Raw genomic sequence first — 72,089 nt, 5'->3', positions numbered from 1 at the left:
TGGGAGTCAAGACACTCTGGAGGAAAACATTGATCTTATTGTCCATCGACTGAGCATGTGCAGAACAGCCTCTGACTTCGGCCATGGTGAGCATGTGCAGTAGAAGCGTTTTATAAATGTCATATTTCCATCCCCCGTTTCCATCTCCATGGAAACGGGGGAGATTATTTTCACTGGCATTGAGCTCCATTATTGTGTAAACAGACACAAATAACACAACAAAAGTTTCCCTTTTCACTTCAAAACGCCAATTAGCTCGACTCAGTTCCAGGAACCGGCGCCGGATGAAGCAGTACAGAAGATGGGTTAGAGGAGACGTTTCCCGACACGGCGATCATCTTTCCGATATACACGACCAACACCCTGGACGATATGAGCCGTTTCTTCATGTCTCATTTTGTCCTATTTAAGACACCCTCAGTCTCCTGCCTTTAGCTTTATGCCTCCAGCTCTAAATAAAACACAGCTACTCTTACTACCATCCATTTAAAGTACATGTATCCACACTTTTACCACAGAGGCAGTACAGAGTAACATACCAAGAACAAAACAACCCACTAAAGGTCAGTTTGCTCTATTCACTCACTATCTTAGCAACCATCAGACACATTTTACTTTAATTAGTTTAACTGCTATCAAAGCTAACTTGTTCAAGACAAAATAAAAAATAATAAGTCAATTAGAAATAAACCACAAACTGCAACTAGCCCATTGGACGTAGTTTGAACACTCCAGATGTAAACATTCCTCTTTAAATAGCTCTGACCACTCATCTGTATTCAGTCCACACTGCCTGTACCCTCTGCTTCACAAAGAGATTGAAGTAAATATCTCTGTTATCTAGATATAGCCAGTAAATTGAACAATAAGACTTTGGTTAGTTGTGGCTGACACCGTGAGTTTATATTGTGTCGTTGTGCTTTGAGTGGAGGTGGATACGATATTGAAACACATAAAAATATATGATTTGGTGTTCATTGTTCAAGTCTTTTTTTACTGCATATTTCACCTTTTTTACAATCAATAAACTCTGCCTGTAACCTTCTCACCAACAGGGTGGTCATGTATTCGCCCTTCATTACTTTACTTGAGTGGACTCACTTCACATGAGTGTCTATTATTCTGATGACTTGTTGTGTTTACCCACATTTCAATAGAAATATCGATGCGTTATAAACCCTCCGTTCTTCAAACTGACCTCAGACTGGGCTTCTTTCAACTTTTAGTGTTACAGTTAAAGGACGGATGTGAGGGATAGTAAGAGTAATCCTCACTGAATATCAGAGGAATCAAGTTACAACAATAGCACCAAGATTTCCTCCATCAAACATAGAATCACTATAGCAACAGTTATAACCTGTGTGTGTGTGTGTACACTCCTGGGGGAGCCTATTAGGCCCACCGCACCGTAATAAACCTGCACACTTTTCACTAATTCAGGGTTTTCAATCATTTTCCCCACGGACCAAAACCTGCGAGAGGCTCCAATCCAGCTGCCAAATCAACACGAAATTAGGAGGAAAGTCCAAACGCTGAGAGCCGAGCAGATGAGGACGCTGCCCTGAAAGATAGCAGACTAGCATTAGCCTCATAGCCGCGCTGCCAGGGTGACTCTGTAAAAATATGCATAATGAATCAGCTATAGAAGAAGTTTTTTGGACATTTCACTGTATTTCTGTATTTTGCACCAGAATGTTTCATTAAATTGTCTTTATGTTGAGATTGTCGTCACTTTCTTGAGGAAATCTTGACATTTTCATCTGATGTACTAAACACCACAACAAAGACACTTTAAGTTTAAATTTTCAAAGTTATCATCATCATTGTGCTTTCTGAAACCATCTTCACCTGTGAAACGTGGAAATGCACGACCAAGACGGAGCGGCGTCGAAATGCTTTCCAACAGAGGGGCCTACGAAGAATCCTAAAGGTTACCTGGGTCAGTACTGAACAGGTTCTACAGAGATCCAGGTCTCTTACATTACAAGAGATCGTCATGGAGCGCCACCTTCGTCCAGTAGGTGGCAGTGACATGGCCCAGCCGGACCAGCCAAGACGTGGCGTCCTCGTGGGGGGAATCGGAAAAGGAGATGACCACCGATGACCTGGCGAACGTTTCAGGCTGATCGCAAATCCGTCACCATCACCATCACCATCACCATCACCATCACCATCACCATCACCATCACCATCACCATCACCTGGCTCGGATGTCACCGAGTTGCCGCCTACTGACAGTGTCGGAGGAGATTGGTTGAGTTAGGCTGTATGCGACCCCCCCGGACCCCCCCAGACCCCCCCAGACCCCCCCAGACCCCCCCCCCCCCCCGGACTGAAACCAGTTTGACACTTCAACACTAGTTTAAAGAAAGTGACTTGTTATGTACTTCAGTACCGACCGTGAGTGTTTTCTGCCCTCTGCATGTCTGTCATGTATGGTAGCATGTCACTTATCATCTCTTTAATTAAAATACGTCTCGTGTGGATTTTCAGTCAGCCCTTTGGACGCCACAGATGATCTCTCCAATTCAGCACGGGTGCAATATGTGTCACATCTGTTTTATGTTAAATTTATAACCTCCCCTTCCTCCTCCCCTTCCTCATCTATTCTCCCCACATCTAACTTGTCGTTTTATCTCTATTCTTTGCACAGGCATTGTGTCCTCTGGCAGTCTAAGTAGCTCATTGTTGTGGGGAGAATGCTCCCTCGTGGGAGCCATAGCCAGTCAGGAGTGGATTGCCTCAGTGAGATGCATTTTTACTTTGTCTGTCAGTTGTGATGTGGTTTAAGAAACACTCTGTTCTTTCAAGACTTAGCCAGCCAAATGTGGGAATTGCAAGATTCCAGATAAAAACCCTCCTTTACATACTCAGGCTTATGTAAAGATGAAGTTATATCCAGTCCCAAGGTGATGCCAGCCGTGCTGAACGTGTACATGAGGAATCTGTTTGTGGCCTGTTCTTTATCATCGTCAACATGCACTAAATGTGAAATATTGCCATCCGCGTAACGTGTTTATTGGGCTTTGCGACGCTCTTTTTGTTGATGTTGACGCGTCTCCGCGCCAATGTCACAAAGAAAAATTAATGTTCTTTAATCGACTGCAGCAGAAAATGGCTGTCGGATTCTGACCTTGATGTTACAGCTTCATGCAAGTACAGAGCAGTAAATGGACTGGATTTATACAGTGTGGTGCTTTTTCTACATACATATTCATAAAGCTTTGAAGGCAGTGCTGCCATAAGATGCACTAAAATCTCTGTTTGATGCTTTCAGGATGGATGGTTGGGAAAAGACAAGTGTTAAGGGTTTCCATTATGAAAGTCTTTTTGTCTTATTCTATGAACAGAATCAGTTTATCACGACTTTTGTACAAAAACAGTTTGAAGTCCGATGTGTTTTGTCAAAGTTTGGGGGGAAAGGGGTCACCCAGTGTGGCACAAATATACTGAAAACCAACTTTTAAACATGATTGTTGACATTTTGGTGGAAACGTACCTCATTTCTAAAATGTTGCTGTGTGAACATGAAACCTTTCTGAAATGAAAACGGTCTATTGATGTCTTGGAATGTTTGAAAGGTGACGAACCCAAAACATTCCCTGTCGTGGACAAACATGCAGAAGTTGCCATCAGATGAGACTGTTGAAAGAAATGAAATGAAAGTATTCAATTCAACTCAAGTCAAAACTTCCATGTTGAAGGTTTTTGTCCATCTCATCAGAAAATAGAATGAACGACTGCAAATCCTTCATCTAGAAAGATGCAATAGAATCTGTTCCAGTTCTTTCAACAAAGACTAAGCGCTATTTTTGACAAATAAAAAAGAAAGCACGTATTGCGACTGTTAATGCTTTCGGCTTAATGGCCAGAAACATATTACCAGTCAGCATGCAACTACCTAACCTTGATGACAGTCAAAAGCAAAAATTAAACGTGTTTAGACTGAGTTACCATTTCTCAGAATATACTCTTTCTTTATTGCATTTTGTGGAGGTTTTTCTTTTTTTGTCTGGGTTCGTGCTGTGAATTCACTAATGGAATTCCACCAGAGAACGAATGTTTAATGGATTTATAAAAAAAAGTGCTTACCTGATAAATTTATTAACCTGCCTTCCCACAGAGAGAATCAACAGGAGTCTTATTACAGTTTCCACAAAGATTAGCAAAACTTTGTGTTTAATTTGCTGCGTTGCTCGCTGCGTATGTTTTCTCGAAGTGAAGAACGGTCTGTCCTGACTGTTGTTCTGTGAAATTAGAAGGAGAGCGACAGAGAACTCCCTGTTAAAGAACGATAATTCGGAAGCTAATAAATAGAAGTTTTCGCTGTTTGACAGCAGCTTTTCGAGGGCTGCTCTCAGTACAAAGGAAGCAGAGAAGAAAGAGGTCATCATGTGTCTAATTTAGCTCGCTGCAGAGCCGTGAGAGCCCACCAGCAGCCCCCTCTTTGTCTGTGATCTCTGCCCAATCCCTCTGCCCTGCAGCAATCCCGTCAGCTTCCTGCGTGGTCCGGACGAACCCTGAGGACCGGCCGGCCAATGAACTCCTCACACAGGGAAAGACGAGAAGAGAAAGGGGTTTTAGAGAGGGTTCAGTGAAAGAGGAGCAGCTCCAGAGACTAATCACCACACTCACCGGCTCCTCGGGACGGCAGACGTCTCCCAGGAACTGAAAGCAGTCCTGCGGGGAAGGAAATCAATGTTACACGCTCAATGTAAGATCTCTTCTACTGACCTGTTTTTGGGGCATTGTTGTATCCTAAAATACTGAAAGGGTTTATCTTACTGTGTTTTAACTTCCACACCAGCGTCTTGGGAATATCTGCGAGTACTTTATTACTGCGGGGAACAAAGCAGACGGTTGATTGACGGCTCCAAAGTATAAAACAGCAGATGATGAGGCAACAAACACACTATCAAATCTTTGAGTCTCACAAGAGACGTTGTGCTTTTTTATTTTGAAACGAATACAAAAGCTTCTCTGAGTGCTGAAACAACAATTGCCAGAATATTTCTGAATGGTTCCCAATCTGTCCAAATCCTCAAAGTTTTCCAGTAAAACTTCAACGCAGGCTGTAAAATAACTGTGTTCTGGAGTCTTTTATGTGGAAATGCGAAGTTCCTGAGGCTCCGTTTCAACGTCAGAAGTGAAAACGATTCCTTTTTGTGTTTACGAAGCAAATGATGCCCATTTATATAGAAATGGCAGAAATGATGGAAGCAGTGTTGTTTTCATGTTGGGCCAGTAGTAGGTGCTGTTGGTTGTTTTTCAGTAATGAAACCACACACACACACACACACACACACACACACACACACACGTATCAGAGAACAATACGCTATAAACATTAACGATGGGAGAACACGGACATTCTAGTGGACAGACCACCAAGTTGGATTGTTATTATGGTGACTTTCAGAATTAAAGTACCAAGTCCCAGGAGAATGTGGACCGGGAGTCATGACACTCTTAAGGTAAACATCATTCTTATTATCCACTTACTGAGCATGTGCAGGAGAACTGTTTACTCCAGTGGGGTACATGTGCAGTAGCAGGATGTTGTGTTTTCCTCCCTGTACACGACAACGGTTTCGGGAGCATTGTTCAAAAAGTTTCACGTTGGTATCTGTTATCCTAAAGTTGTGTTTTCAGTGACGTCGGGCAACATTGTTGTGTAAACAGACGGCCAATAGGAAACAAAGGTTTTGTGTTTCCACTTGATATTTTTATGTAAACAAAGTCCTGCGTCCATGGATCATATCAGGATTCATCAAAAAGCACCACCCCCTGCTCATTACTGACTACCCATGATGCTCCTCTCCTTCCCCCACGTGTTCCACCTGGAGACGGCGGAGTGATGGGGGTGTGCCTGAAGTTTCTTCCTTACCCTTATTGCTTCTGCTCCCAAAGACAATATTATTATCTGCAGCTGCAGGCCTCAGAGCACACAACTGGTAAATAATAAAGCAAGCAGGACAGAAGCCTGTGAGGCCACGGCTAATCCTGGTATTATTCTACTTTTATTGTTGCTATTTGCTCATTATTTTTCATCTCCTCTAGCTGAAGTCAGCCAGTTAAATTATTTTCTTCCCATTGTTTTCTTTTGCCACAAAGGCCAAATTAGCATTGAGGACAGGCAAGATTTAGAAATGCCTTTATTCCTGTTGAGCCCTCCTGCACTCACTCCTGACCCATTTAGAGCCCCGGGGGGATTAACAAACTGTCACTGTGGGTGTTTCTCCAACTTCTCAACATAATTATGAATAATATTTTTCTTATTAGGTTTTAATTTGCAACTCCTTTCTGATTCAGAGCGAATCAAGAACATGGAGGATGAAGTCTCCACACTCAAACCCTCCTGCCCCCCAGTTGACTTAGTAAGGGGGCGGGTTGGGGGTGGGGGTGGGGGTGGGGGTCCACATCCAGCTAACCCAGATTGATGTTTCACTCATAATCCAATTCGAGTTGTGCTAATCAGCAGTTGAGGGTGTTACAGCCCCCAGAGACCTGCAACGGTCTGGATTTGCTGAGATTGGTAGCGTTTCACCCGGTCTGGGCTCAGTAACATCCTTCTTATGGGGGGAAGGACTCTGACCAGCCTCGGGGTAGAACTAGCTGTTTGCTTCAATGTGCTCATTGAAGCTGTGGAGAAACGCAAAGATATTCTGCTGCTAATGAAACGGCGATGGAGCCTCTCACTGTATGGAACATTACTTCTGGAGGGGCATGAATAAATATTCATACTCACGCTACACTCAGTTCTGCAGGGAAATGTGACCTTCTTCATTATACTACCAACAGAGGATAAGCATTCCATTTTCAGATTTACACATTTGAATTAAGTGAAGTTTGTTTACAGACCTTAATGTGTTTGAAATGTGTGGTCTTAGGCATTTTATGATTGCAAAAGGAACTCTTGTGTTTCTTCTCATGTGACATTCCTCCCTGTTTGCTCTGTGATGAAAACTATGTACAGGGAAGATGTTAATCTGTGAACCTGTTCCGTTATTACTGCATTTGGTCAGAGACGCCTCGTCAAACATAGAAGACCTGGAAAATGTTCATGGATCAATAGTTCAACTGTCCATCCTTCAGCCTGTTGTCACACAGTTGGAATGTTGTATCTTGCTGTATATTGTATATATCTGCACTGAATGGATTTAATTTGTTATTTCATTGGTGCACATTCCAGTTTTGTAAATATTGAATCCTTTTTTTTACTTTTCTCATCGGGAGATGTTTCTATCAAATACAGACGTTGTTTATTAGTATTACTTGTATTTTCTGAGAGTAATTTTACAAATCGCTCTATCTATCTATCCATCTATCCATCCATCCATCCATCCATCCATCCATCCATCCATCCATCCATCCATCCATCCATCCATCCATCTATCTATCTATCTATCTATCTATCTATCTATCTATCTATCTATCTATCTATCTATCTATCTATCTATCTATCTATCTATCTATCTATCTATCTATCTATCTATCTATCTATCTATCTATCTATCCATCTATCTATCTATCTATCTATCTATCTATCTGACTCATCAAGGAAATCGAAGGTTTGACAGGACATCCAGCTTCAGGTTTTCCTGCTGCGTCAGTTTGGTGTTGTGCCTTCATGAACTTTTCATTTGCTTTTCTTTAAAGCCGTACATCTGGGATCAGTTCATCCTTTCTTCCTCAAAGTATCTGTTGCAAACTAGTTTTCTAGAAAGGATGTTTTGACCTCACCTTAAATGATGCAAAAAACCCAAGAAAAAAGTGGGAGTGAAACTTGTTGGTCTCCAGCGGCCTGCAGTCCTGATGGGTGGCCAGCTGAGATGGCAGCGCTCATTAGTCAGCAGGTCATTCAGTTAGGAAGAAAAACATAAAGAGCAGGAACGCTGAGTTGTAATACTGATGAGAAATCCCTCGGGTGAAACGGCTGGAAGAGTTTCCCTCACAAACCGTAATTCACATTAACATGTGAAATGAGCAGGTACACTCACTTTCTAGCTTTTTTTTTTTTTTTTTTTTTTTTTTTGAATAAGAGTAATAAGACGGCCTGGACGCTGGGAAACCATGTGAAGTTAACTAATGCAGCTGATGAGAGGTTTGTGTTAAGATGACCTCACCCAGCCATTAATGACCTGGATCTAAATGGGAGGGAAAACGTTGGGGGAGGTTCTCGCTGTGTGCAATCGCAGCTCCAGTAAAGCAGTAATTTACAGCACAGTGGCTCCTCCACATTCAGATTAAAGATTCACAATGAACATTGATTTCCCAACGCCAAATACGGAGCACATTGGAAGACTGCGGCTGGTTTTAGCTGTCTGGCTGTGGAGCAGCGCTTCGCCCACAGAGAAGGCCTATAGGAGTGAAAATTCTACAAAGTTGTGTACTCAGTCTCCTTTATGAACATGGGCCTTGTGTGATGACGCTTTTCTTCAGCTCAACGTACAGAAAACCACAGACGTGTGCATTGATTCTACACAGAAGCTCCATAACAACAGTCATGGAACCATCGTCAGAGGAGTTCTGTTTAAAATGACAAATACTTTGGGACTTTTCTGGGTAACAAGCTCAATTTTATTCGTCACTCTGAGAATCCTACCCCTTTTTAAGCATGCTAATCAGATATATAAGGTGTGTGTGTGTGTGTGTGTGTGTGTGTGTGTGTGTGTGTGTGTGTGTGTGTGTGTGTGTGTGTGTGTGTGTGTGTGTGTGTGTGTGTGTGTGTAAATTGGTCATGTATATGAATCATCTCCAGGGAAATGACCAACAATGACTTTGCTGTCAGTGGAAAGTTTCGTAAGTTACGGATCGGTCTCTAATGATTTTATTTAATAGATTGCGTATTAAATTTGTGCTGATCTTTTTTCTTCTCTGCTGGTTTCACAACTTTAACAGCAGGACAAAAAGAACATGCATGAAGCAGTGTGATAAAGAGAAGCCAGTTAGATTGTGGGAGGAAGTGATTAACATCAGGTAAACACTCAGGAAGGATAACTCCATCCTTTCCCACATGACTTCCTCAGACGAAGGGAAACGATCACTGCTTCTTCCCTGAAGCCGTTTCTACTGAACCCAGGACAGGGTAGGAGGAGTTGGACCTTCTTTGATTATGTGGCTTCTCACAGATAGACAGGAAATGATAATACGCACTGATGGCACTTTAACGATCTTGAATCGTACAGCTGATAAGCTACTTTAGTTTATTCTACCAAACTATTGAGTCACTGCTTCTAATGATGTTCCAACACGGTGTTCAGCCTTGATTTTCGGATACGTGGATTTTTAAATGTTTTGCACAAAAGATTATTTTAATTGGTATTTTATTAAAGAACTGCAAACTATTTGCCCTCCTGCTGGTCCCACCTCAAACCAAAAGACATTCCTGCCCAGCCTCTGAAGACCGGACCAGACCCGAGCCAGCAGATATTTACTGTTACTTAGCACTTAATTAAAATGCACACTGATGAACCACCTCCTTGACATGTCTCTTCGTATTCATTGTTTTCTCCTCTAAAAGGAGACCATAAAAACAAGACATATTGTAAAAGCTTGGTCTCAATGAATCTGTCAGAACCGTTAAATGAAGCTGGTAAAACGCAGGTAAATCACAGGCTGGTTATCACTGGGAGGAAACATACAGCTGCTCCACATCAAACCAAAGAAACTAACCAAAGCAAAAATGTGTCAGTGATCCGAGCAACCCCATAGAGCTAAACGAAGCTCAGTAACTATGAGACTGAAGTGGTACAGTGGTAGGGCCACCAAGCCTGTACAGGGTATCTGTTTGGGGCAAGCATAACAATGGGAATGTTTCCTTGTTTTCCATCCATCCATCTGTCCGTCCGTCCGTCCGTCCATCCATCCATCCATCCATCCATCCATCCATCCATCCATCCATCCATCCATCCATCCATCCATCCATCCATCCATCCATCCATCCGTCCGTCCGTCCATCCATCCATCCATCCATCCATCCATCCATCCATCTGTCCATCCATCCATCCATCCATCCATCCATCCATCCATCCATCCATCCATCCATCCATCCATCCATCCGTCCAACCTGAAACACGGTAAACGTCATCGTCCGTGTTCGGATCGGATCCACTATTGAACTTTGTCCTCCTGCTATCTGACATGCAATCAGGATGACTTTTATGAGGAATTCTCAGCCACAAACTTGTAGGTTTACGTCAGGGTTTATAATTTCATGTACATTTTTCCATCAGGCACAACCTTTATGTCTCCAACTGAATCAAAGATGCACATACTTAACATTTCCAGAATGGAAAAAACCCAAAAAACAATTAATATGAATATTATTTGCATGTTAATCGACTCTTTTATCAACAGCACATCAGGTCACAAAGGCTAAAACAAGCAGAAAGGGGTACGTTCACATGCAGTGTGTGTTCTCACAGTTGATGCAGAGTTTATGATCGTTGGTTCCTTTGGTGGTGGATGCTGCGTGTGTTCCTGTGATTTACACAGATACAGTTCATCCATAACAGAGAAAGTGCTGCATTCGGTTCCTCGCTTTGTTTTCCCCTTGTGTGTGTGTGTGTGTGTGTGTGTGTGTGTGTGTGTGTGTGTGTGTGTGTGTGCTTTTATTACATGGCTACTTAATACAGTTTGGTGATGAGTATTTGAGCTTGTGATGGGGAGAACACCCGAGTGGAGATACTTAATGGGGCAGAAAGCAACCTTATCACGACTCAGAGACTTACTCGTGCTGGCAGTTGCCATTGATTTCTCTTCCAAATTACCTCCAGGTTTTCTCATTGGTCTGTGGTGCAATCCATACAAGGCTCGCCAGACGCACTCATTTTCTTGAGCACAGTGTTTTACACTTGCCCGTGGACTGATTAGCAGACCGCAGCCACAGGGCGCAGACATGTAAAAGCCCCTCTGAGGAAGAGCTGAATTCCCAGACCTGATTTCATCCTCTTTCTGGCTCTTTTCACTCTGCATGGTATTTTGGTTGTTTTTTGTTCGATCTCTTTGTGTTGATTTTGTGTAGACTCACTCATTCTGTACATCTTTTCTGGGTTTCTTTTTCTGTATTTCTATTAATTGTGTGTCGGCCAGGAGTGCGGTGACCCCTTTGGTCCCACGGGGACACGTCCACTTGTCTCCAGCCTTTACATTGCTGCTATCTTAGCATTTACAGCTGTACATTCCCCGAGGGGAGCAGCGCTCCACTCGCCTTCCCTCGACACTGCTACAAATTCAATACTTATCCATTCAGCCGCCTTTTAAAAATAAGTTAAAACTCCCTGCTGCTCCAACACACATTTCATGGCACAGCAAAGACATTTTCACAAGTGTAGCCAAGGAGTTGGAAGTCTCTTCTCTTGGCAGACTGTTAGACTCTATCTCTGCTACATGCTGGGTCTCTTTTTGAGAACTTAATGGCCCAATTATCACAGCTCTGGAACAGATCAATGGAGACCTGCCAGCCAGGGCTTCCTTCACAATGGGAGAAGGGAAAGGTGTGACAAGATGCACGAAGACACTTTGAAGAGAGTGACAGGTGCAGCCCCGTCGCCACAAGTCTGTCTTTCTCTAAAAGGTATGGCTCAGACAGCAAGCCGGTTATTCATTAGAGACGATGCCTGTATTACACGCAGTCCGTCTCCCGACACAGCTGATACACAGCAGGATGGATGTCGGAGTATTTCTGTCACAATTACTTCCTGGGAGGAAGATTCAGGAGGGTTAAGGAGATAGGACTTTCAGAAGTAACGAGTGATGAATAATTCTTACTTAGTTACTGGAGATCTTTCGGGTTTATGGAATTCCTTTGCGCAGCGTTTTCAAGTGAAAATGGAAAACGTCCGTCGGGTTTCGGGTGTCTGTTTACATGACAACGCATGACAAAGGTGGCACTTTTCGAAATCGCTCTGACTCCATCTAATGCATCCAGATCAACTAAAACCAATAGAAAGTGTGAGTAATTTGAAAATGAATGCAGTTTTACTTCTTGGTGTATCGTGATTGTGTTTCGCTCTCAGTGCTGGTTTACCTAAATTTCAAGAACATTTATTTGGACTGATCTTCTATTGCCGCCATTGTTGTAACTGCCCATCTACTGCACACGTGCAGAAGATGTATTGACTACGGCCGTGGTGGGCATGCACAGGAGCAGTGTTTAGGAAAACGTACCTTTTCCTCCATTTCCACAGAGACAGAGTCGGAACATTTTTGAAAAGTTGTCGTGTAAACAGACCCACGGAACACTTCACAAGTTTTACGTTTTCACTTGAAAAGTGTGTAAAAGAGGCTTTGATCAGTTTCCTCGGCCTGATGTCGATTCTAGAAAACGTAGTACTCTGTCTTATTTCTTTGACCATAGGTCAATAAATCAGATTGTCGTTTTAGTGAATAACTTACAAAACTTTCTATATATCATCAACAGCTTTATTTCAGATTCAAGTTTATTTTCCTGTCAGTCAACCGCCAAAAGATTTAACTTTAGTTGCACTTGTTCTCCTCTGCTCACGTCAGCCTTGCCTTCTTCTTAATGACAATGATGTTGATGTCATGTAACTGAGGGCTTTATGTTTATATCTATTTGTGACATATTTCCCATCATGTCTTAACTTACCTTTCACACACTTCGACTCCACTCAATGTTGAATAAGAGGTTTCATCAGCATTGCCGCGGAATTTCAAATAAAGCCTGATGACGGATGAAGGTTTACCAGTTTTAGACGTTTCATTTCTGACAGAATCGGGTCTTTATCTTCCTGTCAGCAGCAGTCATCAAAGTGTTATGAACAAATTAGACATTAAACATAAACTTTACGAAATTCATGAACTGCATTTTGCAAAAAACAGTTTACTCCCTTTAACATCCATGCATAAGCAGTGATGGGTTTTTTTTCTTTGAAAAGGTGAATATGCGTCAGGTTAGGGAACTGATGTGTTGTGGGCGCCTGACGGCTTCGTCCAGACTCTCCGGCTGCTCTCTGCACGGGGATATGATCATCTCATTACCACCTGCAGCGGTACTGAAAGTTTCCTATGAACATTAGCTGCTAATGTAGATAAGCAGCATGGGGTTCAAACATGATGTGTAGGATGTTCATCACTGCTTTTAATGGTGCAATCATGCAGCTGGGAACTGGGAAAGTTCCCAGTAACTAAACTGCGAACTGAGAAGAGACAGGATTTTACATCTTTCAGCTGATTTACCCAGATGACTCTTTCCTTTTCACACTCAAACAAAAGAAAAGAGTGGAACTTCCTTCATTTATAGATTCCGGTGCTGTTTTCCCACTGGTCTCCCCCTCTTGAGATTAATTTGGACTGTATGGAGCCCCCGGTGTAGAAAGAGTTCAACACCTCTGATGTAGCTGTATCCTTGAACACACCATTAACGCAAAACTCCACCACTTTTCATACGGAGCAACAACTTTTGAAGTAACTTCAAAATGTCTTAATAAGTTCCACATTATAAGATATTGTTTTTAGCTGCTGTTGAAGTGGAGAGGCGTCTGCCAGTTCAATCCATTCATATATACGGTGTGGGTTTATGATTCGTGGTGCTTCATGGGGGCTGTTTGCACCTTCAGACACACTTTCTTTGCTTTGTTTGTGTAGATTGAGGACTGCAGGTTAGTTCTAACTGCTTTCAGATTTGATAGGTTTGGAAATGAAGCTGTTTTGGGATCAGCAGATAGATTCAGGGTCACACTTTGTTTCATGGTTAACATTCACGCGATTAGTTTCACGACATCAAGCCATGATTCTTCCAGAACAAACCACAGATATAATTTCTCCAGTAAGTCCTGGGCCTGATAAAACCAACAAAGGGAGGCGACTGGGAGGCATCCTGATCAGGTGGGCCCTCTCAAGGTGGAGGAGTGGTGGCTTGACTTTGAGTCTCTCCTGATTGGCTGAGCTCCTCACTGTGTCACCAAAAGTTACACTCACCACCCTGTGGAGAAAACTCTTTACAGAACTCATATTCATGGTCTCATGGATTCTGTCCAAAAGTTCATGACCTGTCTGGGGCCAATCTTACGATCCTTCCTCCCATCACTCATTAAAACGACCCCAAGAATAGTGACATAATAAAAAAATAAAAATAGAACCCCTCTATGTGATATGTATACCAGAAAATGATGGCAACTCACCAAGTATTGGTACGACGCTGTTATTTTATTTAAACAGATTGTTGTACCTTAATTTTGTAGTTTTTCACAGCTTTTTAATTTCACTTGAAGACAAATCTCCGTACTTTGTCCTCTTTCCATTACTCAGACTGGCTCGTTAGTTGATTTAACCTTCATCACATGGATTAGGATGGAAACCACAAGAACACTGCAGCAGAACACCAAACTAAATGTTTGTTCATTATTTCTCCTAAATCTTCTCTGCTTATTCCTTCGTGCATCTGCAACTGAATTGTTCCCAAGACCTGCTCCATATCATGGTTTTATTACATCCATCCTTCATATTTTTCCATCCAATATAAAACACTAATTTAAGCATCAAACCAAAGTCCAAATGAAACCGCAGCATTGTTTCTCCATGGCACAGCTCCCTGTGAAGTATTTCTGTCTTTTCGTGGTGAGGGGTGGATATTCATATGCTTGGCCTTGCCCTGGCTTTATTGCTAATGTAATTGAAGGGATAGGCTTTTATTGGAGTGGCCCTATCACTACAGTGAAGAGACCTGGCAGGCGTCAGTACGTGGAGGGACCGGAACAGCCGAGCAATCTGCCGTGCCAGGAATTTCACATCATTGAAATTCCATCATTGTTGTGCCCGAGGCAGAAGAAAAAAAAAAACATCAGCCACAAATATAATTAGTCAGCGGAGAACTTTTTGTGACCAGCAACTCACCATATTGCTTCTCTTGCCATTCGAGCTATTTTGATGTTTAGTATATTCCCTTTTCTCAGTTTGAGTATTCAACTTTACTCCTTCACTTCTTGGATTTTTTTAATTGCATGTCACTTGCTTCACATGTTTTGACATATTTTAATATCAGATTGTCTTTTTCAAGAGGCAGATTCTCACAGAATCAACAGAGTCCAGAGTCACGTGTTTAAAAAACACAAAAAAACACATGAAGTTGAACAAAATGCTATCTTATGAAGAATAAAATTGGTAGATAGTAATGAAACATGCATTGGACGAATAATATGACTTATTATTGCTATTATACTTCAATACAATCACTTCCCAATATCACATTCACACATGTACTCATACACACACTCACCAGTGCAGGCGGCTGCCGCCTACTGAGCATGTGCAGAACAAGAAGTTACTTTGCTTTTTGCTTTTTATTTGGTCAGATTGGCCAAAACTGTGGAAAACCTGAATCATACAAAGTGAAACAAGCCAGAGGAAAAGGTATGTTGGATTTTTTTACCGACACCATTTAATCACCACCCTGATGTGTGAAACAGTAACAACATATACCCTCTGTCATCCAATCTGTCAAAACATGAACAGCCTTCCACTTTCTCTCTCATTGTTCGACATATTCAGTCAGTGGTGCAAAAATATTCGGTGAACGTGACCCCCGACTGTAGTCCAGAAGGAAGACCACCTTAATTATAGTGCCGGTAATAAACCGATTCACACATTTATGACAATGTCAGCCACAGCTGAGGATTATGGTTCTGTTCAGACAGATGGAGAGGGGGAGCAGGCTGTTCAGCTGAGGAGTGTGATTTCCTTCTCCCACCGTCAGTTTTAAAAGACCCGTAAAAAATCAAAATCTCTGGAATTTGACAAGAAAAATCGATGAGCAGTTGTAAAAAGATGGAGAAAGAAAACTCGGGATTCTTGCAGCAGGCGACTCAATTCTCCTTCATTCGTCTTGTTAATCATCAGGAACAATCCAGATTTATCTTCTGACCCCTCAGGAGCCCAAACCCCAACGTTGGGAAGCAGTAACTAAGACTATAAAAGAGGATTGGAAATATATGTTTTAGCAACAATATATATTTGTGGCATCATGTGGAAAATCTCCCTTTACAGGCTGCCTGTTACTCAGGACCAACACTTTAACTTCATTAACCTCCAGATCCTCAGAAGAACTGGATGAGTCCTGCTCTTGCAAAACTTTCTTACATTTACTGGGAATATACAGAACTATGTATATTTAAACTTTAAATTTAGCTGTTGGCACAGGTGCCAACAACCTAAAACTGCATGACCTTTAACTGAGTCATCCTGCAGCACACCGGCCAACACCCACAGACCCGTCCAAGCTCTGAGTCATGTCCTCAGTTCTGCAGCATTAACACTCCAAACCTCTTTGATTTTGTCCATTTTCAAAGCACGTGGTCTTTTAGTCAGGCAGAAAAGCAGAAAAACTTAAAAAAAACAGCAAGGGGGAAGAATATAATGTCAAAGAAATGTCCTAAAATGGAATTGTACATCCTGTGCACTATTGTTGGTGAGCACTCACGCTTCACGGTTGAGTCTGGGCTTGAGTTAGGATAATTCAGTTTCCTCCCTCATTCTAAACTCATACTTTTGAGGTGAATTTGGCATTTTTGGTGTTCGTCAGTACGTAGTTCTGCACTGGCACGAGAGTTTCGACAATAACATTGAATGAATCCATGCTCGGTTTCTGTTGTTCTCTCTTGGACTTTACTAAGAAAGTATACAATTAATACACCATCATCTGCATACATGGAGACCCTTGAGACGTTTCAATGTTCTCTGTGTGCATACAAAAGCACAGCAACCATTACTGGCCAGACAGGAAATAATGTCCAGCGTTTCTGTCATGTAGGGAGATTGTTTTAAAAATGTCTAAAAGCAAAACTTTGGGGAAATGAAAAAAACTAAACACTGGCGTTTTCAGTCAATCATTGTTTTGTAATCAGGGTCTAAATGTCAATGTGGGTAAATTCCACATCAAAAGAAAGTCAGTCTCTTTTCTATGTGCACACAAGGAGCTGAAGAAGAAAGACTCAGAGAATAAACAGGCTTTAGTGACTCGGCCTGTAGGTGAGGATCAGCATGTGATTGATGGTCTTGTTAGTTTTTGGTCAGTTTCATACTGACCCAGCAGCCCAGTAACCTTTACCCCTCCCTTGATGGATTGTGAATCTGTGTCACCATGTCCATGAAACCAACTCAACTGAAGTTTATCCTCCAGGTTTGCTTTAAGGCCCCTGCACACTCCCAAAAGAAGACATAAGAACAAGAAGAAAAGTTGCGCTGTTAGTTCAGCCAGCTGCCGAAAAAAAGGTGTCTTCCGAGAAGAAGCTTTAAAATTCGCAAGCCTAGCACCCTCACGACAGGCCACGCCCCCTCACGACAGGCCACGCCCCCTCACGACAGGCACACTTCTGTGAAGCGACGACAGCTTATTTCCTGCTTCCAATATTTTCAGAAATACATTTTGCTGAAATGTTTCAGTAACAAAAGAGAAAGTTTGTGTCCTGATCCTGATGTTGGTCTGGTTTTAACTGCAGGAGCTGACAGCTCTGAATGATGTGTTCAGGTGCATCACGTAACTCCGCCCTCCAGCATGTTAACGAGTGAATAACAAGAAAATGACATCATTTTGTTTGGAGCGCCGAACTTCCTTCTTGTTCTTACGGAGGATGAATCGGCCTTTAGGGTCAGCAGTGGTATGGACAACAGACACGGTAAAGGTTGACCGGTTGTCGTAGAAACAGAAAGTTGTCTCTAGTTTCACTGTTTTGACACAAATGTAGGGATACTCCTGACCTGTCATACACTCTCACTATATACAATGACTTGCTCGTATGGCACCTCTGACACTTACATTAATCCACACTGAGCATATGTTCACCTTTGGAAAGATAAAATACAAGGTGAAGCTTCTTCACATCATCTCAATTGTGCAGTGACGCTCCGTCACAACTCTTGATTACGTGAGTCAATTGGCCCAGGGAAGACACTTTCCTCCCATTGACCCTGCTGATGTGTCATCAGCAATAATGTCGACGAGTCTTTGATAGGAAGTGCTCCTTTCATCAAGCAAAGGCACTGATCTCTACTCCCCGACATCCTCATCTTCCATGCTTCAAGAGAATTGCCAGCTGATTTGAAATGAGGGCCAGCTGACACCCTTCAGAACGTGCAGATGAACCGAACGGCACAATGTCATTCAGAGGAAGCTATTAGGAACCCAGCACAAAGGCAGGAAACTGAATCATTTCTGAAAGCTCTGTTAGGGCACACTAGCAGGTGTTTCTTTTACAAAACGACCTCAGCTCACACTCTCCCTTTCCAATAATTACTTTTTTTAAACCACGGCATGTGATCCTGGATGTACAGCTGGATATCAGCAGGCGATGCTCACCTGGCTTTTTCCGATGCAGTCGGAAAACCTTGCAGAAGTTGTTTTTTGCAGATATGATGAGTGGATAATAGGGATGCACCGATACCAGATCCTGGTATTGGCTCTGACACTGCACGGCGTACTGGTACTCGCAAAAGCTCCCCAGTACAAACCCGGCGAGGATTATGTGACATCATCCATCAGGAACGTCAGCAGCAGGTATATAAGAGAGGATGAGTGATGTCTGTGGTTTCAATAATTAATAAAAATGACAAAAATAAGACAGACTGTAAATTATGTTCTGTCAAAATATTAAAAGGAGGAGAAAGACAGTTCGTAGGACACCAGCAACTTAATCACCAGAGACATTTGGACCAGCAGAGATAGAATGTCGCTCATTAGTTTAACTGCTCAGTTGATCAGGAGGATTCTACTGTGAGCTGTGCTACATGCTACATGCTACGGAGCGTTGGCGCTCACACGCCATCGATGCTACATGCTAAATATGATTAAAGTATGACTGATACACTTATTGACAGCAAGCTCGGTCCCTTGGTTTAATTTAATAAGTATTGATATCGGTACTCTGTATCAGCAAGTAGCTAAAGGTTACTACTTGTACTTGTACTTCCTCAGTGGAAAAGCCTTGGTTGCTTATTGGGTACTTAAAAAGATACGAGACCGTTGGCACCTCAAGAATTCAGGCTGATTGCACACATCACTGAGCTGGAAAATATATTGAACCTATATTTTTCCCTGGACCTGCAGACCCGGTATGGCCGTGTGGTTTCTGAGGCCTCCTGAGGGAATCTGGATCCGTGCTGGGAAAGTACAGGTTTACTTTGTTTTGGATTTTTTTTTGTATTCACTTGTTTGTTGTCTCTTATCGTCCTAAGAATGAAACTGATTAATGACAAAGCAAAGAGAGGACGGAAGTACCCGTTATTGTAATTTGTTTATACGATAGCAACACAAATCATTATGTCAAGAATTTTGTCAAAAACATAATAACAATAATGATAAACTGTGTAAAACACATTTTGAATTGATGAAAGATGTGAAATGTACCAGCAAAGCGATTGTAAATATTTTATTGTTTGAATTTGAATTATGTATGACGAGTATCTTTGAGATATATAAAAAGTTAATGAGTTGCTTACAAAGTTCTGTGAACCGTTTGGATCATTATTATTTACTATATTATTTGAAGAATATCAGCTAACCTGGGTAAGAGATGAGAAACCAACTGGCAATAGTATTCTAAATAATAATAAACAATAAAGCAAAACAGTTAAACAGCCAAACTGGAAAATGAAGAAAAGAAGAGAACACTGTTATTCTCAAACTGAAATGAGTTATTTGAATTCCTCAAGTTGTGCAGCCTTGATGAATTTCTACTTTCTGCAGTCGTCATCACAGTTGGTCTATAAAAAGAGTTTTTCATTACGAAGTCACCTCGTGTTCCTCTGCACGGATGCAACAACAGACGCTGGAAACACTGAGCCAGTCACAGGCTGTTTACACATTTTGATCCAATCGTCTGAATTGAAACCTCCTCTGGAGCCGGTTGGCTGAGCAGCTGGTTACCATAGCGATCTATCCCAGTTTAAAGTCCAAGCCAGAGATAAGCTCGAAGTTTTACGGTTAACCTGCTAATCTTGCTCAGGGTGTCTGTCGGCTGTTGGCAGACGGTGTGAACGGAGTCCGTTCCAGGTGAAGTTGAGAAGGATTTTTTTATTTTTTTATACGAGAGACGAGTCGCCAAAGTTGGTGGTTTGATCCCGTCTCGCCACGTCCATGAGTCAAAGTGTCCCTAAACATTATGAGAGAGGGGCAAGCGTGGGAGTGAACGTGAGAATCCAGTCTTCATTTATTTATTCACAGCACACACACACACACACACACACACACACACACACACACACACACACACACACACAGCGTTCCACTGTCACTGACCGTCATATTGTGTTGGATTTGTTTATTGGAAAACAAAGTGGCATTATGAGTCCTGATTCTATCTGTCAGTTGGTTGAGGTCGGGGGGCTTTGAAGTCCTGATTCTATCTGTCAGTTGGTTGAGGTCGGGGGGCTTTGAAGTCCTGATTCTATCTGTCAGTTGGTTGAGGTCGGGGGGCTTTGAAGTGTGGCGGGATGAGGCCTGAAACCTCAGCATTCCCTCGCCTTTCCTCCAAATCAATATTGGTTTTATTGTGGATAAACGTAGCGACGTCTGAAAGACGTTCAGGGTTTGGCTCACAGATTATTTCATCACCCCTTCAAACTTCAGACTGTAAAATCTTTACATCCAGCTCCACTTGAAACACGTTTAGGCCCTTTTACACGCCAACATTTCTGTGAAAACACGTTGTTATTGCAGTTTCTCGTTTTGAAGAGGATGCAGTTTTCATGTTACATGTGCTGTTCGTTGTTTTTGTCATGAAACCACACAAACATACATGTAGAGAACAATATACGCTTTACACATGAACACTGGGAGAACACGGACAGACCACCAAGTTGGGTTGTTATTATGGTGACTGTCAAAATAAAACCACCAAGTTGGATTGTTATTATGGTGACTGTCAAAATAAAACCACCAAGTTGGATTGTTATTATGGTGACTGTCAAAATAAAACCACCAAGTTGGATTGTTATTACGGTGACTGTCAAAATAAAATCACCAAGTTGGATTGTTTTACGGTGACTGTCAAAATAAAGCCACCAAGTTGGATTGTTATTATGGTGACTGTCAAAATAAAACCACCAAATTGGATTGTTATTATGGTGACTGTCAAAATAAAACCACCAAGTTGGATTGTTATTACGGTGACTGTCAAAATAAAATCACCAAGTTGGATTGTTTTACGGTGACTGCCAAAATAAAGCCACCAAGTTGGATTGTTATTATGGTGACTGTCAAAATAAAACCACCAAGTTGGATTGTTATTATGGTGACAGTCAAAATAAAACTACCAAGTTGGGTTGTTATTACGGTGACCGTCAAAATAAAATCACCAAGTTGGATTGTTTTACGGTGACTGTCAAAATAAAGCCACCAAGTTGGATTGTTATTATGGTGACTGTCAAAATAAAACCACCAAGTTGGATTGTTATTATGGTGACAGTCAAAATTCCCAGGAGAATATGGAGTCATGACACTCTGGAGGAAACGCTGTTCTGACTGTCCATCTACTGAGCATGTGCAGAATAACTTTTTACTTTGGTGAGCATGTGCAGTAGCAGTAGTGTTTATTCCGTCGACACCCAATCAGAAGCCAAACATTTTCAAAAAATGTGTTTTCAGCAGCTCTGAGCACCGTCGTCATGTCGCCAAAGATGCAACAAAAGTTTTATTTTATTTTCACCTGAAAATGTTGTCGTATATAAACAGCGCCTCTGTGTCACATACATGATCACATAATAGTCAAATATCGTTTGACGTAACTACGAACTTTATTATTTTTCTTGTTTTCTGTTTAAATGTGGTGGGTGCGGCTTATATTCAGGTCTGCTCAATAGTACGGAAATTGCGTTAGTTAGTTAGTTAGTTAGTTAGTTAGTTAGTTAGTTAGTTAGTTAGTTAGTTAGTTAGTTAGTTAGTTAGTTAGGATGTGTTTCCTGCTGCTCCACCGGAATCGATAATGAGAATGTTTCCAAAATTTGGCAAACGATTTTAAGGAATTAAAACCCTGGGAACCTGTTCTCAGCAGAACCCATTTTCAGTTCCCGTCTCTAAATGTGGGATAAACACGTTGGTTAAAACCAACCTGCTAACCAGCTCGTTGCTCCAAGCCATGCTGTCAGGGAGTTTAAAAGAGGAGAAGTGTTTTATGGACATTTCACTGTAATTTGCAGCAGAAGGTTTAATTAAAATTGGCTTTCAGTTGCAATTGGCGTCATTTGTGATATTAATTCTTTGGTTTTCATCACATATAGTGTCAATTTAAAGCTTATCATGACAATATTTTACCAGATCCGACCACTTAGGATGAAACTGGGCAGTATGTGGCGTCTGAACTCGATTGTGTTTGACAACAATGATTTATATGATATTAATTCCACACTCTCATTTGATGTTGAAATGCGTTGCCGGTTGTTTGAAGCGTGTCTGGTGTTGCAGTGGGAGAAGTTTCCCTCTTGTTGGCCGGAGCTTTGTTTTATCGTACAGAGCGGGGAGCCTGTTTTTACGAAGCGCTGCTGAGTTGTAAAGTAATTATGTACCGTCGTTCCGGAGTCAGTGTCATTTGTCTAAATCTTGCATTTTTAACGACTCTATATGGGTGCATGTCCTTGCAAATAAAGTAAAGCTCGTAGCCCGAGTTATTGCCTCCGACCAGCTGGAGTTTCAGCTTCCAGCAACTTTCCCGTGACACCGTCTCCTGCCTGCACCCTGTCACCTTCTCAAAGGGCACACACACACACACACACACACACACACACACACACACACACACACACACACACACACACACACACACACACACACACACACACACACACACACACATTGTGCCTCGTTGCTTTTGCAGTAACTAGTTTAACAAGGAGTCTCTAACACAGGAAGTGATGCGACGCACCCGACAACCTGCAGGAACCTTCAGAGTAAACATTAAGGAGACGCTCTACTAGTATTTTTAAAGATTTGAAAAGCTTCTTCTTCAAAAAGGTTGATATAGAACATAGTACTTTTCCTTCCAGCTGATTCTAACAGCACATTCTGCTTCTTTTTTTGCAGAATGAAGGGAAACGACTGAATGTGAACCACAATGTGCAGATTATCATAATAACTCTTACAGTATTTCAGAGTGATTAGATTTTTTTTTCACAAAGACAAACACTTCTCTGTGCTTCAGAAGGCTTAAAACGCCCACGTTAAAGTACTATTCAAAACTATTCAGACTCTTCTGCATTTGTCTGACAACAACCAATCAATGTTCTAGGATTGACGTTGGAATAAATATAATTCAAGACTATAAAGTCCATTATTGAAACAGTATTTTCTTTTAAATTTATTCCGTAACAACAAACTAAATAATAAATGAATGAAAAGAAGTGAAGCTCAGAATTCTCGCAGCGTGAATGAAAGTATAATTTCCTCCTCCGAGGCGGCAGCTCAGAGTACTAAGTACTAAGTACCCAGCGTTGTTGTTCTCTTTACCATGTTGTCATGTGATTGCCTACAATCTTAAAGTTCTGTTTAAAAATCAAACTTCACCATCGTTCACATACAGTCCATACAGCCGTTGTCATTCAAAGACGTAGTGTCAAAAAGTTCAGTTGATTATTTCATGTTATCTCAGATACGAACCGGTCGGAGCATGAAGAAACTACACAGAAGTGGACCCAGGATAGAGCCTTGGGGAACTCCACATTTTGTTCAACCAAGACATGAACGTGTCGGTTGACACGTGAAGTTCTTGTCCTTTAGACCAGATCTAAAGCAGCGCCGTGACACAGATCCTCACCCAGACCTTTTTAGTGTTTTTTACTGCATTAAGTATCTCTAACTTCAGCGATGGACATTTTCTGTAACTTTTCGGTTGTTGCAGGAATATTTTCTGCACACGTGTGACTGTGTGTTAACAATACCACGTTACTTAAAAATGTTTTTACTAAGATACAATTAAATAAATCTAATCAAACACATAATAAGTGAATACATCTCACTGGTCAGTCGATTCTCTGAGATTATCATAATCCCTGGGTTAAGTTAGGGTTGTTGTCGTGTTGACAAACACTGTCCTTGTGCCGTTTAGCACATTTATTCATTCATTTGACATTTAGTGTTGGGGAAGCAGATGGTCGCAGTCTTGGTTACAAGTTTCCGACACCCCAAGGATTCGCTGCATCGATTACTCCAATATGTTTGGCAGAGCTTCCAAGCCCGCGCCTTTTCCATCAATGACACATGAACACTATTAAAGCAGCGGTATTAAAAGCTAAATCATTCTTTAACGAGGGTATTTGCATATTATGTACTTGTGTATAATTCCAAGCGTTTACTTTAATGTGTGTAAAATCCCATATGGTGGGAGTTTACAACTTCGGGAGGATTCATATCGTCACTGCAGAATTAAACTTTCAAAACTTTCTGTGGAGTTCTCAAACTTCTGAAGATTGATTTAAAAAATAATTCATGATAAACAATAAAAATCTAATGTAATGAAAATACATTTTATCTCTTTATTTCTGTTAAAAAAGCTCTGACCTTTTCATCTCTAAAATGTATTTACATTAGTGGTGTCCCACAGTTCAGAGGTCCCATACAGCCCAGTGTAATCCTGAGTGGGCTGGTCTGGTGACATAGTGCCTTAATAAAACATAAACGTTTACTTTGGAGATTTCTTTGTTGTGGTGCAGAGTATATGTGATGAAGACGCTTTAACAAAACCAAATAGTTATTACAGAAAATGACTACCATCTCAACATAAAGCCAATTTTAATGATGCAAAATACAGTGAAACTTTGAAAAACTCCTTCAGCTGTTGCATTATGGGTGTTTTTTACAAACTCCCCCTGACGGCACAGCTTTGAGGTTGATAGTAGTACTAGTAGTAGTAGTAGTCTTAACTCGGGTCTCTACATCCTGTTTCTACTCTCAAAAGACTTTTTTTAATTTTGACCATTTGCTCGGTGGATTGGTGGACCGGATTGGAGCCTTGTGCGGCCAGCTCTGGTCCACGGGCCTCATGTTTGACAATCCTGATATTAAGATTTATTCACATCAGTTTAAATGGAAAACTAGAAAAAATAAATAAATAAATCCATGTAATTTGATAGAAATCATCACCTACCGCTATTTCTTTTATATCCTGGGTAACGACCCTAGAAAATTCCTGTCGCTGCTGCTTTTCATTCTCATTTCACGTTGTGGGTGTGTGTGTGTGTGTGTGTGTGTGTGTGTGTGTGTGTGTGTGTGTGTGTGTGTGTGTGTGTGTGTGTGTGTGTGTGTGTGTGTGTGTGTGTGTGTGTGTGTACACATACACTACATATCTGCTTCCTCAAATTAAAAAGCCATCAAATTATAATTCCAAGCCATTGACCTCAGTTACTTAAATCACTTCCTCTCTTTCTTTTTTTTTCAATCTAAACTACAATCGTCCAGCTTGTGATGAATGAATTTCTGCAGTCGCTGCCCTTGATCCCCTGGAAGGTAAAAGAAGGGAGGAGGAGGAGGAGGAGGAGGAGGAGGAGAGGTGGCCAGAGCAGTGTGGAGCTGTGACCTGTAGTAATAAGCATGTGATGAATCCACACCAGCAGTGTCTTTCCCTGGGACACAGTGGGACACTCAAGACCGAGGAAATTAAAGACTTGTAATTATATTTTCCTGTGGGTCTGCGGCAGTGACAGCCAGATATTCATCAAAGCGCACTGCAGCAGGTGCAGCTACCACATGCTCGCACTGATTCATCACGAGGAGCCGGCGCTCTCCTCACCTCTCTGCTGCAGAGCGCTTTTTTTTTTCTTTTATTGAGCCGTTTGATTTCCGTGACGCGTTGATCATCATTTGCCTCTGAACACGAACAGTTGTGCTGTGGCTGGACGGAGGCTCGCTGTCCGGACCCGGTGCCCCCGCTTCCAGACATATTGAGCCATCCCAGTGAGCAGATGCTTACAAAATCTAATTCAAGAGCCTTGCCAGTATGGAAAGCAGTCTTGTCTCTGCCCCAGTTTCCTTACCTTTCCTGGAAATCATTGACGAGGGAAAGCCAACTGATGCCGGCAGTAGCCAGGAGCGGCTAATGCTGCAGGCAGCGGCCCATGCCCGACCCTTCAATCACACTTAATGCATCAAATGCGTCACCCTCTGATGAGAGGGAAATTCATTCCCAATGAAAAGTCTGAATCTCACCGCGAAGGCTTCGAGCTGGCTATAATTCAGTTTCCTAAGATTCATACTCGATCTGGATGTATGACGCCAGTGCTGCATGTATGTGACCCCTTCCTGCCTGTATGAAGACACATGGACGTTCCCACTCACTGACGTCCAATTTGCATAATATTTGTAAAGCTTGTGACATTTCTTCTTTGACACCTCTCCCTATTGTATTGGTGTTTGTACTATTTCTGTCCATGCAGTTTAAATTCTGCCATAAGTGGAGGCAGTAAACACATCAGACATGTCTGTCACTTGTTGTGATGGAAATATGAATATTATCATTTACATGGTGGGTGGTTGTCAAATTTAGCCTGGTAATAAATAAAACCCGGGGAAACGACGCATCCGACGAGAGATTCATTTGCTCCAACATTCAGTCTTGTCATTGTCTTTGGATTTTGGCAAATGATATAAATGCTCCAAATATCAAACGCTCTTTCAGAGTGACATTTAGTTTCTGGGCTGTTCCTGAGGCAATTTAGAATTGTTGCCTTGCAGCGAGAGGACCCCAGTTTGATTTCAGGCCTTTCATGTTCTTGGCTTTCCTCTGGCTTCCATCGCCGGTACAAACACATGTGGAAGAGAGAATATTAGTGACAATGCAGCCACTAATTCCTGAAGCCTGATGCTTTGTAAGAATAAAAACAGATGCTCTGAACACTGTGTGCACGCACCGCAGACGCCTGACAAATGTACAAATGAACACAAACTATGGATTTAGAATGTGTGATTCATGAGTCTGGACCATCAGGTGTGTCACACAAAACAGAGAAAAAGCTGTAGGAATGTTGATTAATGGGAAACGCGCATTGTGAGTTCCTGCTTTGTATTTTACTGAATTTATTATACGTTTTCTTGGTTGTACCTAAAGTTTTTCTTTTTTTCTTTTTTTAAATCCAGGCTATCATTCTTTGGTGAAAATAAACATGGAAGTGACACTGTTTCTATGGAGGATTGAATGTGCCAAAAAATAAATAAATAAATAAATACACCATTAAAAATGTATAAAATTTGTCATTAATTAATAAAAAGATATAATTAAATATTTAAATGTGTCATAATTAATTAAAATACCAATTCATTTTTTGTATAATACATACATAATTATTCCAATATTTAATTAATGATTTCATTGACTAAATGTGCCAAAATCAAATAAATAAATACACTATTAAATAATTAATGAAACGTATCATTAATTGCTTAATTAATTAAATGGTGAAATAATTATATGTTTTTAGATCAAATGAATTGGTATTTTAACTATTTAATGACATTTATGTATTTAATTCCAATTTTAATAAATTAATTCCACATTTAATACATTATTTAATGGTGTATTCATTTATTTATTCATTCATTCATTTAATTAATTAATTTGGGCACATTCAATCCTCCATACGTTTCCAGCAAACGTGGCCACATACAGTATAATTTAGTTTAGAGGCCACATTGAGCTCAGCTTCGGTTTGAAACCGGTAAAATAGTGCCACAAAGAACCTTTCAATTTAAGCTTTACACTTTTTCTTCGCTGTAGCGCAAAAGTATTCGGGACAAAAATGTCAATATTTTCACATAACCAAACAATGAAAATGACTAAAATCAATGTTTTCTTTGAAACCTTTAAGAAGAGCTCTCGTAAGAGCGTGTGCTGAAACACGTCCACGCTTCAGGCGGCCTTCGCCCAGCGTCTGCGTCACTCAGTCCCACGACTCCAAGTTGCACACAGCCGGTGTAGAAGATGGATGTTCTGCTCAACTCCCAACATTTTAAAGGATATATAGTCTCAGACTTTTGCCATCTCCTCATTTAAATAGGCCACTGGTGTAATTTTCTGCACCAGATGCAAAAAAATAAATAAAAGAGGGATCGTCTGTCTGAGGTAGCGAATATGCCAAAACACTGAGAGTCAGAAATCATTCAAACACGCCGCTTTAGAAGAGTTCGCACCATAAGGAAGCGAATGAACTCAAAGATGATGCAGTTTCTTTTGGGCCGGCTATAGGCGGGATAATAATAGAATCTGTAGCTTGCTGACAAACTACACGGAGGAAGGGTGTCTTCCTGAGTTGTTTTTCTTATTTTTCATCGTAAAAATAAGCATGGCCTGTAAATATGAAGGAAAAAATTCACACAGAATAAAGAAAAGAATTATAAAATAAGACATGGAGAGAGTACACACACACACACACACACACACACACACACACACACACACACACACACACACACACACACACACACACACACACACACACACACACACACACACTCACACACACACACACACACACACACACACACACACACACACACACACACACACACTGAGAAGTTAATCATCAGTTTTTTGGGGTATTAAGCCAAATTGCCCTCCTCTGATCTGTCGGGTGAGAAACTGCAGCTGTTTGTTTCTCACAATGAGAACCTCCATGGGACCGAGCTATGAAGTTTGATGTTTCAACACTGCAGTTTTGTCCCCACAGTGTCAGTCCATGTTCTCCTGGGACTTGGTGGTTTTATTTTGACAGTCATCGTAATAACAATCAAACTTGGTACTTTTATTTTGACAGTTATCGTAATAACAATCCAACTTGGTACTTTTATTTTGACAGTTACCATAACAAAAATTCAACTTGGTACTTTTATTTTGACAGTTACCATAATAACAGTCCAAGACTATATGAGAACAAGATCATTTTCAGCTTTTCTGAAAAAGCAAAAAAATGATGCGTTTTCACTTGAAATGGGGTTTTCAACGTGGGAGTCAAAGTATTTGCGTTGGAGGATAACGGAGACAAGCCGACCACCAGCAGCTCGCTCCTCTTTGATCCTGAACCGGCAAACTGCTCGGTCTGACACTGATCCATTAGTCTGCGGCCGAACACCAGCTGAAGACAAAGTAAGGAAATGGCTGCTTTAGCAAACAAGGCAGGTTTCAGTCAGACGCTGAAGGTGTGTCGGTCCTGAACAGCCTCCATGGGCTCTGTTCAGGCTGGACTGGGTGCAGCAGACTGTCTGGAAAAGCTCATCAGAGGAAGTCCTGAACCCATACAGGAGAGATATTCATACCTCATCAGTGTTTGACATTTATTTCCACTTATTTGTCACCAAAAATCAATTTCACTTGTCTGAAGGCACGGCGTTTACAAGAAACCTGAAAATAAAGATATCAGTCTCTGCTGAAAGGATTTCCTTCACGCAGCCGCGGCGGCTCTGTGTGCGCTAAGTTTAATGCCTCCTTAAGTGACAGCAGGACTGACAAGGCTTCATGATTAGAGACGGGTTGTTCCCCTCACATGCGCCACAGAAATGGAGGAAGATGTTGGCAAAACAAGGAATTGGCAAACAAGAAAACCCCGGGGGCTTTTCTTTTTGGTTTTTTTTACTTTTATTTGGTCTCCTGCAGAGTAAGTAGGGCGGGAAAGTGAGATTATTTTCATCCTGTGCATGAAAACTGTTTCAAGTTCATCGAATTAAAGGCTTTAAATTTGTAGATTAGGTTTAATTAACATTTTGTGCTTTTTCTTTTTAGGTGTTTTTGTGATGTCTTTTTCTTCCAGACTGATTCGGGTCAATGTAGAGGAAGAACTAACTCGTTCTTCTGCTCAGGTGATTTATAAAGGGCAGATTACAGATTACAGAACAATCAACACAGAAAAATACAACATATAGTTGGATTTTGTACAAAATCCAGCAGAATAATTCTTTGTTGACTTTTGTGAGTGATGGAGGAGGTGGAGGTCAGGAGATGATATTATCTGGAGTCACAGTAGTGGAATCACTAATTAAAGAAAAAAGAAGTGATCAGCAGCTCGTCGTCACTGATGGAAAAAGTGAGAGAGTCTGAGAGAGATCAGTGACTGTAGAGGTGGAGGAGAAGAGTCTGATCTGAAGGTGGAGGACAAAGGAGAGTGACATCATGGAGGAGAGTGACATCATGGGGTCAGAGGAGAGTGACATCATGGAGGAGAGTGACATCATGGTGGAGAGTGACATCATGGGGTCAGAGGAGAGTGACATCATGGAGGAGAGTGACATCATGGGGTCAGAGGAGAGTGAAATCATGGAGGAGAGTGACATCATGGTGGAGAGTGACATCATGGAGGAGAGTGACATCATAGAGGCCGGAGGAGAGTGACATCATGGAGGAGAGTGACATCATGGAGGAGAGTGACATCATAGAGGCCGGAGGAGAGTGACATCATGGAGGAGAGTGACATCATGAAAGAGACATCATGAAAGAGAGTGACATCATGGAGGAGAGTGACATCATAGAGGATGGAGGAGAGTGACATCATGGAGGAGAGTGACATCATGGAGGAGAGTGACATCATGGAGGACAGAGGAGAGTGACATCATGGTGGAGAGTGACATCATGGAGGAGAGTGACATCATGGAGGAGAGTGACATCGTGGAGGACAGAGAGAGTGACATCATGGTGCAGAGTGACATCGTGGAGGACAGAGGAGAGTGACATCATGGAGGAGAGTGACATCGTGGAGGAGAGTGACATCATGGTGGAGAGTGACATCGTGGAGGCAACCGTGTGTGAGAAAGGGAAGGAGAGATTTTGGTGGAGACACAGCAGACAGATAAAGTAGTTTTATTAAATGTATAAATGTAATATTTGAACAGGGACGGTAAAAAGGCTGAGTGGACTTTGTGTTTTATCCTCAGTACTCGGTTTTGGGTCGTAGCTAAAGGCTAGTACTCAGGACGGCTACTCATCCGTTTAAAAAGTGGTATTGGTGCATCCCTAGTAACTCTACTTTCCCATCAGGTCACAAACTGAGAGCACCAGAGTGGCGACGATGAAGTCAACTCAAGTTAAAAATGTCTAAATAAAAATGTGTATGTTTCATGAATCCTTTGCTGTAACAGAAATGACTGAAATTTGTAAAGAACAAGTCAATGAAATGTGAATTTCAAGTAAGAAACCCAGACTGGCCACAATCTCTTAAATCTTGAAATCAGTAAATTAGAATTTCTTCACATTCTGCTTCAGTCCTTCTGTTTTCACCACATATCAACCACGTAGCGACTGTTAGCTCGGAGACGAATGAAGCTCTACCCGCTACGTCACACGTATATTTAGAAGAGAAAGCGGGTTGTTTTGCATGCAGCAAGAAGTGTGATCTTCATTTGGTTTAATATTCCCTCTGACCCGGGGGAGGTTGGTCAGAAACAAACGAGTGGCCTGCGACAATCAGCGGGGTCAGTCGTCTGATCGGCAGTAATCCTCTTCCTGACTGTAATTATTCTCCTGGAGAAAGTTTGAGAAGCGGAGTGTTGTTTGGTCTCTGCCCCTCACGCTCATCAACTGCTGGTTACATCAGTTACACCAGGGAGTCACAGCGGTCTTTAAAACGGCTTTCAGAAAACTCTTTGCCTTCAATCTGCGATATTGTAATAAGTAACTGCTTCCTTTGTCCGATGGAGGAGCAAAAGAAAGGAAAAAAGAACACACCGGCAGATGACGCACATTTACTTCTGAGCTGCATCGTCAACAACAAAGCTGCAAAAAACAAAATTAACAAAGTATGTGCCGTTCTGAAGAGTCGCTCCCGACTGAATGAATACAGGATGATGCACAACTTGACACTGAATAGCAGGCACAGCTGGATTGCAATTACACCGAATGAGCTTCAGTATTTCACAAATAAGCGTACCTTCAGCGTCTCCTGGGTAGTGCCTTCACACAGGCATGTTCTGGAAATGACAGCAGATAAGTAGTAAAAAAGGGTTTTTTATTGAATGCTCGGACACATATGGCATATTGCTATGTGTGTGTGGGGGTGGAGCTCGTCGACCACGTGTGACCCGCGTACAAAAACAACCAACTGCACCAAGTCCTGAAACGTCCATCGTTTTCACAACATTACCGGGTAAATGTGACGCTTCTGAAAGGAAAACACTAAAACTCGCGTTTTAACTTGAAAGGTCGTGCAAACCGGGTCTCATTTCTGTCAATATAAGCATTTATCTGTGGTGTGCAGTATCCCGGATATTGGCATTAAAAGACACGGGGAAGTCTTCCGGAGAGATCGATCCTGATCTGCTGAACACAGACGTCAGTATTTCTGGACCCACAGATGCTCCAGAGTCTTCCTCCGAGCGGTGTTGTGCCCTGACACATCATGGCACGAATAGAAGGAAGTAGGAGGCTGTTCATCTGACTGCCAGCAAGAAGGTTTTTTTTTTTCTTTTCGTATGTAAAAAAAAAAAAAAACAGAAAACAGCCAACGTTCGCCGAGGTGCCCTTAAGCAAGGCACTCAATCCCCAGCTGCTGATGCTCCGCTGCCAAAAGGGAAGACTGTGCCAGTGCCTCCTGGATGTGTGTGTGTGTGTGTGTGTGTGTGTGTGTGTGTGTGTGTGTGTGTGTGTGTGTGTGTGTGTGTGTGTGTGTGTGTGTGTGTCCTCGGTCCCAGAAAGATAAAAACACCACAAATGTCAACATTTCCGTCGATATTTGACCGCCGGGACAGTTTTAGTTTTTTGGGTTTTTTCGCTGTGGCTTCAGCCCCTTTATGTTCAGATGAACAGACGTTTTGTTTCATCACTGCAGACAAACTATTAATTTGACGTTGTTGCGTCGTTTTAGATCAGATTATAATCCAGGCCGAAGCCTCCGGCGGTACAGGACTCGGAGGCCTGGGCTCTTTAACGGCCCTCCCAGCAGTGAGTTGTTTAATGTCCTCAGAATCTGAAGCTTTATGTTTTGGGAAAACACACAAAGATGTACAGGTAGTTTGTTTGTTGTTGTTTTTTTTTAAAGCTTTTTATGATTAAAAACCAAACAACAACAAAGCAGCAGCCTATCGAGGCCAGTTCCAGATCTTGACATTTCCCAACACGGTTTCAAACCGTGACTCAGTGAGTTGACCTGAGGAAGGATTTGACTCAGCCTCACTCGTCTGGTCTCATCAGTCTAATCCAGCAGTTAATTCAAACTTTTTATTTTTTTTTTATTTTACTTCATTTCAGCTTCATATCATCAGGCTTGGGTGCACAATTTTAAACATATACAACTCTTCAGGTTCTGTTTTTATTTCTGTTCTTTGTCAATTTGTACAACCACCATTACTACTATTGTTAATACGTCCCCTACTATTACGACCACTGGGAATACTACAAATACTCTTATTCAGTTCCTACTCCCATAACTATTAGCACTACTGTCTCCACTACCATAAGTAGTAATACTACTACTACCAGTTGTATTTTTCCTATCATAACTACTAATACTATTAGTTCTGTTTGTATTATCATATCTAGTACTACTAGAACAACTGATACCACTACTGAAAATGCCACTAGTGACTCAGCTGCAATACTACAACTACTATAAGCAAGTACTACTATTAATATTACAAGTACTATGACTATTAGTCCCGTTTCTATTATCAGAACTAGTTCTATTCTACTAGTATAAATAGTACCACTACTATATGATAGTTCGTACAACGTCAGTATTTCAATCACTGGAGACATTTGACCCAGCAACTGCAAGCCGTGCTACATGCTACATGCTAAAGCGTTTCAGGGCTCACACACCAGCGATGCTACATGCTACACATGATTAAATATTACGGCAAATTCAGTTTGTAATGTTTTTTTAACAGTAAAATGTTTCCTGTATATGAGGCCATAGAAGTGAAGAAAGTCTGTCATCTCCATTGCTTGTTCCACTTTTTAGCAATTTTCCCTTCATGATGTCATGAGGTGAACTATATATATATATATATATATATATATATATACAGAAGTTCTCCCAGAGAGGAGAGTGAAATAGTCGTGGACAGACTCAGACTCAGAAACAGCCTGTTCTCAGTCGAGCTCACTGGAGGGACGAAATGCAGGACCAAGACTGGGTTTGGGGAAATACACCAATACTAGGTTGTTGAACCTCTGACACCTAAAGTATGACTCATTACCAGCGAGCTGGAGCGTGTGGCGGCACACAGCGAGCTCCGTCCCTCGGACTATAGTCTGTGCGTACTGGAGACTGGAGGGCTGCTGGAGGTGGGTGTAGCGTCGACACAGTGACGGTGTGGAGGTGCTTCCTGGTTCTTTCGTGCATCATTTACATAAAGAATATAAATTAGACTCGCATTGGTACTCAGTATCAGCAAGTAACTAAAGGTTAGTACTCGTACCTATACTCGTCCTTTACAAAAGTGGTATCGGTGTCAGTGCATCCCTACATACTTCTAATGCAAGTAATAGTATAAGGTTATGACTACGATTTCAACATTTCCTGCTAGTACACCTTCACAACGGCTCTTTGTTATTATGTGGATTATTATTGCTTCTAACTCATGTAATGGTATTACCTCTTGTGTTTCAACTCGCTTCATCATAGATTTGAGTTTTTCTCAGGTTTTAGATTAGTGGAGACCTGTAACCACCTGTCGTGGCCTCTGATGTCGAGCTGTGGAACCTGGGTCATAAATGTTTAATCCACGCTGAGTCATCCCTCCGTTTTATAACTGCACATTTTCTCAGTGCTGTCTGCTTCCAGCCAATAGAGGGGATTTCTTTTTGTCCGTCTAAGACTTCTTTTAATCATTTTCTTTCTGTATGTGTGTGCTCTGCAGCACAGACACTTTGCTTTGATAAGACTTTAAATTGGATTAAGGTCCATTCTCTGTCCTTTGACAAAAAAAAGTACATTTCCATATCTTCCTAAGGTGTCAAATTGAACCTCCAACAAAACGTCTTCAGAGGAGATAACAGAAGCTGTGACAAAAATCAAATGTCCAAAACATGAATGGGTGGATGATGGGGGCTTAGGGTCGCTACCTCTCAAAACTGAGAATGCAAATTTAGCGATTGTTACGGAGGCAGCTGTGGCAGCCGCGGCGAGAGGAGAAAATGTTTACAGGATGCTCCAGGAGTTATTATCCATTCCCAGCAGTCAGTCAGTGTTTATTCTTCCACCAGTCAATACCTGTCACTGTTGGTGTACCTGGTGTGACTTTCCCACAGAGGATGTGCAAACATAACAAAAGCAGGAAATTAAGCGAAAGCCAAGCAGAGATATTCTGAAAACCCCTTTTCATTTCCACACAGTTCATCAGCAGGCATTGTGCCTCCAAAGCAGGAATTAGACAACCCTTTTGTTGGTTAAAAGAAAAACGGCCAAAAAACGAAGCTTGATTTACACCTCCACTATTCCTCTTCTCTTAATGGACTTTAAGTAAGAACGCTGTGAGAGAGAGCATTAGTAAAATTAAAAAGAAATCTTCATGGGGTGGACCGCGATCGTTCTGATGTAAGCTTTTTCCTTCAGGACGATTATCAGATCAACTTGAAATTCTCACATCTCCATCCCATGACAGGTAAGACAACAGAAAAACAATGTCCAGACTCAAGTGAGTGGAGACTGAGTCATCGCAGCGCCGTGTTCAATTACTGTGCTCATATTGCGTGGCTAATTGTCTGTGCTGGCAACGACAAGAAACAAAAGTATTTCAACAGGAGCCGAAAGAAAAACAAGACAGTCTGCAAAGCCACTATTGATCACACGTTCAAACTTTTGTTCCCTGTAGAAAACAGCAAAAGCCTTTACTTGAACTCGTGAGCTTGTCGGATGTGGTTTTCCTGGTCGGCCCCGGACATGAGAAGGTCTGTGCTGATCCGGTCCAGGCTGGTCTGCGGCTGCTGGAGCTTACCAGCACCAAACCAAACTGAGTGTGGCCTGATGTTAGTCACCTGGTGACCCACCAGCACACGAGCACCCAGACCCAGCAGACGCTGGTCTGATGCGGGTCTCGCTTGGGTTGACGTTGGTCGGTACCAGTTTGATGCTGGTTAGCTGGTGTGCACTGGTTCACAGGCACAAAAACATATATCAATATATTCAGGCCTATACTGTATGTTGCCTAATGGAAGTCTATTGTGGTTTGATGCAGATCTGTGCTGGTCTCTCTGCTGCCAGTCAGCTGGACCACCACCAACATACCAGCACTAAAGCAGAACATGACCAGGTCATTGTTGGTCTGCTGCAGTTCTCTCCTGGTCTCTCTGCTGGTCCGTTACCAATGGACCAGCTCTAAAGCAGAACATATCCATGGGGCGATGGTGGCTCGGCGGTAGAGTCTGTCGTCCAATTTTTAGTTCCTTTCCTTTTGCCGCGATTTGCCAGTAAACCAGTTACCACAGTGTACAGAGGAAAATCAGAAGAAGAAGATTAATTGTATTTTAATCTCTTCTGCAGTCAATAAAAAAAACTGGAGAAAAACTCAATCAAGTTGTTGTCGTTGATGTCCGAAACCACAATCATCATCCCCGCTACACCAGCAGAACCAAGGTCTCTACTAGGTTGTAGCAGGTCTATACTGGTCCGCACCAACATACCAGCACCAGACCATAACAAATGCTGGTCCCTGATGGTCCACCACCAACATACCAGCACCAGACCATAACACACTGATGCCCTCCATGGTAGACTCTGCTTCTGATGATGACCTGGTGCTGGTTGACCTGGTGCTGGTTCACGTGGTCCGTTACCATCGTACGAGCACTGAAACACAACATATCCCGGAGTGCAGGCAGTTGGTGATATAGCACAACAAACATTCTGGTAACAACGTCCCTCCAGAAGAGGCAGTGAAGGAAATGAAGCCGGTCTGAGCAGCTTATTTTCCGATGACACGTTGCTGTTCGCGTCGTGGCGTGAGTTAGTCTCCACGTCTTGTGTGGTTTGGCATTTTAGCTCTTCTTAAAAGAGGAGGGAGAAAGAGAACCGGGGTACTATCGGAAGCACACCAAAATGGGTTTTCTGCAGGAGTTGTGTACTCTCTCGGCTATCGAAGCTTTCCCTTTCACTTGGACATTAATCTCTACACGTGAGCATAAGAAATGGGTTAAGTCCTGTATCTATGGTCAAACCCCGTTCAGAGGGGATTCTGGTTGCAGGCAAAGCACAGACTTACACATATGTGTGTGTGAGAGAGAGAGAGAGAGAGAGAGAGAGAGAGAGAGAGAGAGAGAGAGAGAGAGAGAGAGAGAGAGAGAGAGAGAGCATGATTGCGATAGAGAAACTTTTTTTTTTTTTCCACTGTAGTCCTCAATTGGTTCTGCTGCTTGTTGCCTAGTAACCACAATCCCCTTTGAAAGCCACTCTTCCTTGCTCAAAATATCATGAAAGATATATTCACACTCTGTCTACCAGATAGTCTTATCGACAATGGGACAATAACGTCCATTTTGCAGAAACAATGAATGGGATTTTTTTTTTTTTCTTTCTTTAATTTTAATTTTTCTTCCTAGAAAATGGCCGTGTTTTGCAGGGTTGTCAGGCTCGGCTTGCTGTGTAGCCTTTGTGCGTAATAGAAGATAATGACTGCCTTCTGGCCGGGGAAAAAAAAAAAGTAGTTTGCTGGTATGTTGGGTGTAATTACTGCAGCAGTAGGTGACACATTGTTGGCAGGAGGCAATCTTGAATATTTTAATAACTCACTTTAAGTGCTATGGTATAGTCTGCGTTGTATGCTAATCAGCTGATTACTGTCAAATCAGTCAGTCCGCTCACTTTGCTGTAGCAGAGGGTCAGTCCGAAACAGGAACTCAATTACCCTCAAGCCATTTGAGAAAACTGGAAGTAGAGAGATGGAAGTGAAATTTTAAATATGGCGAACATAAAGCGTATTTATATTTTCAGAGTGATACCATGAGGACAATTAGTACCTGCTGTACATCGGCGAGTGTGTTCAGCAGCTAAGAAAGTCATTGTGTCTTTCAGAAATTCATTTACTTGTTAGTTATTGAATCCAGTATCAGTAAACATGTGAAATCATACAGTGCAGATGGGTGTACTTAGTGTAGTGGGGGATTTTATAGGTACAATATATAATCCACCCATCGGTAATACCTCTGCTCAGCTGGAACGAATCCCAGCTGACTGTAGGTGAAGGCGGGTTGCATCCTGGGCAAATCGCCAGTCCATCACAGCACCAACACAGAGAGGCAGACTGTGTTTTGGGGGGATTTTGGACACTGTATACACACAAACACGCCCACACGGACCCATAAAGACCCACGATAAGTCATATTTTATTTTAACCCAGGAGTTGTCAAACACATTTTAGTAAAATATTTGCAAAAATTACTATGAAAAATTATGACAGTCCCAATTTAAAGCCAATTTCAATGACATCTTCTGGTGCAAAACACAGCGAATTGTCCATAAAACACACTTCAAAGTCCAAAAATCAATGTTTTCTTTGAATTATTTACAACTGTCTTGGCGGGCAATATCGCAGCCTCGGTTTTGGCCCACAGGTCTTGTGTTTGAACCGACGCTTCAGTGGAGATATTTAGTAACTTTCCATTTCTTCCAAACCAATAATTTAAAGTTGAACTAACGCACACCTCATGCCTCTAATAAGTGAAGAAACAGTAGTATTGAATACTGTCACAAAGAGGGTTGTCCAGTTTAGACAATTCTGCATGCAGAGAAGGTTATAGAAAAGATGTTTTTACATTCATCCATCTATCACAAATCACACGTCAAAGAGTTTCACACTTAAAATATCCTCAAAGGTCCCAGACTGTTTAGTCTGGAGGTTTATGCCACAGGTTGGCGTTTTGAGTCTATAAGAGAAGCAGAAAAATTAATAGTTTCTAAAAATTATGGTTAATATATATATATATATTTAATCTGTGTGATGAATAATATTTATTGGCTAGAAGAACAAAAAGAAGACCCAACAGAGTAAAAGTTAGACGGAGGACAAACTGATGATAAAGTGACTCAACACTGCCCCCTGATGGACAGCATAGGCATTACTTAAATTTCCCGTAGAGTCCCTTTAAAGACGTGCTTCTATAGGTTTTAATGTGTAGATTTGTCATCAGAGCTGTTTTTAATTGTAGAGAAGAGAAGAGCTGCTTTTGACTTCTGAGTGCCGTTCAGACGAGGTGAGATTTACTGCCATGCTGAAAGGTAACCAGTGATTAATGAGGGTATTTTCAGCCTTGAGAACAACAGAGGAGGACTGACCTTTGTAGTCAGAAGATTAAAACGAGAGTTAAATGTCTTCACCTGCTTTCATATTTCTCACGATGGTAAAAGCATGAAGATGTAATAAAGTTATTGATTGTTGTCAAGTGAGAACTCCCTCTGATCGCTCACTTGATTTGGTTAAATGCAGCTTTTAGTCTAAGGGACAACATTGGTTTTTAAATTTCTTTTCATCAGTAATTTGAGGTTTTCATGTTGGAATCCAAATGTCCAAAATAGTTTAAATTTTGTGCTGGTGTGAGTTATACATGAATACTTGTGGTGCAGCTTTTTCTTATAGACAATTGTTTTTTTTAGGTGGGTTGTATAAAATGGAAGGAAATCAGTTAAAAGAGAGATACGTATGTTGAGGGTGTGAATAATCACTTTAAAAGGCAGATTTGTGACTTCATGTTATTCTAATGATGTGACATGGGTACAGATGTATGAAGACAAAATAAAATCTCATAGTCCAGCAACAGTCAAGGTTCAGAACCGACTCAGAACTCTAGGAGTGTGTGTTTGTCCTCTGATAGATGTGTAATCTTTTCTCATATGTCAAGTCATTTTGCCACTGAGGAGCAAAAATCCATATAAAAATATTTTATATGGGACAAGGGGCAAAGGAATTCAAAACTAGGCCAAAGAATTGATTTCACATTTATACAGCAATGATTTCAAAACGTCCGTTTACAGAACAACAGCAGAAACGCTGAAAAGGATGCAGTTTTCATGTTCAACCACTAGTGGGTGCCGTTGCTTCTGTTTGTAATGAAACTACACACACGCGCCATAAACGTTACCAATGGGAGTACATGGACATTCGTAGCTACGTGGTTGTGTGAACGGACCCCAAAATGGAACGGAAATTGTGCGTTTTCACTGGAAAACCATTAAATAGTTCCTTCGTTTATTGTAAATCGTGATAAAACCTGTTGGTTTTCTGTCTGTTCCCATCTTCTTCTACCGTGTGTGAGATCAATACTTTGAATGAACGTGACCAGTCAGACTGCTGATATAACAGCTCTGCACTGTAACCTGTGGAGACAAAAGGAGACATTGAACTTTATTTTTTATTTTTTGCCTTTGAGTGCTGCAGATAATCTCGTCTCGTCAGCAGAGAAACCCGAGTGAAGCCGCCGCCATCTGGCTGAAAGTCTCAAATAGCCGGTATAATCACAACCATATGTGGCAGCGTCTAAAGCCACATTAACACACATTTCTGCCAGTGTGATGGAACTCTGCGGTTCTGGTTGAATGCGATCTAACGCGATGTGCTCACACGTTCACAGCTGTATCCTGTACAGGTACCGAGTAAAGCAGGGAGGGGATTTATTTCCCTTCCAGCCAAGTTATAATTCACATTTTCCAGTTGTTTTTCCTGAACAAGGTTGATCAATTCAGATTCTGACACGTTCACAATCATAAAGGAGAGATGCTGCGCTGCTATCTTTGGCTTGATGGATGGTGTCAGACAAGTCTGACGTTAATCTCACAATATTGGTGAAAAAAAAGGCTTCAAGTTGGAAACATGAGTCAGAGAGACACAAACAAAAATAAGCTGATATGTTTGTTTTCCTCTATTCTATCCACTAAATGGACCTAATAAAGCATGTACCTTCCCATGTGAAGAGATTTGTGCACCTTTACCTAAGTATGGGTCAGCAGTGAACAATGAAGAGACGATAGTACTGTAACTTAGACATACAGTAATAAGAAATAAACAACGATTCGCCTCTTCTGGCGAATTCAGTCTTACCGTGCAATGTGGCCAGATTATGTATCCCCCCCCCCCCCCCCATACATATGCTTACAAAAGAAAATCGAATTGCATTGTTTTTAATATAATTGATTTTTTGACCAATTTGCATGCTTAAAAAATTACAAATGTATACAAAAGGTCTGAAATACAACTAAAAAAAAAACTACCACAAAACTAAAATCATATAAATATGTGAATGAATAATAATAAACAATCAACCTCAAACATTAAAAAAATAACCACACAGTTTGCACACAATATAACCCTATATTATTAATTGAGCATTGCTTTACACTTACATCAATGTGACCTTTTCCACTTTTAGGAGTATTAATAATAAAGATATGAATCACTATAGTGTGAATGCCTCCAGCATTCATATAAATAGTAACAACAGCTTTAATATAATCATATTGAAGGTGAATCCCCCCCCCCAGCTGTGTGGCGCCCCCTGGAGGCCATGGTGCCTTTAGCATTTACCTATATTGTATTGCCTTATGGATCAGACGGCTCAGATTGTGTTCATCTGGGTGAGCGACTGGAGCAAATCTAGCTTCTTCTTCTTTTTTTACCATTTTCAAACTTTTTTACCTTTTTCGCTGTTGCAAACACACACACACACACACACACATACTATATATATATATATATATATATATAGTATCATTATTATAATTAGTTAGTTTATTTTTTCACACACTTCAAACATGCCGGTCAACCTCGTTCCTTTACAAGCAAAAGCAAATGAATTTATTTAAACTTTACTTTGATTTCAAGAGATTCGATCAGTCAGATGACAGAAAGATTTGACTTTAGTTGATGAAGCAGAGCTGCCGGTTACAGACCCGTTATAATGCCATAAGTGGTCCTGTTATAATGCTATAAGTGGTCCTGTTATAATGTTATAATGTTATAAGCGGTCCTATTATATGTTATAAGCAGTCCTGTTATAATGTTATAATGTTATAATGTTATAAGTGGTCCTGTTATATGTTATAAGCAGTCCTGTTATAATGTTATAAGTGGTCCTGTTATAATGTTATAATGTTATAAGCGGTCCTGTTATAATGTTATAAGCGGTCCTGTTATATGTTATAAGCGGTCCTGTTATAATGTTATAAGCGGTCCTGTTATAATGTTATAATGTTATAAGCGGTCCTGTTATAATGTTATAAGCGGTCCTGTTATAATGTTATAATGTTATAAGCGGTCCTGTTATATGTTATAAGCGGTCCTGTTATAATGTTATAAGCGGTCCTGTTATAATGTTATAAGCGGTCCTGTTATAATGTTATAAGTGGTCCTGTTATAATGTTATAATGTTATAATGTTATAAGCGGTCCTGTTATAATGTTATAAGTGATCCTGTTATAATATTATGTTATAAGCGGTCCTGTTATAATGTTATAAGCGGTCCTGTTTTAATACTATGAACAGTGTCTACTTGCCTGTTGTTTGCAGTTTTAAGCGTGTGAGTCACACAGCAATGACGCGTCCCACCAGTGTTAATTGAGATGCTACAAAATGACATGAAATAGTTGTTGACAGCCTCAAAACTCAGGCAGAACGATCAGGCATGATGATGATGATGGATGATGCTGATGATGAGATCTTAAGTATGATTGCTCACATTATTGCCGACTTCCTGCACGAGGCCCACTGTTACATAACTCTGAACGCAGTCAAATGAGTTTGTTCCCAAATTCTAACAAAGATCATATCAGATGGCGTCATTTGGAACAAGTGCTAATGGAAGGGGGTCTTTGGTTTAATGTGCTTCTAAATGGGTTTTCCTTGATGTGAAAACATTTGGCGATCGCTCATTCAGACACTGTGCAGGATTGTTGCTGAAGCAGTAAAACTGCACTGTGCTGCTGACGAAGTGACACCATGCTGCCCAAATCGCTGGAACAAAAGTTGCGCTTTTGACGGGGGCCGTTTTTTTTACTCTATTTTCCCCCCCCCCTGGCATTAATCAGGTGGGCGCTGTCTCTGAGCTTCTATCCACTAACCTGTCAGGACATAAATTGGCAGCGGAAATGGCTGGTGTGTGGACAGACGGCCGGAGACTGAGCGGGTCAGACGTGGAGGAGATTGGGAACTCGATCAAAAGCAGCAGAGAGCTCCGGCGGAGAGGAAGCGCCGCTCATTGCTCCCGGGTGAAAGGCAGACAAGGTGATTTCCCTCTTAGTTTACTCACAGACTTGAAGGATTCAAAGCGTTATGTAAACTCACATTAGCGTAGATCTTCCATTTGAAACGACTCCGAGGACGATGTTTGCGATGCCAACTGAGTCAAGCTGCTTTATCTTTCACATAATAAATCTACACACACCATGGAGAGCAAAAAAGAAGGGTTATTTTTGTTCAGCAACTCATTAAAACATGCTTGGGGCTATGTGATGGTATCACATGTTTTTTAAAGGGGAGGAGTGTGAGTGGAGCGCGCTTAAAAAATAGGACATCCAATCCAGTGAGGTTATTCAATAGACAGAAATGTGAAGAGAAACATTTCCTCCACTTCTGAGGGGAGAAAATCTTTCTCATTTTTAGACAATTAGTCTGTAAAGTGTTTAGCATCCAGTCGATATAAAGACGACCTGCACTCCGCCGCTTCTCTGCAGAAGCTCATTCACAACACACTTTCTAATCTTTCAGGGTTTTTTTTTAAGATTGTGTGACACTGTATTATTGCTCTGTATGTATGTACATATGTGTTTCTTTGTGCCTCCTCGCTGCCTCTTGGCCAGGTCGCCATTGTAAATGAGAACCAGTCCCCAGTTGACTGACCTGCTAAAATAAAGGTGAGTCTGAAACCACCCAGTCCCAGGAGAGTCTGAACGGGGGGAGTCAGGCCACTCTGGAGGCAAACATCGCTCTTATTGTCTTAAAAGGAGCCTTAAATAACTGTGATGAGGAAAAACAGATCAAATGTGAGAAGCCAAAAATCTGAAATGTGCAACTCAAGATGTACAAAAACATTTTGATAATTTTTCCTGTAAAAATCTAAACAATGACAAAAATTCAAAAATAGTGTTTTTCTGCTGGCAGTTTAAATACATCCATTCTGTAAAGTACCTCCCTGCTCATTCTGTCGGGGACATCTGAGCAATAAAAGAGAGTTTTTCAACCATAGACGTCCTTATCTATTCAAATGCGTTGGCTGACCACTGAAAATAACCAGGAAGCTCAAATAAACCATCTGGAGGGTAGAGCAGAGTCTGGAGAGGTAAAGAAGTTCCAGGCAAAAGTGTGAAAACTATGAGTGCAGATTTAGGAAGAGGAGGATAAGTTTCATCTGTAACATGAGGAATCCCATGTGACAGGATTCAGGAAGCATGTGTGTCAAAAGGAATGAAGTCTGTATTCTGGTCCGTTGTTTGGTTCTGGACACGTTGGCTCACTGGAGGTTTAGACCACAGTCCAATGCAGTTTTACTCTCAAATGGTTGCGTTTTCCACGACGACGGAGTCGTAGCATTTCCAAAAGCTCCACCTCGGCTGCCATTTTTTTTAAAGACGGTGTTTTCAGTGGCCTCCAGCTCGTATCGATGGTCCGCCCTGATAGCTGGGGAGTCACCTGCGCTTATAATGAAACCGTTTGCTGCCAGATAGACTCTAGAGGAGGGTGTAGTAAGGGGGGGCCAATGCTTAAAGTTTCTATATAACATATAACTGATAACATATAAAGATCATTTTACTGCAGTTTTACTGGAGGAGGCTACTCTTTCACAAAGACTTCAGTTCATGATGCTAAGCTAGCACACCGGGAAGGGGGCGACTCATTTTCCCAAAGTACCACGGGAAACATGACCTCCGAGACTAAAGTTGACTTGAGTTTTAAAGAATTATCTGCCTTTGTGTGAAAATCCTAATAAAACTTTTCTCAATCTGGAGTTCAGAGAATAAGAACACTTATTTTGCGAGGTAACAATCACTAGCTCTACTAGCCACGGCGTTAGTCACCACCAGTGATGTAATAACGACCAATAATGTGGAAAAGATGTGACCATTTCAGATGTAATAAAGAGTTGAAGACCCTCATGTTGTCCACCTGTGTGCTCACTGGGGAGACACACTGAGGGGGTCTTGGTTCGTTTCCGTTGATATTGTGATGAAGGTGAAGTGAAAGCCGGCGCTACGTTTTGTTTTCACATTATTAGCACAGAAGGTGGTGAACTACATGAACTACACGTGACGCTCGGAGGGAGTTCGACTTCACATCAGTGTCTCTTTCTCTGACAGCCTGCTTTGCGGCGCCTCGCTGGCCGGGGTCACTGTCCTCCCGGTTCGACACACTCGCCATGCGACTGATTCCCGAGCTGTGGATCTGCACGGGAAGCTGTTTGATGACTGTCAGCTCTCTCCCTCCCTCATTCCCATCAAAGATGAAGGGTCATTTTTCTTCATCTTCAGCCGTGACTGCGCTCCAGACGGCTCCCTCTGAAATGTAGAGGGATGGTTTCCCTCCACACCCCACACCTCTTCGTGTTTGAGTGACAGTCAGTTCTCTGTTTATTCTGTTTCCCGTCCTCTGGCTTTATTCTATATCAAAAGAGATGGCGCTACATGACGTTTGGATCTACCTTCTCTCTACCTTGTATTTCTTATGCTGTCATGTCTTGCTGTATAAACAAATACTGGATCTCATCGGTGCCTGCTGTCTTATGAACAAACTGAAGTGAAGCACCTCAGAAGACGTCCACAATGTTAGCGCAGCTTCCTCCCCTCCAGAATCCATCATTCATCATCCTCAGCCAGTGGACTCCCCCCCCCCCCCCCCCCCCCCCCCCCCCGGGTGAGGGATTGATGGTGACCTCAGTTTATCGAGCGTCCACACACTCGTCTTGGCGAGGGAGCATTAACCACACAGCCCCCACCTCCCTCCCTCTAGTCGCTGTGGGGCGGACAGCTTTCTGCTTCGACAGGTAGCCTGGACCACAACGATATGAAGAGACGTCTGCACTGTCTAATTCTCCGCATGCAGCGCGTGGCTGTTAGGCCCTGACAGATAGGGTGATGGGATCCTGTCGGATGCACTCTGGCAAAGTGTTTGTCTCAGAGACTATTCCTTCAAACCCGCAGCAGAGGTTGAAAACACTTTAATATGTATGGTGCCCGGCTGCACGCTGATCTCTACTCACAGCAGGGGGTGATTCTGGGTCAGTGCCTCTTCATGTTGAGTGTGCATGTTCTCCCTGTGGATGTGCTTTTTTAAACGTTCTCTTTCATCTGTCCTGCTGTGAAGCTGGTTTGTTTGCATACTGACTCAGTGGTCTTTGAGCCTGATCCTGGAGGACCTGGAGGACCTGGAGGACCCCTGTCCTGCATGTGTCAACACAAAGTTTTCAAGTGAAAATGCGAACGTTCCATTGTATCCCGCTACTCAGAGACCGAGAAAATGCAACTTTATGAAAATACTCAGGCTCTGTCTCCACGCAGCAGGCGGAAACCTCGATACTGCATAGGCTCACCATGGCCGTAGTAAATAATACTTCTGCACATGCTCAGTAGATGGAGAATAAAAGCAAAATTTCCTCCAGAGTATCATGACTCCCTGTCAATATCCTCCTGGAACTGTAGTTTTATCGTTGACAATCATAATAACAATAAAACTTGATCGTCTGTCCACTAGAATGTCCGTGTTCTCCTGTTGTTGATGTTTAGAGCAGATCGTGATCGCGTGCTTGTGGTTTCATTACAAAAACAAACAACAGCACCCACTAGTGGCCCAACATGCTGACTACATACATCAGCGTTTCTGCCGTTTCCATGGAAACCGACATCTTTTTCAAAAGGTTTTAAAAAAAATTCTGAAATGAAAAAGCTCAAATTTGCGTTTTCATTTGAAACATTGTCGTGTATACCGGGTGTGAATCTCGTGGTGGAATTCCCTTTGTGACTATGTTTAGAGAAGTGCTATACAAATAAAGTCATTATTACCAAACCCTGGACAAAGTGGTTTAAGGAGCTGCAACGTGAGGAACAGTGAACCTTCAGGACCGGGATTAGCGACCGTGTGAACGGTTCAAACCTCTCGCATGAGGGAGTCCACATGTTTCCAGGTGAACATGTTGGTGGGTGATGTTGAGAAGTGGAACCTTCTTCAATGAATCTGGAGACTTCATTTTGAACTGGGCCTACTTTCTTGAAAAGTTAAAGATTCAGTTACAGACGAACGTTTAAAATAGGTTCACTGAGCGTAACAAAAAAACGTCTAAGCAGAACTGCACTTCCTGTGTCTCAACAAAACAAAAGCACCCGTAAAATATTTACTTCCGGTTGTCACATCTACACAAACATCACCAAAATAAATAACGTCCCCTTTGCTGTGCTTCACACACAAATGAAGAAATGCCTTAAGCTGTACGATGAATTCATGAATTTCAACACATAAACCAAAACAGCTCACATCAGGTGATGAGGTTATTGGAATATAGTAAAGTTAAAGATATGAGATTATGTTAGGTAGTGATCTCCGCGTGTCTTTTTGATGGACTGGAAACCAGTCCAGCATGTTCTCTGCCTTTCATCCAGTGTCAGGTGGGATGAGACGCAGCTCAGCGGACGATGGACGAGCGGCGCTTCTTCATCTGAGCGAGAAAGTTATCAAAAGAAAATGTGTTTCCAAATCCCAAAACAAAATGTTTTTCCTGAAGCGTCTCACATACATCCTATGTTAGCAATCACCTGAAAAGAAAACACATCATCAGTTGCAACACACACACACACACACACACACGACTGAGCCAGGCTGAGGAAGAATGATTGATTTTTAAATAGAGACGTTATTGATCCTTATCCGGGATGTAAATGAAAGCCTCCTCTACATCGCTGCTGACGGCCGCGCTGCTTCTATTAGGGAGATGAGAGGGAATGTGTGGCAAAATGAAGGCCATCTGTCTTGATGGCGCCACGTCCCCAGCATGCCATGTCTGATGTAAACAACTCCATTTGTCAAGATACTGTATGACGAACCTTGAACTGTCATAACACCCCCCCATAGGACCCCCGCCCCCCCGCCAAGCTCAACTCAACAAGCCCTGACTGGTTTGTGCTCAGTCAAATCTTCCTGACGACGCGACTCCATACATCTTTTTGTGCAGCGACTGATGCTGGATAACAAAAGCTCAAAAGGGCCGGCAGGACTGAGTCACAGATCACAAGAGCAACATCCTCCAAGAGCCGGCTGAGTTAATGATGTCATGAATGTAGGAGCGGAGCCTCGTCCTCATTATCCACCTCAGGACGGAGGGCAACTATTCCTTAACACACACACACACACACACACACACACACACACACACACACACACACACATACACACGTTAAAGCCTCATGGCCACTCAGCAAACTTCTCAACATATTAGGAAGCTTAAAAAAGATAAACAAAAAATTTAGATTTGATTTGCAATTAATAACAATTCAACTGTTTCATCTGAAAGTGAAGTAAAATAATTCACCATAGATGGGAAAGAGGGCAGCATAAATGAGCAAACATCACGTCGGAGACCTTCTACTCGAAGCTCTGAAAAGCAGCGTTAAAACTCCTTAATTTTGAATGGTTTCAAATATTCCCTCCTAATAACCATGAGCCACCACCGCATTGGAATAAAGACCCGTGTTTAATATGTTGAGACGTTATCTTCCACATTATTGGAGTTAATGTTGCGAGAGGCTGGAGGAGAAAAGCCACAGATGCACCAGGAGAAAATACTGAAGCGTCTCACAAAGACAAAGCTGGAGTGAGGAGTGAGCAGGGAGTGAGCAGGGAGTGAGCAGGGAGCTTCTCACTGAGCGGTGATGATGGTGGTGATTTTCATTTTGTTAGGTCGTCACATGCAACTGCAGTTTCTACACATTCAGTCGACTTTGGTGGTCGTATTCAAGAAGATCTTCATGCAGGCACTTCCTGTCTTGTGTCACTTAAAGGGGACATATCATGCTAAATCCACTTTTTTAGCCCTTAAATGCATTTTGGTGTATATTTAGAGTGTTTAGAAGTACAGAAAAGTTCAAAGTAGTCTCTTCAGGTGCTCCGTTGATATCTTTATATTCTGTTTTGGTCATATTTTGCAATCGGTTTCGATTTTTCTATTCTCTATTACGTTTTTTGAACAATGACGTCACAGTATTCTCAGCGGAACTGCCAAATTAGGACATCGACGTTTCGAGCAATCCGCCATTTTTGTTTCTCGCTGCGATTTTGTAGTCCAACCGAAGTTACGAGAGGATAAGTCGAAATGTTCGGTTGTTGGATGTAGTAACCCACAAGCTTCGTTACACCGTCTCCCAGCATCAGAACCTTTTCGAAGTGCCTGGTTGAGTTTTATTTTTCACAGAAATGTACCCACATCTGTGGGTAAGGTCATTTTTGTGTGCGCGAATCACTTTAAGGACGACTGCTTCAGCAACCTCCGCCAGTATAAAGAAGGATTTGCCGAAAGACTTGGTCTGATTGAGCGGTCAGTTCCTTCTATCTATGGAGACGACGAACAGAGCACTTCGGTAAGCTGTATATAACGCTAAAAAGTGTGATGATAAGACGTCCCTGTCATTGTTTTGTTAGCATTAGCAGTTGCACCGTCTTCATATGTTAGCGCTGTGTGCTCGTTTTAGATTATAATGTAACTTCTGTGTTAAATAGTCGTTGTAATACAGGCAGTATTGTAGTAGTGGGCATGGATGGAGAAGTTAGTGTAAATATAGTAACACACCATTGCGTTACATCCATATGAAGACGTTGTTCTGAAGGTGCATCATCGTCATTTTCATCTGGCTCCGCCGGGTCCGACTCTGGCTCCAACATGTATGGCTGGATGGACAAATCTTCCCTTGTTGACATTTTGTAAATAATGTGTGAATATAAAGTTTCTGCGCCGCTAGATAATTGTATCTGTTCTATCAAACTACAAAGATGGCCGAACAGGGTGGCGTTGAACCGAGTGTCACCTCTGCAACCTGGAGAGGAGGCGGGGTATGAAGAGACCGCCCCAAAACGAGTTGCTCTCAGAAGCGCATCAGAAAAGGGGTAGAAAAGGGGCCTGTGGAGCTCTAATAATGAGGAATTCAGACCCAAGCATTGCAGTTTCGCGTTGTATAGACCACAACTGTATGATTTATATGTAAAAAGGAAGGATTTAAAAGCATGATATGTCTCCTTTAATGTGCCTTCACCACCATGAAGAATCACCCAGAACAAGAATACTAAATCATCTACATCCAATCAAATCATGTATCCTGCACAATATGTCCATATTCATGTGACATGATATTAATCCATCCTCTATACCAGGGGTGTCAAACACAATTTAGTTCAGCCAAAGTTCATCTTCAGTGGGCCGGACTGGTAAAATAGTGCCATGAGAACCTTTAGATTTAAACTTTAAAATAAGTTATTGGTCTTGGCGCAGAATATTTGTGATGAAAATGTCTATATTTTCACAAAAATCTAACAATTACTATGGAAACATACAACAATCTCAACATAAAGCCAATTTTAATGAAATATTCTGCTGCAAAAAATCAACTTCTATGTTGGATTATGATTTGTTTTTAACTAGTTTGTAAACTTTCATGGCAGCATCACCGATATCTCAGCTCGGGTCTCTGTGTCGTGTCGTGTCGTGTCGTGTCGTGTCGTGTCGTGTCGTGTCGTGTCGTGTCGTATCTAGTAACACATGATGGTATTACTTTGAGGAACCAGGATTTATCTATTTATCCGTAACTTTAAACAAAACTGCAGGACTCAGAATGATGCTTAAAAAACTTAATTCCTGCATTTGTTACCTCCAGAGTAGACTATTGTAATTCCCTATTATCAGTGTGAAACAATAAGTGAAGTCTTCTGGAAGTTCGTTGTTGATATGTTGTTTGTGGATTTGCTGCCAATAAGGAGTGATGAGTGGACAGTTTGACTTCCTTTCCCCCTCACAGCCGCCAGCAGCAGCTCAGGCTGCTCCCGCTTCTATTGTATTTTACAATTTCTCTCCTCTGAAATGTTCAGGCATCCTTCCTTTTCCCTTTTCCCACTTTTCATTACCAGGTATTTCTAAATTCATACATAAAATTTCTCAGTTATTCTGGTCCTCCTCGGGTTTTCTTTTGATTCGAACATGATGAAATGAAGTTTATTTACGTTTGTTGTTGTTCTGGCGCCAGTCACAGCACATTATAAGTGGAACGCTCCACTTGCTGGTAAATAGTGCAGTGTGACAGAGAACTCCAAACTCTGCTGTCAGAAACAATAAACCGTCAGTCAAACCAGCATCTCTCCTTTTTCATTCCTTTCTTTCTCGACCACCGGTTCTTCTTCACACCCAAAATCTCAGTCAAAGAGTGAACACTGCGACGTCCTTTCTACGCTGTTATCCAGCGACTGCGTACAAACCAGTCTCAGAAATGTTCACAATGTCATTAAGCTCCAATTGAGCCTAATTTACAGTCTCTAATGAAAAATGTTATCAACAGCAACAATTATTCACTCAGTTTTGAGTTTCTCTGTAAATATCTCTGCTGAATTATGCAACAGCTGAGCTATCAGCTTTTTGTTTTCTAAGAATTGCATTACTAAACTGATTTGTGCGTGCACTGTGAAGTTTCAGCTGAAATCACTTCCAGTTCAACCGATGGAACCAAAAAGTGTCAAAAAACAGTGATTGAATCATTACATTTTATTTCATCTTTAAGTGGCATGAAATGACTGTGTTGTAATTGGTGTTATAGACATGAGAATAAATCGACTCGGTGCCGTTTGCTCTGAACATTTAGAGAAATATAAAATCTTTCAGTGAGTGTAGTGTTGGTACCACTAAACTCCTCTCACGGTCTGGATTGGACAGTGTAATGTCAGGAATATTAACCTACAAAATCCTATCCAGGCTGATCATAGTTTTGCTCCTTGACTGAAAAGTTGATGTACTTCAGACTATTTGTACTATTTCCCCTTTTTAAATGATACCATTAGTTCTGTGGTTCTTAACCTGGAGTCCAGGTTTCACATCCTGAGAGGTTCTATCCAGCCCCGATCACACAACGTTTTCAACTGAAAATGCTAAAACTTTCTTTTAGTTTTGAGGTTCCCTCTACACAACGTGGTGCCTGGAGTCAATGGAGTCAATGGAGTCGCACGGTCCCAAGGTGGTACATTTGGAAAATGCTCCGACTCCATGGAAATGGAGGAAAACGCAACTTTCCTGAAACACTGCAAAGCTCATCCGCACCACAGCTGTGGTCAACATTTCTTCTGCACATGCTCAGTAGATGAACAATAAGCACAAGGTTTCCTCCAGAGCGTCAGAACTCCCAGTCCAGATTCTCCTGGGACCCGTCGACAGCCGCTGCAACAACAATCCAACTTGGTCGTCCGTCTATATGAATGCCCGTGTTCTTCCATTACTGATGCTTATAGCGTATCGCATGCGTGCAGTTCCATGACAAAGACAACCAACAGCCCCCACTAGAGGCACAACATGCTCACTACATCGTTTTCAGCGTTTCTGACATTTCAATGGAAATGGACATCACTCTCAAAAACCTGTATGAACCGAAAACACCAAAACAAGGTGTTTCCACTTGAAACGTTGTCGTGTAAACAGGACTTAATCAGCTTCTACAAAAAATACAATAAAAATACAATAAACCACTTTCTAAAGTAGAACTGAGAGCAGGTCTGCAGATCTTAAATGTATTTAACTAATTAAATCAGTTAGATGTACCAGTCATACATGACTAATGTTCTTTTTGAAAATTCATCTATTTTAAGCATTAAAAGTGGATTTCTTTAACAATTAGAACGTGTTTGTAGGGATAAATATGAGCTACACCAGATTACGGCCATGGAAGTTTTCCTTAAATCTGATTTGTGAATTTTGTTTCATTTATCTGTTGTGGTGGTAGAAACATACACGTTTAAAATTGTTATTGGTCTTTATCTTATAATATGAGCAACAACTTGAGATGGCAGCATAATGCCAATGTGCCTGATTTATATTGAATCTGTTCATATTTGGAAAACATTTCTGCTTAATGCTCCAAAACATTGCAAACATTTGAATTACATTCATAACAATAAAGTCAGCATTTTATTTGATTTTAAAATTTGCGGTTGAAAAAAATCCTCATTCTCTTAATTTCTCAAAAGCATGAATGCTATTAAAAAAAAAAAGAAAAGAAATCTCTTCCTGTGGTGGTGTGGAGCATTTCAAGATGAGTTAACCCCATGAAATAGAAGTGCAGCTCATAAAAAGTACAAAACTCAGCCAATCACAGCTTTATTCTCACTTTTGAGAAATTGCCCCAAAAGGTCAAGCCCATAATTACACTCCTTTTACCTAAGTGGAGAGCGTGCCACAAAACCAATCATCCCCTGAATGAGGAAAGCCCGATCTCGGAGTGGAAATGAGCCGGCTTTAGAACTCTGCTCTTGCATTTTTGCACTTACATTATGAGAATGGTGCGTGGCGCGCCTGGAGTGACCGCGGTTCAGCCAAAACATCACTGATATCTCTCTGGAGGGTGCTTATCTGCACGAATCAAATAGGAGGGTGAAAAATAATGGACCGACCACCATACTGTGTAATACGAGGGATGCGCTGTTGTATTTTGTAGGTACAGTTTGAAACTGAAAAAAAGAAACGCTCTCACGTCTTTGCTTTTCCCAACAATACAAAAACACAATCCTCGTCTGCGGAGAAACTGGGTGGACTTAACGTTTGTTGTGATACAGTGAATGTTTTCTTCTCCCCTGATAGAAAGAAAGTCTCCCTACCCCCCCCCCCCCCCCTATTGATTTTCAGCAGGATACTGTGCTGGTCAAATGATCGGCTGGCATGTGGGATTGGCAGCAAAGTGTTTTCTCAACACTCAGTCCTTGAGGGGGAAGCCTTTCTCAGTCAACGAGTCAAAAACCTTCCAACCTCCAAACAATAATCATCCCACGGGACACCCAGCAGCTTCCTGCCTCTGTGTGTGTGTGTGTGTGTGTGTGTGTGTGTGTGTGTGTGTGTGTGTGTGTGTGTGTGTGTGTGTGTGTGTGTGTGTGTGTGTGAGTTTGACTTCAGGTGTGTGCACAATGGAAGGTAAATGTGTGTTTTTGCAGATGGACTGTATTCCGGGTGTTTCGCCGTGCAGTGGGTCGGGAGACGTTTGCACTCAGAAGTGAAAAGTTTTCAACTGAGCGCTAAGAACTGGCGAAAGACGGAGAAAGACGGAGCAGCATGAATGTCAGTATGATGGAGTGCTTATTAATGTAGCTGCTAATTTAGAGCCTAAGAAGAGACGTTGTCAATCAAGAAGCTTTATCCACGGCAACTTTTAAACTCACTGTGAGGCACAAAGTGGTTTGAATGTGGCAAACTAGTGTAAACAAAGAGCTTCTTCAAAGTCCAACTTTATTTGTTTAGCGATTTTCATGCAAGACCTTAATATAAAGTATTTCAAAAGCAGATCAAATGTTTAAAGGGGTCATATTATACAGTATTTTAACTCCTCCTCCTGTCCTCCTCCTCCTCCTGTCCTCCTCCTCCTCTTCCTGTTCTCCTCCTCCTCCTGGTCTGGTCGGTCCAGAAACCTTCAGTATTCTAAGTTTCTAGCTCCTCCTTGATTTTCCTCAATTTGAATATTGGATCATAGGAGCTACATTCAGAATCTGCTGTGTTTGTGTGAGCTGGACTGGCTCCGCCCACACATGCCCATCTTGGGAAGAGGAGGAAGTACTTCCTCTCGTGGTGCCATGTGCCAGAGCAGAGCTGCCTAATTGTGGGAGGAGTCAAAGGGAGGGCCTACCTTGATTGGGATTGGCTAAACCCCCGATGACACTATATAGGGTTTGATTTCTGATTGGCTGCTTGGAGCAACACACTTTTTAAAACCTGAAACAAGCCAGGGACAGAGAGGACAGACTGTCTTCACTTCTATGGGGACGATTGGTACTGTTAGAAAACCTTTAGTAGGTGAATTTTACATGATTTGATCCATTAAGAGAAAAGAAAATGTGACCGTAAAAGAATTAAATGGATTAAATGAAACGTAGGCCCACTTACATGACAGCGGTTCAAGTGAAGACGCATCATTTTAACATCGTCTCAGAAAAGTTTTAAATGGCTTTTTGGAAACAATGTCCGTTGCCATGGAAACTGTAGAAACACTCAAAACGATGTAGTTGGCATGCCAGGCCACGGGTTGGCGCTGTTGTTTGTTTTTGTAATGAAACCACACACACACACATGCATCAGAGAACAATATGCTATAAACATCAACAACAGGAGAACACGGACATTCTAGTGGACAGACCACCAAGTTGGACCGTTATTACTGTGACTGTCAAAATAAAAGTACCAAGTCCCAGGAGAATCTGGACTGGCAGTCATGACACTCTGGGGGAAAGTTTATTCTTATTGTCCGTCTACTGAGCATGTGCAGAAGGACTATTTACTGCAGCCATGGTGATCATGCGCAGTAGCAGCGTTTTTCAGAAAGTTGTATTTTCTTGAGATGAACCAAAACACAACAAACGTTTTCCGTTTTCACCTGAAATAACCTGTACGCTTGTTTGGTGTAAACCGAGAAAGTGAGTAAACAGGGAGGATTCAGTAAAGTAGAGGTCATATATACTATATACCGGGAAGGCTGGAATGTTTTCATGCAGTGGAGAGTTTCTCAGGTTTTGGCTCGTCCGACAAAACCAAGCAAGAAAACAACCTTGTGAAAGCCTGCAGGCGGAGGAGCATGTAAACCTCCCAGGACCCCCCTTCCTGTAAAGACCCCCCGAATTCCTGTAGAGTGAAGTCTCCCCCTGTTAATTGAGTGTTGTTAAGAAGCAAAGTGATAATGAAGGATTACCGAGTCCTTACACTGGGGTGTTACAAGCTATGATAAAAAAATGCCACGCAGACTAGTTTTCTTCGTGGTGCCAAAAACTAAATTACAGTCTGTGCTTATTTTTAGGTCATGATTAATTTGTGGTGGTTTTGTGCCTCGTGTTAATTAATGCAAAATAAGCAAGACCATTGAATTTATGAATAACATCACAAAGGGAGGAACGGTTGTGCTCGCCTGCGGAGGCTCATATTCAATCATACACAGCAACGTCGTTGTCTGAACGTAACAATTATTCAGCTCGCAGCCCGGCTACGTTTATGTAAGCTTGTTAAATATGAATTTTTATTTCACGTGCAACTCCAAACCTGAGTGTTTTTAGGTCGTCTGAAGCAGATTAGGCTCATCCAGCAAACTGGGATGTGCACATTGATGCGGAGCAACAAATTCAGTGCTCCTCTTCAGAGCGTTTCGCCGTTCCTGAAGTTATTTTGTTGGCTTAACATCTCCTCCAGCCAGTGTGTCATGTTGATACCTGAAGGGAAGAAAATGGACAAAACTCAAATGACTCACCTCTTTGCAGGCCTAAGGTTGTCCTTTTCAATTTGGATCATGGCCGCCTCGGTGAAGTGAGGCCGTTCTGAACGCGAGGAGACGAAAAGCCAGCATGTTTATGTTTTGTGATGGGGGGGGGGCAAGGCTCACTTTTTCACCGAATCAATTTTGCGGCGTCCCAGGGGCAAGTCTCTCAGATTAGCAGAATGGGGATTATCCCACCCAGCCAGTGTTGATCCTTCCAGTGGCTGAGGGCCGAAAGAGTGGAGGTGTGTGTGTGTGTGTGTATGTGGGGGGGGTGGGGGGGGGGGGGGTTGATGCTTCACGTTGAATATCGCAATACCTGAACAAACACTTTGCCACACCGGTGACCTCCACCGGATTAGAACTGTTTACTCAACAGCGTTTTCAAGTGATACGCAAAACTTTTGTTGCGTTTTGGGCTTTTATTTCCACGACAACGCTGCTCAGAGTCACTGAAGAGGCACGTTTTCAAAAACGCTTCGACGCCGAGGCCGCGGAAACGGGGGCAAATGCAATTCTTCCAAACTGCTGCTACAGTGCATGTGCATTACGGCCATGGTAAATAGTTCTTCTGCACATGCTCAGTAGAAGGACAGTGATAATGTTTTCCTCATGAGTCCCAGTCCATATTCTCCTGGAACTTTTATTTTGACAGTCACCGTAACAACAATTCAACTTGGTCATCTGTCCACGAGAATGTCCGTGTTCTGCCATTGTTAATCTTTTGTTCTCTGTGCGCATGTTTGTGTGGTTTCATTACTAAAGAAAAAAGAAGAAAAACCAACAACACCTGCTAAATGTCCAACATGAAAACTACATCTTTGTTTTCAGTGTTTCCGTTTATAAAATACTGTCGTGTAAATATCAAACTTTTCTTAAATGCAAAAACGATGCATTTTCACATGTGTAAATGGGGCCCTAAAGTATATCTTGATGTAAATAATGTTTGTCTGTATTTTTAACATATCTTAATGTAATAAGGTTGTTTTATAATGATGACTCACACTCTGAGTCTACCTCTTAAAGTGTCTATTTATTTTTTCATCAGTATTTGCGAGTGAAATTGCTCAAAGTTAGGTAAAAATAAATCTTCTTCCTTGTGAGAGTCGGGTTGTTTTCATTACAAATATTTAATGACAAAGAAAAATGTGTTTATTTGAAAAAAAAAAAAAAAGACAATTGTTATAGCAAAATACATAAGTGGCTTCTACATATTATAAACTGTATAAACGTGCCATGATGATTTAAAGCTGACCTCAATGAGTCAAAGAATCAGGACAAACGTACAAATAATAATAATAATAAAATAAAGCGAAGTTCCTGTGTGGGAGCATTTGATCCTCACAGAGTGAGTCAGCTGAGATCAGACACACACCTCGAGTTTAAGAGTAAACATGCACTACAAGAGCAGTGGAGTGTTTTCACACTGTGCAACCTGCTGACCTGCATCCAGCCCCGCCGTGTTTTAACCAGCAGACGTGTGCAGTAACAACACCCTGCTCCAGCCTCCTTTACATTCACCGCCGCTGCTGAGGCCGGCGTGGGACTCCACCGGCGAGGTTCAAAGTGAATCTGACATCCAGGGTCCATCCCTCTGTGTGTGTGTGTGTGTGTGTGTGTGTGTGTGTGTGTGTGTGTGTGTGTGTGTGTGTGTGTGTGTGTGTGTGTGTGTGTGTGTGTGTGTGTGTGTGTGTGTGTGGTGACAGCTCTGTGCATAATACATACGGGCCCCACTGTGGAAAGAGAATAAGAAAGCGAGTGCAAGAAATGATATTTTTTTTCAAATTTGTTTATGCTGACAAGTATTCTGGCTCTAAAGGTTGGAAGACTTTGATATGCACGACCTATATTTTCATTGTATATATTTCACACTGCCTTTGCTTTGTACATAGGGTTACTTCCCCCCCCAGTCATTTGGCTGCATGCCCCGTGCAGCTCGCTTTCTGTCATCATCCATGCTGTCAGAGGAGTGTCAGAAATGTCACTGAGGAGACTCTTGTCTATGTCAATTACAGTGAGGCCGACTGCGCCGAGCACTGCGTTCGGTGAGGGGGTGGGAAAGGGTTAAATGTTGCAGTAATTATTGTCTCAATTGAAATGCAATGATTGTTCTTATCAGCAAAGATGACTGCTCCACCTCAGGAGTGCATCTAGCAGGTTTCAAACAGGCTTCAAAATGGCTTCCAGGAGACTTTGTTGACAATGACAATAATAGCTTCGGAAGGCTTTCAAAATTAAAATGCCAAAGGCTTTTATTGGTAATGCACCGCAGTTAAAAGTCCATGACAACATGCCCTTCTGTGTCATTTACTGCCTGTGAGCAGTTCGGATGCTTCCTGCTGCACTCCGGATGGAGCTACTCTGAGTTCTCCTTGTCATGGGCGGGGTCGCGAAGCCTTCATGATTTTAAGGTTTATAACTTTCTGAGCCTTGAAGAAAATCAAGGAGGAGCTAGAAACTGTGAATACAAGGTTTCTGGACCAACCAGACCAAGAGGGGGAGATGAACTGCTGGAGAAAATGACCCGATTAAAAACCCATTTAAAAGAGCAGTAAACACAAAGTCAGCAGGAGGAGAAACACCAACTGGTCCAAGACAAGTGACGGACAAAGTTAGAGCTGAATAGTGATTTACAGTTTGAAACTCCAAGAATCCAACCACTAAACAGACGGTCAGTAAACCCAAAGGGTTAATAACTGCACTAATACCACACTGACAAGTACAATATTTACTGTCTTTATCAAACATTCCATGAAAATGTCCACTGAGCTGTAAAAAAAAGGTAAATTAATCTTTGGATTTAAAAACTGTTTGATCCTTGACTTGTTTTTATTTGCTGCATTTGAGAAACGTTTGACACAGGTCATGTAACTTCACTACACAACAAACTACATCATCAACTTAAACTGTACTTTGGTGAGAAAAAAAACTTCATGTTATTTGCTGCTTCTGGGATTTTCCAGCAACTGAAAAGGTTGTTTTTTTTTTAACAGAGGAAAAACATATTTCCACTCAGCAGCAGTTTATAAGACGAGCTCCCGGTTATAACCTGCTGACATCAGATTAATCTGCAAGATACAAACTTGCATCATGTTTATGTGCTGCAGATCTTTATATAACCGTGTTTTTGACCCAGTTATGCAGCAAACGGGACGTTTCTGTAGATGTGACACTCCTCTGATGAATTAATTAAGATGCAACAACAAAAGACTTTACAAGAACTCAAACTGAATGCTTTGTCAATCTTTGGAGGAGAAAAATAAGCTTTTTTAAATTAAAACTCAAGAGTAAAATGACTTTAAGTGGAGTTACTGAGCAGATAATAGACGTGGGTTTTTGTTTTCTCACATAAAGTTTGAACAATTACATTTATGTATAATATATTGTCAGTCTGCTGTCATCTTTGGAGCTGGTTTTAATCACAACTACTGTGTAGTCAATAGTCGATATTTTAATAATACCAGAGATCAGGGTGTTGATCCAGAAGGAGTTCCTTTCTAGAAACAGGAAAATAAAACCTGCAGAACCAGTCAGAGGTGGAGACGTTCTGCTGTTAATTTAACAGTATATTACCGTTTACAGCGGCATGTTTGAAAATATAGCAGTGTACTGATTAGTACCATTAGTATTAGTACGGTGGATCATGGTTTCTTACTGATTGAGTACAAGACTTTGAAATGCATCATGGTAAATATTCCCTATGCTGTCAAAATACATGTGAGCGTCTCATTCCCTCTAAGTGTGGGATCAGATAGAAGACGTCGAGTCTCATCATTGGCTTGTATTTACTTATAACACACATATCTGTGTGTCAGGCAATTACCAAGGAGAGGCAGCGAGCATTGTGCCACAGCCTGTCATTATGTGAAACATTTGATTTTCTGAGTATGAATGCGAGTATAGCCACCGCTGCTCTCAGAGTGTGACTCACTCTGTTCAGCTCGATGAAGATAGACCAGTAATGTCAGGTTCTGCTTGAAGCCGAAGGAGCGTCGCATGTATGTTCACAGCGGCGCAGAGTTCAACTTTCCTCGAAGGTCACAGGTTTGGTGTCATTATGAATGTGTATTGATCACCATCGCTGGTGTTTGCATCGCGGTGGACTCCCGATTGAGGCCTGCAGAATGCAGCCGGGCCGAAGCAGCCGGATCAGTGTGCCTCATGCTGAGCAGCGAGTGACTCACACCAAGGCTGAATCCCATTGTGTGGACGGCGGACTACAGGGCTGAACACTCACCGGCGTGGATGAAACATCTCTGTGAACGCTCGACGTCCACAAGAGGCTAAGTGTCTGGGTGAGGAGAGAATGTGCCAGTCACTGTGAATCATGAGGAGAAGCTAATGTAATCTCACCCACCCAAACGTGGGCTATTTCATGGCTGAAATAACGGCGGAGCCAAGTGAATAAACACGATTATAAAAGGATTGTGAGACGTATAAATAGCACCATGCACGTATAGAGAGGCAGACACCCAGAATGATGTTTTGGAGGATGGGGGATGAGAGCGCCAGCATGTTGTTGTGGGTTTTGAAGTGGGCATCTCTTATCACAAGTGTTTTGTTCAGGATACACCTCCAGGACTCTCGGCTCTGAATCACCCACATCTGAACCGCCTCCGCTCTTCCAGACCTGCTCTGGGTCCCAAACCTGTGTACATTAAACCGGGTCAGAGAGCCAAACAACTAGGTGGAAATTCAGTAAAACACAAACCCTGAGACCCGAGCTGAGCGATCTGTGATGAATGTTATCAAACTGGCCTCAAAGCCACGATGTCAGGGGGAGTTCGTAAAAATACCCACAATGCAACAGACATGGGAGAAAGTTCTGGGACATTTCACTGGATTTTGCAGCAGAACGTTTAATTTAAATCGACTTTATGTTAAAATTGTTCTAATTCTCTGTAGTAACTGTTTGTTTTATAGGAAGATAGAGACATTCCCTCATATATACTCTGTTTCACAACAAAGAAAAACTTTAAAGTTTAAATTGACAGATTATTTTGGCACTATTTTAACGCTCCGGCCCACTGAGGATGGAAACGGGCTTCATGTAACCCCTGAAATAATATGTGTTTAACACCCCTGATCTATACGGTCTTTAACCAGCACTCAATATATTACATTTATTGTAACCTTAAAATTGTATTTAAAAAAAATAAAGTAAAAAAATAAATAAATACATTCATTCCCTATTTATCTGCTGCAAGCATCTTTTTTATTAAAAAAATAAATAAACAATAAATCAGAAACTAATGTGCAGCCTGAGTTTGATGTGTTTTATAATTTCTTCTATTTGTTTGTTCCCTCCTAAATCTTTCCGTAAAAAAATAAACAAATTAATTTGAAAAAGCCCTTAAATCTTTTAATATAATTTTTTATAGAAATTTAAAAACAAGAGAAAAAAATCTCACATAAAATATCGTGAAACAATATTGAGGCATTTTGTTTTCTTTAAATAAAATTTCATTTTCTTGTTTAAAAAAACTAAAAAACATCCTCATCCCAACAGACATATATTTCACTGATAAGTTGTCAGAAACAAAAGGATTTAATTCTGAAAGTGAAACGCGCTTCCGTAGCAGGAAGTGTCTTTTATATTCAATAAAAGAGAAACAAAAATCCCTCAGCTGTCGTAGCAGATTCATTTTCTACTCCAGCAGTTATGTTTAATTTATTACATACATGAAAGTGAATATTAGATATGTGTGACTCACTATTCTTGTCTTTTTTGCAGTGGTGGGCCTCTGACTTCTAGTTTAAATTACATTGAATTACACAAAAAGGCTCGTTCAATTAGAGCTTCATCTTTGATGATCAGATTTTACATTGTGAAAAAAAAAAGAAATTTCATTTTGATAGCATTTTATGATAAAACCTGCACAGGTGTGTATTTAGTACAAATTTCCAGTTTTAGAAGTTTGCATAGATTAGTCGACTAAATCTCCGATTTCAACATTTCAGGGGAAAATGTGTCATATTTACATTTTTGTTTCAGAAAAGTTTCGCGTTTACACAGCAACTTTTTGAAAATGATGTCCGTCAAACATGAAAATCTAACTTTAATACAATAGTGTGTCACATTAAGTATGAAATGCTCGTGTCTTACTGATTCAATAATAATAAAAATAAATCAGAATGCGACTGCTTCAATGGCGCACACACACACACACACACACACACACACACACACACACACACACACACACACACACACACACACACACACACACACAGAGAAAGCAATCACTTCCCCACTCTGCAAGAAGTTTCCCCTCTCTCTCTCTCTCGCTCTGAATTCCTTTTCCTAAAGGTTCTCCAGCAGTACTACTCGTCCCCATACCTGGACTGACGTCCCAGAAGTGAAGACAGTCTGTCCTCTCTGTCCCTGGCTTGTTCCAGGTTTTAAAAAGTGTGTTGCTCCAACCAGCCAATCAGAAATCAAACCCTATATAGTGTCATCGGGGGTTTAGCCAATCCCAATCGAGGTAGGCTCTCCCTTTGACTCCTCCCACAATTTAGGCAGCTCTGCTCTGGCACATGGCACCACGAGAGGACGTACTTCCTCCTCTTCCCAAGATGGGCATGTGTGGGCGTAGCCAGTCCAGCTCACACAGACACAGCAGATTCTGAATGTAGCTCCTATGATCCAATATTTAAATGGAAGAAAATTATTGAAAATCTGGATTTGGGGCAATAAACTTTAATAGAATGTTTTTGTGTTGGACAGCTGGATAATATGACCCCGTTAGAGGGATACATGCATTCACCTGCCTCATCTCTCATAAAGCTGAGTGATGCGGGAACAAAAACCCTGTAAGAACTGTAGAAGAGACGTAGAGCTGCTGGTTGGCCGCCGCTGCTCTAAACCTAAGAAAAGACAAAAGGCCACCAAGAAAACCAGATTTACTACCACAGACCTCCAAACCAGACGAAAGAAACTTGAGAGGAACACATGTCTTCCCTGAGGAAGAGAGTGTCACAGAACACCTCCTGCTGAAACCTACGCCTCTTATTACCTCCTGATTGGGAATTACCTGCAAGCTGCAAACCTGTGAAGAGCAGGAAGAGCAGGAAGAGCAACCTGTCACCCAATTAAGCCTCATTATCAGGAGTGTCAAATATAAGACCTGCCGGTCAAATCCGTCCCACCAGAGGGTTTAATCCGGCGCCAGCAGGAGCTGGAAATAGATTTGATATGACACTTTTTATCAAGATATTTTAGGGTATTAATATTAACTGTTGAAAAAAAAAATTATATCAACTGAAAAAAATCTCCAGAAGGGCTTTTTTACCAAAACAAAGCAAAAATGTGATTTATGTTACTTGGATTATTATTATTATTATTATTATTATTATTATTATTATTATTATTATTATTATTATTATTATTATTATTACCTGATCTGATAAAGCTTTGCAAATATAAGATAAATATGTAAATAAATACAAATTAAAATGAAATTTATAATGTTTAATATTTAGTGGTAAATATTAAATATTGAAATATAAAGATACTAAAATAAATAAATAAATAAATAAATGATAAGTGAAAAATGCTGCACTGAGGTTTAAATGTACAGAAATGAAGATTATTGGAACACATTTATGCTGAAACAATAGTGTTCGTCACACAAAGAGCCGAAGCTACGCTATCGGTGATTTACATAAAAGAACTGGGCTCGGGGCCGCCACACTGCCAGGACCTCCAGTCCACATTCTCCAGGGACTTGGTACTTCTATAGTTGCCCGAAATACACCGAACAAAAATATAAACAACACTTTTGTTTTTGCTCCCAGTTTTCATGAGTTGAACTCAAAGATGTAAAACGTTTTCTATAAACACAAAGACCTATTTCTCTCAAATTTTGTTCACAAATGTGTGTAAATGTGTGTTAGTGAGCGCTTCTCCTTTGCTGAGAGAATCCCTCCCACCTCACAGGCGTGGCAGGTCACCATGCTGACGAGTCAGCAGGAATATTACACAGGCGTGTCTCAGGGTGGCCACAATGGACAAAGTGCTCACTAGCACACATTTAGACGGACATGCGAACTAGATTGTTTTGAAAACATTGCTGTGTGAATGTGAAAAGTTTCTGAAACACAAAGGAAGCGTTTTTACGTTTTACACTGTGTAGATGAGGCCTGAGAGAATCAAATGTAAAACAAACTGAACCTGAATCGGCTTCATACAAAACCGTAGAAACTCAGTTCCAGTAAAAACTAATGCAGAATTCTCCTTCTCTGAGTCTGTTGGTTTCCTTTAATCGTATCAGTAAGAACATTCATCTGCAGGTGCTTCCAATAATTTGATCATTTAAAAGAATGTAGTGTGACACTGTCGTAAGTGCTGCTGTTTTGTTATTGGTGCTCCCGGGGATTTTCTAAGAGGATAATAGCCTCTGTTCTTCGTCTTATAGCCCAGTTACCACATACAAGCATATTTTCATTAGGAACGGTATCGTGAATTATGTTTTGTTTGGACTTTATATAAAGAGGAAAAGCCACGGACGTTGTTAATCGTCCCTGAGGCAGAAAACTAAATTAGGATTAAATATTTGGGTCCCAGAGCACAGCGGTATTGGAAACTTTAGTCATGATGACAGGTTGAGTCCACCTATTAAAGACAATGTCTGCAGCCGGCGTGAGGACTAAAGGAGCAGGGAATGAACAGAGTCACATCCCCGGCGCCGGCAGTACATCGCCGTGTCAGCGCTGCAGTTCAGCTCCCTGGCCCGGTTGCTATGTGCTAAAGCTTTATCTGTGGTTGCCGGGGAGATTTGGGACGTGGCTGCACTCTCAGTTCATGACGCTCAGTGAAACTTCACCTCCAACAACAACCGTTACTTTTGAAATTAGACATTTAAACTGAGGGAGAATCTTAAAACATAAAAAAAACCAAACTTGTCCGGAAAATGTTCAGTTTTATCGCAGATTTTTCAAATTAAAAACCTTAAAAAAAAAAAATCTAAGAAATACGATGGGAAATCTTGCCCCAGTTTCAAAACTTGATTTTAATAATATATTGCTCAAGTTTCTACTCTGTTGTTTCTATTTAACCTTTGCTATCCACCAGGGGGTGGTATCCAGTCATTAAACATCTTTCTTCATCTGGTTTTAGGAATTTTGGCTCTATTGTTTTTACTTCTAGTCATTAGTTGCAGAATGAACAAATGTTGTAAATGTTATTAATCAACCTCTTAGTTTCTGTTGTTTATTAATTATTAGGTTTTCTCTTTAAATGACTCAACACACCACCTGGTGGTGCTAACAGGTATTGCAGGATTCAACTCGCTCGGATATGTTGGACAATTTTGATCGTTATGACATCATATTATTTAAAGTAGTTGATTTACATAAAACATTCCATTTTGTAGAGAGTGAGGTGGGAAATGTAAATATAGAATCTGTTGTGCATTTGATCATGTCTTTAATTTCACTTTTTGGTTAGCATTCGCTGAATCTTTTAGATCTGCAGTTCGTTTTTTAATCCTATTTCTAACATTTCGATCTTAAAATTATAGCAAAGGGAAAATTTGGTGAATTCCATCATGTGTAAAAGTGACAAACACACATGTTGGGGAAAATCCAATGTGTAAAGCTAATCTGACCGATGGATGTAATTATTGTCACCTCCCTCCTCCTCCTCCTCCTCCTCCTCCTCCTCCTCCTCCTCCTCCTCCTCCTTTTGTTCTTCCCCTCCTTCCCACACTATCCTTCACATCCAGTCATCACCTTGCCAAACATCTCCCTCAGAGACTTTCAAGTTTGATGGTTTGATCAGACAAAGAGGAAATTACTCCCAGGGGATCGTCTGATTGATGGGACGGGTTTCTGTCGGTACGTGGCAGTGAGAAGGTTTTAAAGGGCTTCATGTGGCAGGTCACGCACATGCAGCACGAGTACTGTTGATGGGTTCACTCTGTGTCTTTCACATAAACCGACACCGCGTAATTCGATGCTATAGATATTAGCGACACTGAAACGCAACTTTTTGAAAATGCTCAGTCTGTTTAGATGGCAGAAGTGCTGCTATTGTGCATGAGAACCACAGCTGTGGTAAACTGTTTTTCTTCTGCACATACCCATTAGATGAATAATAATAATAATAATAATAATAATAATAATAATAATAATAATAATAATAATCATAAAAACATTTTATTTTTACTGCCTTTCAAAACACCCAAGGTCACTGTAATGCAATTAAAAACAAATAAAAAAAAACATATTAGCAGCATTAAAAACTATAATTCCAACATTTGTAGCAGTCCGACAGAGATTAAGATGGAAATGCTCGTTTAAAAAGGTTTTTAGTGGAAAAGTAGAGCTGACTGTCATCTGCATAACAGCAAATCTCCTAAAAACATCCGAATGTTCTCTCATTATTAATGTTTCTAATTCTAACTTATTGTTCTCTGCTGCTCTTTCCTTTCACAATAAGAAAATAGTAAGAGTCACTGTTTGAGGAGGAGATTTTTGACTGGCATTTTCCAGTTTTCATATAAAAGCCCACAATTTTTTGAAACGAACAAAGAAAGAAAAGGCCCTGACCAGGAGGAAGAGACATGCAGACAATAATCATTATCAATTAAACAACAGAACGAAAACCTTCAAATAATATCCCTTATCATTACTTCAATTTGTACCACTTTCACAAAGAAAATGTATAATCTCAATTGGCTCCATCAGCATGTGTGTGGTTTCATAATAAACAGAACCAACAGCACCCTCTAGTGGCCAACTGATATCATTCTCAACGTTTCCAAAACGGACATCGTTTTCATGAAGTTGCCGTGTAAACGTGAAACTTTTCTGCAACGAAGCGTTCTCACTTGAAACGAGGCCCAAGAAAACGTGAAGCTTGTGGAGCGTTAATATGGAAATAAAATAAAGAATAATAAAGACGCTGGACCGCAACGATTTACAGGATTTCGCTTCCTCAAGTAATTTTTCCAGAACAAAAGTCAGGAATTAAAAAGGACGACACCTTTAACGACATTTTACCTTTTCGAAATATCAAAACAAGACAGAGTTTGTGGGTTTATTGACGTTTCACCGACAACAAAATCAGTCACTTTTGATTCGGTCGCTGTGGGAGGAAAATAACACGACTTTTATAATGATTGCTGGATAATTTCACCAGCAGCGATCTTTCCTACGGAGCAAAGACTTCTTGTGCTGAAGCATCTGTGTCTAGATAAGACACAGTTTCTTTCGAGGTTTCTTCTTTCTCGCTCAACGGCCGACGCCCGAGGATCAGAAAGCGACGTCCACTCGTCTGTGGGGGATTTGAGCGGAGAGACGGGAGGCACACCTCCAACACACAGTCTCTGCTTAGCCACTGATTTCATATTTGTCTGCAAGCCGAGTGGACGATGGACTTGTCGTCTCCGTTTGCCGGAGGATTCACGGTGCAGCCTGCTCTCCTCCTGCATCCATCCCACCTTCTCCTCTTTCCTTTCTTCCCTGCGTCTCTGGTGTGTGGCGGCATGCTGACTTGCACCTTAAAGGTCTTTGGCTGGTGTGTGAACAGAAAATTGTGCCCAAACCTTTGACCAAAGTCTCTCTAAACAGTGGGGCTCTGCCTGAAACCATGAATAACACGGCGTATATTTGTGGCTCGCCTCCACCTCAGCACTTTGGAGTCCTGCAGCGAGAAAGAAGCTCAGAAATCCCACAGTGCCCCCACTTGGTCGAGGAGGGAAGTGACGCACACACACAAGCTGTGAATGCAGTGAGCACATGAAGTTTAAAAAAAAAAAAAATGGGGGGGGGGGGTGAATTTGAGAGCAAAGTGGCAGGAGATGCTTGAGGTGATTTGCTGGGAATTTAGACAGCTGTGAAGAGGTTGACAGTGTTGCAGGGTCTGCAGAACGGCCCGGCTAACAAGGCGTGGGGTTGGGGGTGATTTCACCGCAGAGGAACTAGAACTACCCCGGGGGTAAGAGGTGAATGCTGACATGGTGAAAATTAATTCCAGCCTGAAGTACCTGTGTGGGGGGGGATTGGTCACAGGAAGTAGGTGCCGTTGCGTTGCTCTTGATCTCCATGTCGTCTCGACGCCAGTCTGCAGCAGAACGGGGGAGGAAGCTCGTGGATTCCGTGCAAATGTCAAAGCGCGAACAGAGAAACGTGGAAACGTGACGTCTGACATCGTCTCCATCTTTGCAGGGAGATAAAAACGGCTTTGAGATTCTTTGATGAAGTTCATGGTTTAATCCCGCAGTGTTAATGATCATATTCATGTGCACTGGCAGTGATAATGAACTGTGTGTGTGTGTGTGTGTGTGTGTGCGTACGTGCGTGTGTGTGTGACATTTGAAGGATGACTAAGCTTCGAGGCAGTTCATTCAGCGGAGAGGAGACATCTTTCTCCTCGAAACCATTTGACTCATCTCCTGCCACATTTATATTTGGCCGGTCGGCAACAAACTGAATTGCATTAATTCTCAATGAGGTTTGTTGGTGAATTCGAAGGTCCCGACAGTGACGGCGCGCCGAGAGCCGCCGTTCAAATTACTCCCGCTTCCTCTCATCTTCCATCACAGACGTTCACACAGTAAACAGATTCCTCCTGGGCTCCACAGCAACAACAACACTTTCCCCCCTGAAATGTCCTCCAATGTTCCAAGGTGAAGTGGATGTATCCCGTTGAAAGGGAAGTGATTGTAAAACATTGTTTTACAGGCGGGGATTAAAACAGCCAGGCTGGTTTGACAGAACAACAAATAAGTGATGGCAGAAAATGTGTTTAGCTTCTCATGGAGGAGGCAGGCGGCCCACTTAATATTCACTGCTCTTATTTATATATTTGAAATCAGCATCTGGAACGAGGGCAGGAACCGTCTCGGCTCTGATACAGAGGTGGAGTTCAAATCACTTCATTTATTGAAGGAATGTGCTCGTATGAAGCTCAGGAACAGCGACTGACAATACAAATCTCAGTGTCAAACATCTGAAACCAGTTCAGGAGGGAAAATATTCAACGTATTCATCTGATTTAATATTCTAAAGTGAAAACAATATGAAATAATAAGTCTAATTAGTAAGAATAAGCTTGATTGTTTTTATTTGTGATTAAAAAAAAAAAATGTTTACAAGTAAAAGAGCCATAAAAAGTCCACAAATTACAGTTGAACATAAAACACAGAGCCAAAACGTCGTGTTTCAATAAAATAAATGTAATGACATAAAGCAGACAAACTGAATTCTTTAAAATGTCCTGTAGATTTGAGGTTTAGTGAGTCTCTGTTTGTCCAGGACGGCTGGTCTTACAGCTCAACCTGCCTTTACTCAGGCTCGTTCACACAACGAGTGAAAAACGCATCGACTGGTTCAGAAAACGGCAATGTTTTGGAAACGATGTAGTTATCATGTTGGGCCACTAGGAGGTGCTGTTGTTTGTTTTGTAATGAAACCACACACACACACACATGCATGCAGAGAACAACATGCTATAACCATCAACACTGGGAGAACTCAGATATTCATATGAGCAGACGGCCAAGTTGGATTGTCATTACGGGGACTGTCAAAATAAAAGTACCAAGTTCCAGAGGAATCTGGACTGGGAGTCACTCTGGAGGAACCATTGTTCTTTCTCCTGAGCAAGTGCAGAAGTATTTACTATGCCTATCGCCTTGCTATAGCAGCATTTCTGCCGTCTCCACGGAGCCGGAGCGTTTTCAGTTCCTCCACACACCATTGTGATCTAAACAAGGCCTAAAACGAGCTCCGGTAGGAAATATTTGATTTTATTCAACTAATTTAATATTCAAGAGGTAAAATTTGTTGTGTTAAGAGAAGAAAAAAGACTGATAAGTAAGAATAATCTGCAAAAAGAAGCTTGATTATTTTCATTTGTATTAAAAATACCAGGGTGGAGGTTTATCATGACATCAAGCAAAAGAGGAATAAACAGTTTGTTCTGCGATGGATGGTTGGTCTGGCAGTTAAACCATCCCTCACCTGGTCTTTACTGTGGGGGGTTTACATGTTCTCCCTCTGAATTCCTGGTGCCATCTGAAGCCTCTGGGGGATTTTAAAGCCAGTTGGGACGGTCGTTCCCCTCTGAACGAACCCGCTCCCAACGAAGAAGGTGTTCATTAAAGTAACAGTACGATTGCAGAGCAGTTGTGAGATTCCCTGCTCGTGGCTGCGCGGCAGTGGGATCCGCACTCGGCTGTGATGTTGTCAGTCGGTCTGCTTGTTGACGCGTCTGCAGGACAGACTTGTGCGGCTGGTTGTACGCGGTGTGTAAAGTGAAGCTGATTTTCATTCAGACGGAGGGCTGGCGCTAATAGAATGCTACGAAGCGAGCGTCTGCTTGCTATGCAGCTGGAGTCTGCCGAGGTTCCCCAAACAGAAACCGCAGTGAGGGGAGGATCGTGCTGATCCAGAACCACAGCGACCTGTTCCTCCGAGCCACACGGAGAGGCGTTCACATCAAACCTGTCACGTATTACTGTTATTAGTCGCAACCCTAATAAGTCCGGCCCCGGGATGTCCCTGCATTAAGACGAACACAGTGGAGTGGAAATATTCGACATATAGGCTGTAAAGTCCTTTAAATAATAAACTGATTTGCATAAACTCTTTGGCACAGTAAACATTGTTTTCCCCTGAAGATTGTGTGACGTCCAGAGTTCACCGTCACCAACGAGGTGTCCGTCTGAAGGACTTCTGAATATTTCCTGTACAGACGGATAGGAAACAAACAACAGCCCCCGGGAGACACACACACACACACACACACACACACACACACACACACACACACACACACCTAATCAGACAGACACACAGTCTCCATGTGATTTTCAGCGGTGGCGGTTTCACTCTCAATCAGAATCACATCTCCTCATCTTGTGCTGCTCCGGCCTCCAGCTCGCCCACTCGCTCTGCCACCTAAATGACCCCCCCCCCCCCCCCCCCCCCCCCACTCCTGGCTGCCTGGCTGCTGCTTGCTGTGTTTCTCTGCTGAGCTTCAGACACACAGCCCTCTGCTCGCTTTCATGATCTTACAGCACCGACTTCGCCTCCAACACCGTCCTGCTGTCCGGCCGGCCGCTGACGGACCGAGCGACTGACCGATTGGTCAGTTTACAAAGATCCTGCACCACTGTCCACCCCGCTCACAGATCTCAATCCCGTTAGAGGTGATGCGGTGAAGAACGGGTCCAGAACCGGTGAAATCGTGTCTGTTTGACGTTTGATTTCTAGGTTGAATCTAAAAAGCTGACTCATCAATTAGCCCACAAATGAAGAATAGAAACTGCGTGAATTTATATTACAGATTGCATGATAAAAGTAATAAATACAAAGACAATCACACAGATGCTCACTGCCTCCTCTTGTGGCACAAAGTGATATTGCACCTCTAAAGAAAGAGCAGGAGGATTTCAGTAGATTTCTTTTTTTTTCTTTTTTGCCACATTCTGATGCTTACGTTGTTTTAAATGTTTGTTTGTTTACATTCTTTTTTGGGGGGGGGGGGGGGGGGGGGTATGATGGAGCTAATTGCACATTAACAAGTCTTTTCATTTGAAGCTGATGTGAGGCTGGGACTGGTGCTGGTGCAGGCGAGACACAATGGAAATCATTATGGCTTTTTAACAGACGCAGAATTGAAAATGCTCTGGAGTGTAAGAAGAGCTTTTCATTTCAGAAGCGTCAAACTCGTGACATGGAAGTTGAAACCAGACCGGAACAGAGAGTAAGACAACCGCTGTTAATGGAAATTACAA

Source organism: Lipophrys pholis, assembly GCF_963383615.2.
Source record: "Lipophrys pholis genome assembly, chromosome: 6".
Classification (NCBI taxonomy): Eukaryota; Metazoa; Chordata; class Actinopteri; order Blenniiformes; family Blenniidae; genus Lipophrys; species Lipophrys pholis.
Note: the sequence above shows the minus strand (reverse complement) of the source record.